Genomic DNA, 72,089 nt, shown 5'->3' on the forward strand with positions numbered 1-72,089 from the left:
TATAATTAGAGTAATAAAAATTTGAACAATTGAGATTAGGACAATATGAGACAATAAAAACAAAGAGTTACGGACAGTCTGGGTACCTCTTTCTGGGCAAAATAAGCCCGAAAAAGGACACACAAAAAGGGACACACGTTAACAGAGGATTAAACCTTAAAAGCAATAGCCCGTTGCATATTCATACATCTCATACATGATGCATAAATTCCATTCAAACAAAGCATTCAGCATTCTGTCTGGTCAGTGTCAACTTCTTCATCTTAATCATAACAGCATCTTCATGACTGAGCAAGGCAGGAAGAAGTTCACTTCTTCTGATAATGGAGCAATAAATTCTCTTTCTCAGAAAGATTTATGTGTCCTGTGGCTGCTGTCTGGTGCGAGCACCTCATTCCTTTCTTTAAAAAAATATTCCACATACATAGTTTCTATTTTAACTACAAAAGTTACATTTTAACTACAAAACTACGCTTACAATACTATTAAAATGGTGCACTACTAATCAATACAATGTAATACATAGTAAATATCTGTGTAGAGCCATATAATATGCACATCGAGTATTTTTCACATCGAGAAAATATGTTCCATTCTTATCGTGGTGAGGAGCAGATAGAGGGAAACAGAAACATAAACCGTCCTACACCAAATTTACCTGCAGAAAACCAGGAAGATGGGGCTGGCACGGGGGGAATTTCCTCCCTCAGGTCGCAATCTGTTCGCTGCCCCTTTCCCTGTTCCCTCTCTAAAGCCGGCAGAGGAGGGCAGGCACCCTCGTTGTGCCCGTCCCTCCGCTCCAGGATGGGGAGGGACACCGCCGCATTGCTGCGCTGCTGCCGGTGGGGTGGGAATGGGAAGGGACGAGAGAGGAGAACGGGGAAAGGACGGGGCAGGAACGGGGAAGGGACGGGGCAGGATGAGGGGCGGGAGCGGCCCCGCTCGCCGCCGGGCGCGGTGCTGCGACGCCACCTACTGGTGAGTGGTGGGAGCGCGGCCGCTGTGCCCGTCCGGGTGTCCTGGCGCAGGGATGTGAGAGGAAAGCCCTCGTGAGAGGCTGTGAGTCCCCAGCCAGGGCAGCTCTCCCGGGCATCGTTATCCTGCGGAGCACCGCTTGCAGAGACTGCAGCAGCAGCCTTCGGGGATGTGCGGTCGGGGAGCGGGGCTCACTGCAGGAAGAGGTGACATCCATGAGCGCTGCTCACGGTCAGAGGGAACACCTCCAGCCAGAAGCAAACGTAGGGATCAGAATACCCGAGATAATAAAGTAGCCCCCTTCGGTCTATATGCTATGGACAGTCGTCTAATGACAAGGAGGAACGTCCTTGCTCTCCACACCCCTTGGAATATTGTTATACATCTGTTTGGTTTTTTTGATGTTGTTGTTTGTTGGTTTGTTTGTGGGTTTTTTCCAATTTGTTTTCAAGGCCAACAACCTGCCTTCTTTTGCAGTGATGGGTGACATGACAAAAGTTAAACTGCTGTCCTTTTACAACACAGACAAGAAATGCTCAAATTAACATCGACCTTTCCACGCATAGGTCAGTATAGTTTTGTAGGAAAAAAAGTGTTTTCTGTTCAGCACAGATGATGGATTTAGAATTGCTTGTACTACAACATAAATAATGCAACAAAATATTCTAAAAAAAGTCTGTTAGATCATTCTTTCCAGTAAGCCATTAATTTAATCTAAAGTCCCGGGAAATACAGTGCTCTGAACCCTGACACTCATTGACCAGTGTTTAGCAGTAAATAAAGCAAATCCCATTCCTAAATCAGAATATCAATTTTAAGCCTGACATAATTGAAATTTAGCTGATTTGCATTAATTACAGAAATACCTTTGCAGTAACAATACATTTCTAAACAAGCTTAGAGGGATGGTTTCTTGGCTGCCTGAAGGTACTGCAATTGCTGCCAAAAGCAGAGCTCCTCCTGGAGCTCTGGTGCCTTGCACTGGTGATCACACAGCTGCTGACCTGGCTGAGAGCTGTGCAGAGGGCCAAGCCAAGCCCACCCACTGCACCATCATTTGTTCATTAGTGTCAATATGAGGAAATCTGTAGCTTGGGCAGGACAGGGGGAAGACTGGATCATCTCTTTCACAGGCTTAAGCTACCTGGGAAGCTACCCCTGAGGTCTTGGAAAATGTGAGGATAGCATGTGATGGAAGCTCATTAAGACCAAAGAAAAATAAAAGTACTACATTTTTTTTTCCTTCACGTATACTGTAAATATAATTCCTGAAAAGCAGACTTAAAAGTAAGTATTATTTCAAAGGCATAGTACTTCCAAAAGGACTAGAATTTTCCATTAACTCTAGGCTTGCTTCAGTCCTTAAGACTCTGGACCAAAATTGACTTTCTTGTTACTTCACCAATGACAGCTGGGACTTCTTTGCATACACTTGCACTGGGGCTGGTGATCTTTCATCTCACCAACCACCCTCCATGATCCAGTGCTGCAATCCTGTGCCAAGTGATGCAGGGTATTTTCTGTCTGTGTATGGTGCTGATTCTTTCTTTTGGTTTCACAGTGATAGAAAATTACATGTTGGATTATATTAGTCCACAGTAAAAATAAATAATTGCAATAACAGCTCGTGTAGGTCTCAAAGTCTTGTGTTCAGCCACTGTTTGCTGTGTAACTGTGATGTTCATACAGCAGAGTTGTCATCTCTATACATTGAATAGATGGACAAGCTTCAACACTCTTCAGTCAGGCTGGGAGACTCATGTGTTAATCTGCTACCATGGAAGAGATGGCAAATTCCTAGTTCATCACCCAATTCAAATTAAGCATGTGTAATCTCACAGTGACACTTACTATGAATGCAGTGCATACATAGAGATACACAGGATGAAAGAAGTGTCCCAAGAAGTGCTCAGCTTCCAAAATTAATGTCATGTAGGAGCTCTGAATTTTAATATGGGTCATTACCACCAAGCTCCTGTAACCACTGTTCCAAAGGCAGAGCCTTTTAACTGTGCCAGTCTTCTGTGTGCTACACAAGGGGTGCAGGTGGTGTTACAGGCTCTCTAGTTCATGGCAGGATGGGGGAGTCCCATCAGACTCTACCATGGAGGTGTACTTTATTGGAGGCGGTGGTGGCTTAAAAGATGGAGGTCTGTTCATACTGCAATAGAAGAGAGAAAATGCACTATCACATGAAAGTAGCATATAAGACAGTTGTAAAATGTTCACAGGAGGAGGTGGATTGGCACTAAGTCATTATAAGAGCACCTGACATTAGCTCTTAAATACTGTGACTTCCCTGAATCTGTTTTATAACCCCAGGGCACCTTCTTCTATTCATTTGGCTTTCTTAGCTCCCACCTCACATTTTTTATTTCATTCATGTTTTAAAAGAACCGAACATGGTCCTGATGAACTATTCAAAATCCTTGCATGGGCCTTTTGCTCTCGTAACTTTTTTTGATCAATTTATAAATAAAGGTCCCACCTCAAATTAGTTAAAAAAATAAATCCTGTTTTTATCTTTGATATACAGGATTTACAGTTGAGTTTTAAGAGGATTTTCTAGAATCATAGGTGATTAATTATAACTTTGATTTTTTGAGTATTTTAATAATGTTGGTAAGATTTAAAATAATTGTCTCTTAGATATTGCTTTCACCGGTAGATCTTAGAGTGTTTTAGTAGAGAATCAAACTTTGGTAATAATTACACACTCAATGCTTTTTTGACTGCAATTGAGTTTTGGGTAGCCTACTTTCACATACATCATTCAAAACTCAAATAGACCTGCCCTAGAAGTACAATTTCATTAAAACATGTCCTCAAGTAACCATAGAAAATAAGAGCGCAAAAGCAGCTGGCAGGGAGGCTATTAGAAATGGGGGGCTCTGGGGACAAAAATTGACTTTTATTTTTCCCTTACACCCTGAAGCTGCACTGCAGCTCTTTTCTTAAAGTTTATTTTAAAGATAACCCACAGAATAGATGAAAGGACTGAGAACACTCTACTTTACATACTGCTGTATGAGAAAAATGGCATTAATGATCCATGTACTTAAAGGTCTTGTGTGCTATGAGTCGTCTCAAATGAAAAGGTATAAATCCAAACAGCTGGGTTAGAGTTGGTGCTGCCCTCTGTGCCACCCCTCCCACCCCTATGGCTCCATTCACTGGTACTCACATCTCTTTCTGGTACTGACACCATTTCCTGATGCCTAAAGTTACCAGAGTGCTGCAGAGGAGGAGCAGGACAGCTACCACTCTTGGCCAGGGGAAGCGACTGACTTTGGTGTTCCTCCTGTCACCTGTAAGGGACACATGGAGGTCATCTGAAGGTCCTCAGAGAGGAGGGAAATCAGTGCTTGGTGCCTGGGGCTTGCTGCTCCCTGCTCTGCATAGTGCTGCTGTCAGTGCAGCCACTCATCACCAGGCTGAGGTTCCCAAACTCTGAGCACTGCAGCTCTGATTTATGGACTTAGCCCACTTTTGTTCTGACTGGGTGTGTGAGCTGATTTCAGCCACCCATTGGCTCACTTGACAAGATTATTTAGGCACAGCCCAGAGAGCATTTCATCCAAAACCCATTGGCTTTCTCTGTTCCCCTGTGAGCTGCTCTGCAAGAAGCTGCATGTCACAGTGCAGACAGGCACATCTGCCTACCCCTGCCCTCCTTCCCAATGGTTTATTTTTCACACCACTGACACCAGACCCTGCCAAAACAACTGGCCAAGGGCTCAGCTGCCTTTTGAGGTGAGCTCTTCTCAGCAGCACAGCATCCAGGTCCCATTCCAGCTGCCTCTCCCCACTGCAGTGCTGGGATTCCCCTTCCCTTCCCACTTCTGCACAGCCACCCTTGGGGGTGCTGACAGAGGTGCCCTCAGGTCCTAGGTATGGAGAAGAAGAAGAGAAGGAGCACAGTCCTCCTCCAGCTGCCAGAGGGTGCAGCAGTGGCCTGGGTGCCAGAGAGATCCATGGGTGATACGACTCAGTGTCAACTCCCATTAAGCTAGCATCACTACCCTGTGCAAGGCTGGCCACACTGGTGTGTCACCCTGGGTCTTACCCACCATGGCAACCAGTGCTGTGGCCAGTCCACCATGCTGCATGAGCCATGAGCTTTCCTTGGGGCACAAGAGTGTTACTGGCCAAATTTTGCTGCTGGAAGAAAGCATGTACTGGAACTTTACTTGCAGATGGAATACCAAAAGCCTGCAACAACCTGTGATAGTAGGATACAGAATCTGTGACTCCTCTTTTCATCTCTTTTCCCTTATTTTGGAATTTCCTGGTCAAATGGATGTGGTCCTCCAGATTTCGTGCTTCTGCAGTGGCACGCTGAAAGAAGAGGATATGTGTAGGATAACGTCTTACCAGTACTGTTCAGCAGGCTGCTGGTAGGAAAGAAGTCTTTTCCTCTGGTAACTGAAATTGTCTGATCTGTGATGCTGTAGGACAGGTTACCTATAAAGATATAGGCACAGAACATTTTTAGTTACTTACTTGTTTTTTTGTTTTTTTTAATGAAGGTTGTTTTGAACCCTCTGTTATTCACCCAACTGAAAATTCCAAAGCCAGAAATTTCCAGGATCAGGGTGTAAAAATTCACTTGGCAAGATGTGTACATTTTTGGCCTATGACCTGGTGTTGGATGAAAAAATGTGCTTGTATCAAAAGAAATATTATAAGAAGGAAAGGGAAGGGGAGGGGGAAGAGGAAGGGAAGGAGAGAGGAAAAAAGAGAAAGGAAGGAAGGAAGGAAGGAAGGAAGGAAGGAAGGAAGGAAGGAAGGAAGGAAGGAAGGAAGGAAGGAAGGAAGGAAGGAAGGAAGGAAGGAAGGAAGGAAGGAAGGAAGGAAGGAAGGAAGGAAGGAAGGAAGGAAGGAAGGAAGGAAGGAAGGAAGGAAGGAAGGAAGGAAGGAAGGAAGGAAGGAAGGAAGGAAGGAAGGAAGGAAGGAAGGAAGGAAGGAAGGAAGGAAGGAAGGAAGGAAGGAAGGAAGGAAGGAAGGAAGGAAGGAAGGAAGGAAGGAAGGAAGGAAGGAAGGAAGGAAGGAAGGAAGGAAGGAAGGAAGGAAGGAAGGAAGGAAGGAAGGAAGGAAGGAAGGAAGGAAGGAAGGAAGGAAGGAAGGAAGGAAGGAAGGAAGGAAGGAAGAAGAAGAAGAAAGAAAGGAAGGAAGGAAGGAAGGAAGAAGGAAGGAAGAAGGAAGGAAGGAAGGAAGGAAGGAAGGAAGGAAGGAAGGAAGAAGAAGGAAGGAAGAAGAAGGAAGGAAGAAGAAGAAAGAAAGAAGAAAGAAAGAAAGAAAGAAAGAAAGAAAGAAAGAAAGAAAGAAAGAAAGAAAGAAAGAAAGAAAGAAAGAAAGAAAGAAAGAAAGAAAGAAAGAAAGAAAGAAAGAAAGAAAGAAAGAAAGAAAGAAAGAAAGAAAGAAAGAAAGAAGGAAAGAATTAGTTAAGATGTTCCAGCAAGCCAGCATTGAGGCAGCTTTGAGCAGCAGAGCTGTTTGGGAGAATGATAAGCTTTACCTCATTGATGGTAATGAGAAACCTAAAGAACCACAGATGATTTTTGTGTCTGACCCACAAAAATCATCTATCATCTGTTTATAGACAGTTTTTTCCCTTCCTACTGATGGTTAAGATCAGTGCCCCATAAGGGACACATTTCTGTTTTTTCTAGCCATCTCTACATTCACAGCTTCTGAAATAATAAATACTCATCTAGACAATGGCACAGCATTTCCAGAGCTCCCATGGCACTTCTGATGTAGGGATCCAGTGGTGAAATTATTCAAATTTGTATAAAAAGAAATAATGACTTTCAATTGTCTTACAAACCTGTACACAATTACTTCATTAGGCTCTCCTGTGGCTGTTTTGGACTCTGACTTTCTTTGATGCACACAACAAATGAAACAACAGAGGAACCTGACAGTCTCTGATATAACTGCTGATTTATAAATCCAAGACAAAAACCTAGCTTTAAATTATGTAAATGACTAGCAAGACAGAACCAAGAAAATCTCTTTATTGTGAGATGCTTGCTGGCTTTGACTGAAATTGAGAGTTCAAGTGTGTGTGTGTGTGTGTGTGTGTGTGTGTGTGTGTGTGTGTGTGTATGTGTGCATTAAAAAGATGTAGTTCTAGGGCACTCTAAAAACTCACCGAGATTTTTGGATATTAATTCACTCCTTTTCTACTTGCTTATTAGGTGTTTGATTTTATGTGAATAGGTATGACACATCTCACATTTGTAAAATGCATAGCATTTTACAAAGTTATATGCAAAAAAAAAAGGATATACACTTAGAAATCCGATAGGACTGTGCTGTATACATCACATTGATGAGCACTATTTATTCTTATTTACATAATGGCTTATGTTAGAGCATCCCAGGACCACAATGATAATGGTAATCACTGTTGTAGGAGCCCAGTGGCCCCGGGAGGGCACAGGGATTCATGTGTATGCCTCAGCAGACTCATTGGTGCCTGTGTGTTCTGAAACTGCCCTCAATTACAGCTGCTGGACCAAGGACCCTTCAAGGCCATTATCTCTTAGCTGGTGCTCAGGCAGGCACAGGTGTAGGGAAGCAGTGGCAGGGATATGGGGGTGAGTGGAGCAACACTCAGTATCCCCTCAAATAGTAGAGTAATTCAGCATGCTTTTAGAAAAAATTGCAACCAGCAAGCTGTGCAGAATTGTGGAGCATTAGAAGCTGTCACAAGGTTGTGGTATAACTGCATGGTTGTGGGTGCTACTAAAAATGCATTCACAAAATGGAAAGCAGCTGCTACATTTGTGCCTCAGCCAAAAGACAACTCCCATGGAAATGCAAAAGCACATTGACAGGTCCTGCTTGTTCCAAAAGCACAAATGCAAACCAAGATGTTAAAAAAGGAAGTCACTTTGGGCTTTATACTGCTGAGCAGAGATTTTCTAAAGGGAAAGACTAGTGGAAAAATATTCACCCTAGGGTTTTTTTTATTGATTTATTGATCTTTAATGAGGCTGTCTTTCAATGTTCTATTAGCCAGCCTTTATTACTTCACATTATCTCATTATTTCACTGCTGCTCTGCGATTTTATTTGGCTTCTCTGGCAATGTATTTCATCTATAAACTACCTTCAGCACTCACTACATTTGCCTAGCAACCATCTCAATTGCAATATTATGAAAATAAATATGTCTAATGAAACCAGGATACTCAAATGTTTTTTCATTCCTCTTTTGCCACTGCAAATCCTTGACAGCTTGGAAACCCAAGTCTTTATCTTCTAACTCAGTGGAACTCAACAGGAAAATTGCTTCTGTGAAGTATTGAAAATCTGGTACACGTTACTCCACATGACTTTGGCCTCTGCGCAGACACAAGTTTTCCATGCTTAGTAATAATTTTTGCATGGCAATGTGGTGACTCTCAACTAGCAGCTGAAAATAAGCACCACAGAACTAATGCTCTGAGAGAAGGCATCACAAATTGAGCACCTGAGGACCTTCTGCTGTGGTTTTTACAAGATACTCCAGATTACTGCAGGTTTGCAACCCAACATTTACTAAGCTGGTGCCACATTTGCACTTTGGCTTCGTAACTCCTTTGTTGCAGTCCTGTGAAACAAAGGAGATGTGTTGTCTACTCACGTGCTGTTGTCAAAGCCTTTCTGAATGCTGTGGCACTGGTATAGCCTTTTGCCTCTGTGGTAGAAGTTAGCGCTCCTGCTGAAAAGCACAAAGCCTTGTAAAAATTGCTGTAGGGAACCATATGATTTGTTTTTCATTTCCCCCCCTCTTTCTTCCCTGTTTTCTGACTAATGAGGTCAAACAAGTGTAGCCCACTACTTGAGATGCTGGCTTCCCTCAGACAGGCATTACACAAAGCTGTGTCAGGTTTGAAAGCTTATCACAAGCTAGAAGCTCAAGAGGAGTTTTACTGAGATAGGTAAATAAACTTAGACAAACCATTTGAAGCATTTTTATATTTCAGCTTATTTTCATGTGAACCTCAGGAGCTTGAGTGTACTGGCTGGTTTTGACCTGAAACCAGTAGAGCAATGAACAAACATACATAAATCAGAATTTGGACAGGATGTCACTGGCTCCAGTGAAATAGAACTGTTTTCCGAACTAGCAAAAGGAAGTTTTGAAAAAGTTATAGTACAAGAGTCACACCTGTAATGTCTGATGCCAAATACCAACTTATTTGACATTTTCCTTTAAGCATTTTTTAATTGCTAAGGTTTCTAGAGCTCAGCTAGGTATTTATCTGATATTCAAACACAGACAGATGGTGGCTAGCACGTTGACCTTCATTTTCGCAAGAGAACTATTTCACATTTACTAAAAACAATCCATATTTCTTAACAACTGTCTCATTTTGGAAAAATATCAAGCCATCTGAACAAACCTGCAAAGGTGAACTGCAGCTTTAACTGATCATTCAAAGCCTGAGCATCTCTGGCTCAGTGATGGAGCAGTTGTGGAAACTAAGCAAAACCAGGCTACAGTTTTAGCAGTCTTGGTTTTGCTCCCCCTCTTCCTCCTCTTGCCTATATATGTGCACTCTTCTCTCATATGCATTTTCAGCTGTCTCTTAGATTTTCACTTGCAAAATAACAGGAATGAATGAAACCAGTAGACTAAAACAGAAGGCTTGAGCTTGGTGTCCTGTCTTGACTGCAGCCCAGAGGATTTGCTCAAGAAGCTGATCACTGTCACCAGTGTGAGGACCAACAGTGAGCCAGACCTGAGAAGTGCTAACCCAGGGCTGTCATACTGTAACTGGCACATGTTGGGACCACTGGTTAAAAGGCAATTGCTTCCCAGGCTACTTGCAGAAGAAAAATGGCTCAGATCCTTCTTACATTGCAAGTTTGACCTTGCACCACCTCAACCAGGGAAAAGGTATAATTCAGCGAGGAGAACCCTCTCTCTTCACATTGTATATTTATAGCCTTTGTTACAAATTTTTTGTTGAGATGGAAGGGCTTCCAGTCCCCTTGAACAAGCAACTTTGGTGTTCTGCTGTCAGCCAGGCAAATGTCTCTGTTTTGGGGATGGGAAAGGCAGTTTGAGAAGCAGCAAATTTTCATTTCAGCTGCAATCTGTGTTCCTGCCTTGGCATATCTCAGTTAAGCCTCTGCAAGCCCCTGGGCTTTATGTTGAGGGATTCAGCTCCCAAAGAGCTCTTTTGGGGCAGGCCAAAGCCTTGTGTTTAGTATCTTCCTCCAGTGTTCTATTTAGGTATGATATTTAACTAAAAACAGTAGGTATTCTTCATAAACACTATAATAACACTAATTAACTTCTTTGTAAACACTAATAACACTCAATGTCTGTTCAGTTGCCAAAATTAATGAATGTATTCTAAAGAGAGCATTAAAAAAGATAAAATCAAGACAGTATTTTCTCATATATTTATTCCTGAACTCTGGTTACACTGACAGTGGTTAGTGTAACCAGTGGTTAGTGATTAGTGTGCAAAGCACTAGGAAAAGAACTTCAATGGATATTAAATGTCTTGCTTCCAAACAAGTAAGATAGTTATTGTGTTTATGTGTCTTTCTTCTACATTGTTGAAGCAATAGAGAAAACAGTTTGATTCAATTGATTACCTTGTGTTGTGGAAGCAGGAGTCAAATTTGCTGGACTTGTGAAATCTAGAGAGGCCACAGATGTCAGCTGTGCTCTAAAGACAGTTAACATGGTATCACATTTAGTCAATAGATTCTTCAGAAAATAATGTTAATAAATTACAAAACAACCTAGATCAAAGACCTTGCAGTAGCTATTGGGTAAATGCAGACTGAGCAGCAGAAATCCTGCCGTGGGAGTTAAGGCTAAATGCTCAAAGCACATTTCGCAACTCCAGTGGGGCACAACTCAAGTTCCTTGCACTTGCAAGGCAGCTGATGTTATCAATGCTGACCCTTTCCTGCTGGCTGGCTGCTGGCATTGCTTATTTGTGCTTCTGTACACAGAGTTTGTTTTGACTGCTGCGGAGTGGATTGTGCACTTAAATGTGGTGCTCCCCAGCTATGCCAGGGCCTTGCCAGAAGTCATTCATGACAACAGGCCACAGCCATATCAGCCCAGGAGATCACCTGCTCTTGTGAGTTTTCCTCTCAATTGCTGAAGGTAGTTCTATGTAATTATCCATAGCCATGCTCTGGTAAAACAGAGTTAGTTATATACCCTGCTGTTGGGTCAAGGAAAAGTGATGGCTTTAACTTTTCTATCACATGCACCTCTCTGTCCCAATAAGACAAATTTATTTACAGTTTTATAGGCAAATTATTCAATTTTATAAGAATATGTAAGAATTATATATAACATTCAGCATGCCATTTAACGTTCTGTCCTAACATGGCAGTTTTAGCAAGATTTCTTTCACATCTCTGCTTGGCTAACCTCACAGCTCACAACTTCCCAAGCAGCAGCACATTGGTACTGTCAGCACCAGAACATACTGACCTTTGCCTGTCACACCTCTGACTCTGTGTGCATGACATTTAGGCAGTGGTAAAGTAGAGATCCTACGTATATTGAATAAGTAATATTTTGCCCCTTACTTGAGGCTGTCATGATAGCTGATGTAAGTGTCGAATTACGGAAGTCTATAACAAATCAAAGCAAACATTCAACATAAGAAAGGTGTTTATTCTGCTTTAGGAAAGTGGGTAATTGAAAGGTTCAGGAGCAAGAAAGTGTATCACACCTAAATTCCAAATAATCTTTCCATGCACAACTCAGCCAAGTAGTCCAGAAAGAAACATTAAATACCTGAGGTAACTGTGCTGAGAAATCCTGGAGAAACAAAGGGGAAAAACTTTGGAGCCCCTGGCACCTCAACTTAAAAACCGGAAATGAATCACATGGGTTTATTCCATAAAAAGAGGTGCACTGTATTAGCACAGATGCTGAAACAACATTTATGACCTGGTGGTGGCACCTGCACAGTTTCATCCATGAGACACTTCAGAGGCAACTCTGAGAGGAAATTTCAGGGACACTCTGCACTGAAAAGTGCTCACTGAGTCCTCAGAGAAGAGGAGGGGGAATTATTCCTTCTAATTACAAACTGTTAACCACACAGGCAAGCTCAGCAGAGACACCATCTTGCCCAAGCAGCATATATGTCCTAGATGTCTGTTTTCTTTCCTATTTTTTCCCAGCAGGAGAGGTGAAGTACTTCCTTAGTAGGCCAGGAGGATGGATAATGTCCCCCCAAAAATGTCCATGAAGGAAGCGATCTATTAAAGTTCACACACTTCATTAGAAAAATATATCTGGGAAGGCAGTCAGAAAATACCTTTGTCTGGTCAGGCATGTGTGGAGGGCATTGGGTGGGACTGCAGACTGGATCTTAGCATAGGCAGGTGACCATCCACTCTCCAGCTGCTTTTTTGTGCTAATACTTGTACCTCCTGTGACTGCTACTCTTTCATTTGCATTTCAGCTGACCCTTGCCTGCACTAACAGGGATTTCACAGTAGCTGGCTGACATAAAGGACTCCTTACCAAAGATGCAACAGGCCTAAAAACCAGAGCAGTGAAGGTCTTTGAGATGTGCCTGGTTCCCAGAGGGTTCTGCAGAGTGTACAAGGCGAAAAAGGGTGGTGGCCAGATGCAAGCTGCTAGGCTTCCTTTGAGATTTCACCTTGCAGAGGCCAGCAGAGGAAAAAGTCTCCCTCTCTCAGGGTCCCCCAGTATGTGGGATGGTTTTCTGGTACCCAGTGGGGTATTGGCTGAGCCCCCAGGGCCTACCACAAGCAACACTTGCCAAAGTTTTTCACAAAACCCATACTTTTTTTCTTGCCATCTACTTACAGCATTTCTCTGACAAACTCATGTAACCCCCCACTACATGCTGCCTCCCATGCAGAGCAGAGCAAAGCAAACTGCTCCAGGAGAGATGTTTCCAAAGGGCTTCAGCTGAGGTGTGGACTGAACATTTATCTGTCTGCAATAAACTGATAATAAGACAAACTTGCAGGGGAAGAGCAAGGATTTACGAAATTTACACAAATTAAGAAACATTATGTCAGTTCTTTAACATGGCAAAAATGTTGAGGAACTTGGCTCTGTGCTTAAGCAGAAGGTAGAGCCATTAGGAGGGCTGTTATTTTTACTTATTGGTTCAGTACTCAAAGAGCTGTATTCGAAGGCCAGCTGAAGCATCAGAAATAACATTAAGTGCCTCTCAAGGCTGGAGTTTAATTATGCTTGGTCTTAATTATAAGAGATTACATCACCAGAATATTGGTTAGTAGTATTTTCTCTGAAGTCAAAGCTGCAGAAAGGGGTTCCTTACTACCCATTTAGAGTAGTAAATGCTACAACAGCTTTAGGACTTTAAACAGACCTCAAACACAACCCAAGTTATTTTATTCTCTAATTTATCCTACCATCTGAAACCATGGTAGTAAAAACTTCAGCTGAGGCTTCATTAGACTTATTGTCTGTGACGGGACAAAAAAGAGAAAGATTAAAGCAGCTCTTAAAAGTAGTTATAAAGGCTAAAAATTTAGTTTGGGCTTGTTTCATATTGTGCACCTTCGCAGAAGGGATAGCTGAGAATTAAAGTAATTCTTTCCTTTCTATCACATCTTAGTACTTTAACATTTTTATACAGAGTGGATCTATCTTAGCATTAGCATAGCCTCCTGGCAAGAACACAGCTTTAACTGACAGCTCTTCGATAGGAATACATTTCTAGAAAACTGCAAATTGGGGGAAATGAGTAATTTTTGAGAAAAATTTATGATTTATCTCCCTCTTCTCTGAAGCTGTGTTTACAGAGGAGTAAGCTGTGGCTTTTGCTACAGTCTTACCTTGTGGAAAAACATATCAATAGGAATATACACAGCCACAAGAGAACCCAGCTGAGCTGAAATAGTTGCCATGATAGGTGATGTGCCCCTAGATGCTGCTAAGGAGTCAGCAGCTCAGCTGTATTGTCTGTGTAGCAGGGAGCACACATAATTAAAAAAAAAAAAAAAAGGTATAAATATGCATTTGCATGTAAGAGGAGACATGCACAAGAGAGTGCTAAAGGAAATCTGTCTGCCCTTTTCACCAGTCACCCTGCATCCTCAGAGGTGCTGAAAACTGTACCACCAAGGATCCTGCTTTTACCAAAAAAACAGGACAGTATTTCTCCCCACTTCCCTAATCATGTAGCTAATTCTTACAGTAGAGATTATAAGGGAGTTTCTCCACTATCCACAGAGGCGCAGCCTTTTGCATGTTTTACTGAAGGTGTATAACATAACCCTGAGTCTGAGGATTTGATCTCCCAGGGAGCCATGAGTGGTCCATGAGAAACACATAATTATAATAGTTCACTAGTGCCATGTGGCTATATTAGAGTATTTTTGGGTATGGAAAGTACAGCAAGATTCTGCCTAAACAAACAAGTGTCTTCTGTTTGTGGAGAAGTTTCTTAGCTCATTCAGAGGCTTGAGCAAATATTTGAGCCAAAAAACCTGCCAGAGAGTTCAAACTGCATGATAAACTTGTACAATAAAACTTTTATATTGTTGGCATTTCTTCAGTATTTTAAGTAACAAGCGAGTACATGTGTTTGGTGTTCTTAACATTTTAGTTGTGTCCTACTGAAGAAAAACATACCGAAGGAAATAAATATTTCTTTTGATGAAATAATCTTCATTTCATTTCCCAGGAAGGGAAACAGACACACACATGAGAATGTCTTATGTGTCTTATGGGTCCCTTGGAACATCAGTGTTGATCTCAACTCATAGAAACCTTCACTGTCTTGCAAGTCTTCTTGTACCACAGAAATTTCTTGGGGAGAGAAAAAAAAAAAAGAAAGTACCCTCTTGTTACACCAAACTCTAAGTCAGAGCTGTGCAAAATGTTGGTACTGGAAAGCAGGATCATATAGCCGCAGGTTTCTTTGCTGAGACACTGTCAAAGATTTGGCAAGAATGGTGTGGTCATGCCAAACCACAGTTCCCATCCAGGCAGGGGACTCTGGTCACAGCCTTTTGTTAGATGTTTCCTTTGAGGGGGGAAACAGCTTTGAGAGCTGTTTCCTTTGTGCTCTCCCCCTCAGACACATAGACACCTACAGGTTCCCTGGGGCAGAAGTGGATAGGAGTCATAGCTTTCCCTGGGAACCACTCCTGTAGCTGTGCTGTTTCTCTGTGGACAGGTTGCTTTACTTCCAGGCTGCTCTGTCAGGTTCACTCTGTCCATGTACCACAGGAGGCTTGGCTTGGGAAATGCCTTCCTCACGACACAGCTCACATTAGGCTGTGGGGCAGCACAAGGCAGTTGTTAGGTTAAATACACACACACACACACACACACACACACACACACATGTATGTATGTTAAGTGAGCCTCTGACATTTCCCTCCTGGCTGCCAGCTTCCAAATGCCTGTATGGACAATGCTCTGGAAGGAAGCACTTGCTTTCCCTTTATTGTGTTTCTTGCCCACTTCCCTTATTTTTCTGATTGCACTGTTGAATGAGAGCCCAGGGACAGCCCTGTTGCCCTGAGTGTCAGGACTCCAACCCCCTCCAGTCCTGTGCTGTGGCTGGAGAGATATAGAGTGACCCCCACCCTCCTGCTCCCAGTGACAAACACTCACATGGAAAAACACTGGAACTAATAATGGGTGCAGTGTGTGTGATGAGAATAAGACACTTTCTGATTGCCATGAAAATCCTCTCTTCATTTGGCAGATAAAGAAGGAGACAATTCCCATGAAAAAGACTGCCTAGCCCGATATGTTGAATATAAAAAAATGGATACCTTTGTAGCAGACAGAATATGCATGACATTTCCAGAAATCACAAGGAATTGGATACTTTAGATGCAGTAGTCCTGGTTCTATGCCAATTGTTCCAAAGATCTGTGTTTGTGCTCTGGTTAATTTCTCAGCAAACAATAGATGGGCAGGACTTCAAAGTCAAGGCTAGATGAAGGCTTGGGCACTAGCAGGGTGAGAGGTCTCATCCTCATGCTGCCTGGAGATTCTGGAGTATATTTATTTAGCAGGTTATTACACTGTTAAGTACTAAACACTGTTATAAGAGTGCCCTTGTTTTCAACAGAAGAAAAGAGCATGTGTTACTCATGCAGCACAAACCTCTCTTGCTCCCTCATTCAAAGCAAGTGGTTCCCACATTAAGTTGGAAACAAGCTTGATGTAGTGAAGCCGGCAGAAGTCAATCATTCAGTACAAAGACTGAAACTATCCAGCTGAAACTCTTTCCCTCCCATGGTAAACAGCACCTGAGCTTGTAGCGTAATGGCTTTCTCCTATTTTCCTCTTCATTATTCCCTTATTTTTCAGGCACTTTTAGGTCATAATATTTTTTCAATTCTTCCTATGAATAAATAGAATTTTGATATCCTCACTAGATATAAGCCCTGCAAAAAAAGGCATAAAAGAGAAGCAAAGAAGTCAGTGTTTGTTTGGAGGTGAAGAACAGACAGAGGCTCTTGGGGAGTTTCTATTGCCCAGTCTTGTGATAGCAGGCACCCCTTGCTTTGTTCAACAGGACAGTGCAGACAAAAGCCTACAATGTCCAACACCACACCCAGAAATATGTTACCAGGAAAATTATACCAGTTTTCAGAACCAACTGATACATGAATTGTGTGAAGTGGGTGGTTATGGTTAGTACAAGGTTCTGCTTGCCCATGAGCTCTGTTTCCAAGGAAAACCTTCTTGATTTGAGATACTTGCCAATCAAAAGGTTTAACTTGGAGGGATGGAACAGGAAGCAAAGCACCATAGCTAATAGCCAGAGAGGCTTACTAGTCAGTCATATGAGCCATAAATATGTTTTATACCAAGCATGGCCAGTGCAATTCAGTAGGCTTTTAGGTTTTGCCATTACCAAAACTGAAACAGAGGCCCACACCATAGAGAAGTCCTTAGAAGTCCCCGGTTTGTGCTCACTGCTGTGGGGGTGGCAATAGCTCAGAGGAAAGGGCGTGAGCACCTCGTGTTAACTCAATGCCTTGCCTGCTGCCCTGTGAGCTCAGTCAGTTTGGTGGATGCCTCCTATGCCTGATTCAGCTCAGCTTGCCTGGCCTTGCTCGGGTGGCATGGTGGCAGTCACAGGCATCACTCTTTGTCCAAAATTGCTCACCTTCTGTGAGGTGCTGGCTGAGCTCTCCTCCAAGCTAATGAAGATCTCAGGGTAAGCTGGAAAGCAAACATAAATGTATTAGTGAAATGGACACTGCAGATCACATTAACAGCTTCTCATAACACTTAACAGCATTGTATCATAAGAAGAGTGGGAATTTGTGGAAGAATGGCTATGTGACAGGGGCCATGTTCTGGACCAGGAATCAGGAGGATGTAGCTAATCTGGGTCCCTGCACCTGCAAAACACTGTGTCCTTGAGCATAGCTGTGGTACAATAACAAGTAGTGAGAGAGACATGAGAAAAGAAAGATGTAACCCCTAAGGTATGAGGAAGAGCTGATATTGTAGTATAGCCAATAGATTGCTTAGCTTGCAGAATATGTATGAGCTTATTACTTGTTGTGCATAAAAGTCTGATGCTCTCTTCAATAAATGAAGCTTGCTAAACACTCATATTGAGCATCCAAGTTTCCCTCACCACAACAAATGGCCCCCGAACGGGGACCCTACAGAGGGCTTGAACCTGCGAGCCACGGTTCGGTGCAGTATTCCGTGTCAGTCCCGACACAGCACAGGAGGCAAAAGAGCGGGCTCTGCGTCCCCGAGCGACCTTAGAGAAGGGTCTCGGCAGGCGAAAGAGCGGGCTTTGTATCCCCGAGCGACCTTAGAGAAGGGTCTCGGCCGACTAAGCGCCGCCGATGTCTTGCAAGGGCTGCAACAGTGCTGATGACTAAATTAGAAGGTAATGGAGGGACAAGCAGGGTATGGCCTTTTTAAATGCTTTTCACAAAAGCGGGGATTACAGGGTATCAACCTGGGAAAAGAACTCCCGGGATTGCTTGCATATGGAGTTGCAAAAAGTGTTTGCAGATCCCAGTCAGGTCTTTGAGGAGTTAGAGTGGTGTAGGTTTGGGGATAAGTTGTGGGAAGCTGTGTTAGATGAGTGTAAAACTCCAAAAAAGTTGTCTAAAACTTGGTGGACAGTTGCTAATGCACTAAAACAGTACCAGGCAGAGCAGAAGGCTGCTCAGGCAGCCTCTGCCCGATTGGGAATGCCTGTTCCTAGTGAGAATAGTGGGGCCTCAGCATCTACGTCCTCTTATCCTCTGTCCCCAGCAACTACCACGGTGTATCAGCCGGGGGGGACGGCCTCTGCAGCAACCGCCCGAGCCGCTCCTTCTGCACCTCCACTGGCAGCGAGGTATTGGCCCCCCACCTCCAGCTGGAGAGGACCGCAGGGAAAGAAAAAGGAAATGCTTGACCCCGAGGTGGTGCGAATTGCTAATGAAAGGCGTAAGGCATGGCGAGAGATTACAGGAGAGGCAATAGTTGCAGGCGACCGAGCGGCTGCTGATGCCTTGCTTGAGGTGGCTTGTCCGGTGGTTTACGCACCAAATCCTGGCGGAGGCTTGCAAGCAACTGTCACTACCTTAGATTGGAAATGGCTGGCACAGCTCCGTGCCACTGTAAGTGAATGTGGTATCCACAGAGAACCAACTCGTCAGATGCTCAATTATTTGTGGGGAGGGAACATACTGTTGTCATCGGATATTAAAAACCTCATGAGGCTAGTGCTTACCCAGCATCAACAGTTGTTGTTTAATGCTCACTGGCAGGCTGCGTGCCAAGAGTCTGTGGCTACCCTGAGACAGCCAGGAGATCCGCTATATGGAGTTACTTTAGAGGAACTTATGGGGATAGGGGCATACCTAAGGACGGAGGCGCAAGCACTAATCGGGCCTGAGAAGCTGAGGGAGGCTATGAGATTATCCCGGATGGCGCTCGATAGGGTGAAATTCCCAGGGGGTATTCCCTCATACATGGGAATTAAACAAGGAAGAGAAGAGCCATTTTGGTTGTTTATTGACAGAGTGGTGAATGCTATTCAGACAGCAGGGGTCCCCGAATATATGCACGGAGCACTACTGAAGCAATGTGTCGTACAAAATTGCAATCCCACCACTAGGGGTATACTTGTCACACTCCCTGGTACCGGGACTGTTGAGGAGGCTTTAGAATGAATGGCTCAGGTGCCGGTGGGGCCGCAGGCTATGTTAGTGGAAGCAGTAAGAGATTTGGGAAGTAGTTTCAGGGAGCAGGCGCAGGCAACGCAGTCAGGTGTTGGCTGCCCTTGCCCCCTTGCAAGCGTCGGTAAATCGGCTTCAAAGAAAAGGACCATCACGATTCCGATGCTTCTGCTGCGGAACTGCTGGCCATATGCGACGGGATTGTACAATGGGAGCTGTGTGGTGCCAGCACTGCAAGTCTGACGCACACAATGAGTCAGCCTGCCGGCATGTCTCGGGAAATGGGAAGCCCAGCGGGAGGGGTCGCCCCGCTCCGACACAAGTGGCGGCCCAGAGCCCAAGCGCCTTCCCAGCACAAGCACCTCCTCCTTCTGCCCCGCAACCAGTGGAAGCCTCAGTTTGGACCTGGCAACCTCAATAGACTGCAACTTAATAGACTGAAAACTGCAGCGTATCCCAATGGGGATTAAGGGCCCAGCTACAGCCAGCGGACAAACTGTGGGAGCTTTGTTGATTGGACATCTGCCAGCATGTTGGGATTTACTATTCTTGTTGGACTAATTGATGCTGATTGTACAGGTGAAATACAAATAATGGCACAAACACTATTCCCACCATTGTTTATTCCGGCCGGATCGCGAATTGCTCAATTAATCCCCTTGCCTCAATTAACTGGAGGGACTGTACCACTTGGCAAGCAGCAACGTGGTGAAGGTAGTTTTGGTTCCACAGGAACAATGGCATTGTTAACAGTGGACTTAAAGCATTGTCCTAAAAAACATTTTGACGTCCAGTATCAGGGTCAAACCATCACCCTGGTTGCGCTCCTAGACACTGGTGCAGATGTCAGCATCATAGGGACGCAGAAATGGCCACCCCAGTGGCCCACCCATGCGGAAAATGCCACAGTCGCAGGAGTAGGAGGACTCAACGCTTGCACGGAAATCCCCTCTGCTGAAAATTATTATAAAGGGAAAGACTGTCACCTGTACAGTTTCTGTAATACTGCTCCCTGAGGGTGTCCACGTCTTGCTGGGCCGCAATATGTTGGCACAGTTGGGAATGGTCCTTACCACAGATCTCCCTTTATAGGGATGGCCATTGCATGGACTTTCCCTATCCCATTCCAATGGAAAACAGAGGACCCGGTGTGGGTTGAGCAATGGCCTTTAAAAGGGGAAAGTCTCATTCAGGCACACAAGCTGGTACATGAGCAGTTTGAGTAAGGACATCTCCGGTTATCTGTTAGTCCTTGGAATACTCCTATTTTTGTGATCAAAAAGAAATCTGGAAAATATCGGCTCCTGCATGATCTATGTGCCGTGAATGATCAGATGCATAGTATGGGAGCCCTGCAGCCTGGACTGCCTAATCCTGCAATGCTTCCTGAAGGACGGTCCCTCCTCATTATTGATCTAAAAGACTGTTTCTTCACCATCGCCTTGCATGAGGCAGATAAGCAGCGCTTTGTTTTTACCCTGCCTGCGTTGAATCGAGAAGGGCCTGCCCAGTGATATGAGTGGACGGTACTCCCACAGGGCATGCGTTGCTCGCCCACTCTTTGTCAACTGTATGTTGATGCAGCCTTGCAGCCAATTCGAAAGGCGTGGCCCGAAGTTATAATTTACCATTATATGGATGACATTCTTTTTGCTCAATCATCACTGTTCTCTCCAGAGCAAAAACAACAATTGGCTCAACAGCTCCAACAGCAAGGCCTGGTGATTGCTACAGAAAAGGTGCAGGAAATGAGCCCTTGGAAATACCTAGGGTGGAAAATCACACACCAACATATTCAGCCTCAAAAACTCACTATTATGATTGATCTTCAAACACTTCCATGATACTAAACATGAGCCGCCGCCATCATCGAAGTAAAAGAATGGCCCATGCATTTACTGCTGACTGCAAAGATGATGTAAAATTTTGGTCCCCAGGGGCCATAATTGCGGCATCTTTTCTGGCTCCAGGGGTGGCAGCAGCAGGCACCCATGCCACCCTAAATAAGTTGGGATGCTGGCTTGAGAAGCCAACCAATGCCACTTCTATGGCGCTTTCTAGTCTTTTGCTTGATGTTGATTCTATTCACCATGCAACACTTCAAAATAGAGCTGCAATTGATTTTCTTTTGCTTGCACAAGGCCATGGTTGTGAAGAATTTGAAGGCATGTGTTGCATGAACCTTTCTGACCATTCGCAGTCCATCCACTCCCAGTTCTCTGAGTTGCGGAGGTTAGCTGGCAACCTACAGGTAGAATCGGGCTTTGGTATTGATGGATGGCTCAAATCTTTAGGCCTGGGATCATGGCTACACTCTATTGTTAAGGCTGGCATTATAGTAAGCATTATAGCTTTGTTAGTAGTATTAGTTTTGCCTTGCATATGCTTACAAAATATGGTGCAAAGGATGATATCTGCTGCATTTAATCAAACATTGCTTGTGCAAAAAGAAAACAGGGGAATTGTGGAAGAACGGCTATGTGACAGGGGCCATGTTCTGGACCAAGAATTGGGAGGATGTAGCTAATCTGGGTCCCTGCACCTGCAAAACACTGTGCCCTTGAGCATAGCTGTGGTACAATAACAAGTAGTGAGAGAGACATGAGAAAAGAAAGATGTAACCCCTAAGGTATGAGGAAGAGCTGATATTGTAGTATAGCCAATAGATTGCTTAGCTTGCAGAATATGTATGAGCTTATTACTTGCTGTGCATAAAAGTCTGATGCTCTCTTCAATAAACGAAGCTTGCTAAACACTCATATTGAGCGTCCAAGTTTCCCTCACCGCGACAACAAAATCTATCTGCCAATAGTCTCCTGGTTCTATTCCTATCCAAATTCTTCCTAGCTGTGCCTGTTGCCTAGCACTGGGTTGTTTTTCAAGCAGATATCACATTTTGACATTACTGATTTTGCCATTGTTAACATCCGTACTGAAATTAAACTCTGCTTTAGCAATTTTACCAATGCCTCTGCACCCCAATGACATTTGTTAAGTTTAATTTGTAGAACTTCTCTCATTATCAAGGGGGGTACCACTATCTGTCCTTGTGCAGTCACATACCATCCCTCTGAATTCTTTTGTGCATTTAGCAAACGTGCCAGTCTCTCATCTTCTACTGAATATTTTGGTTTTGGAGGCAAATTGAATTGGGATACATTAAGCTTTAAAGGTATCAATGCCATTATTATTTGCACCTCTCAAGCAACCTGTCGGGATGCCCAGTCTGCCTTTCGATTTCCCTCACAGATTTTGGAGTTTCCTGATTGGTGTGCTTTACAGTGTATAATTGCCACTTGTTCAGGTTTTTTTACTGCTTTTATCAATTGCAGGACTGCAACGTGATGTTCAATGTGGGTACCTTGAGAAGACAATAGTCCTCTTTCTTTCCACAGTGCTCCGTTTACATGCACCACTCCAAAAGCATATTTTGAGTCAGTCCATATATTTACCTTTTTCCCTTCACTTAATTCTAGCGCCCTGGTTAAAGCAACCAGTTCTGCCTTCTGGGCAGATGTATTTGGTGGTAATGCTTTTGCCTCCACTACTGTACTGACTGTGGTTACCGCATATCCAGCATATCTGGTTCCGTTTTCCATGAAGCTGCTCCCATCTGTAAATAGCTCCCACTCTGGCTGCTCTAGTGGGACGTCTTTCAGGTCTTCTCTTGCTGAATAGGTGTACTCTATTACCTCTACACAGTCATGCTGTAATGGGCCTTCTTCAATTGTGGTACCTAGGAACAAAGCTGGATTCAAAAGGTTAGCTGTTTTTAATGTGACATCATCCTGCTCAGTCAGGACTACCTGGAATTTTATCATCCTGCTTGGAGATAGCCAATGGCCTCCCTTCTGTTCTAAGACAGTGGTTACCATGTATGGTACATAGACATCTATGTGCCTTCCCATAGTAAGCTTCCTGGCTTCTTGTATCAGCATCACAGTGGCTGCAACTGTCCGCAGACATGAAGGCTACCCGGCACTTATGTTGTCAAGTTTTTTGGAAAAGTAGCCCACCGGCCTTTTCCAGCTTCCCAGACGTTGGGTCAGGACTCCTCGTGCTAGGCGCAGCCTTTCATGTACAAACAGCTGAAAATCTTTAGACAGATCAGGTAACCCTAATGCTGGAGCAGTTGTCAGTGCTCCCTTTAATTTTAGGAAGGCTTCTTTCTGTGGCTTGCACCAGATGAATGGCTGCATCTTCTGAGCTTCATACAGGGGCTTCGCAATCAGTCCATAGTCCATGATCCACAGGCGACACCATCCTGCCATCCCGAGGAAGACTCGCAGCTCATGTAAATTCTGGGGCTCTGGAATAGCACAAATAGCTTGGATATGGTTAGTACCTAGTTTTCGTTGCCCTTGTGAAATTTCACATCCCAGGTAGATCACAGTCTGTTGGGCAATTTGTGCCTTTCCTCTGGATACTTTATAACTCCCATTCCCAGTGAATTTAAAATCTCAATGGTTACCTTTATACAGGTTGCTTTTTCTTCTGTAGCTATTAGTATATCATCAACATACTGCAACAACAGGTATTGGTGTCTTGGTACTTGCCCATTTTCGGTCCAAATCTCCAGCTCCTTTGCCAGTTGGTTGGCGAGTTCTTGTAACCTTGTGGAAGTCGTGTCCAGGTGAGCTGTGTCTTCCTTCTGTTCCCTGCGTTTTCCCACTCAAAGGCAAACAGTTTCCTACTTTCTTTGACAAGGGGTATGCAGAAAAAGGCATCTTTTAAATCAATTACAGTAAACCATTTATATATCTCTTTTATGGATGTCAGCAATGTGTAGGGATTTGTTACCACTGGAAAAATGTCCTTTGTTCTTTTATTTATTGCTCTCAAATCCTGCACTAATCGGTATTCACCATTTGGTTTCTTTACTGGAAATATTGGTGTATTAAATTCTGATTCACATTCTTCTAAAATTCGGTATTTCAAGAATTTCTCAATAACCTTTACTATTCCTTGCCGTGCTTCTGGTTTTATGGGATACTGTTTGACTTGTATAGCCCTCGCCCCTTCTTTTAACACCACATGCACTATTGTGCCAATTCAGATTTCCCTGGTATATCCGTTTCCCATACAGAGGGAATCACTGCATCTTCTACCTCCCTAGGGATAGAGGCAACAGGTTTTTCTTTGATCATTAATATCTGTCCCGTCTTTGATTCAGGTATTTTCATTATAAGGTCTCCATTTTCAAAGGTTATTACTGCATCAAGTTTCGCTAGCAAATCTCTCCCTAAAAGTGGAATTGGACACTCAGGTACATATAGGAACTTGTGTGTTAAAACCTTGTTCCCAAAACACAAATCTAGGGGTTGCAAGAATGGCCATTTTTCCTCTTTCCCTGTAGCGCCGACTATTGTTGTTTCCTTGTCCCCAATTTGTACAGAGTAAGTACCTCCTGTATCTATTAGAAATTTGACCTCCTTATGCCCTAACTGTATATTTATGACAGGTTCTTGGACCTGTTTTACAGGTTCCACGTCCAGTCAGCTGTTATATTCGCGTAACACCATCGCCTTGGCAACATTTTCCTGCTGGAACTGATTGCCCTGGTGAAACCGGTTGTTGTTTGGGCATTCCCTTTTCCAATGTCCCTCCTGTTTGCAATACACACATTGATTTAGGCTTAACCCTTGCATAACTGGTCTTCTACCACGGCTACCCCTGCCACGTCCCCTGAAATTTGGGTTCCCTTTTCCTTGTATTACTGCCAAAAGATTTTGCTGCTGCCTTTTACTAGCTTCTCTTTCGCGATTATTATATACCTTCCAGGCTACCTCAAGTAGTTTATCCAAATTCCTTAATTCCTCCCCTTCTCATTTTTGCAATTTCCTCCTGATATCGTCCTGTGACTGGCCCAAGAATATGAGAGCAAGCTGAACCTTTGCTTGTTCTGTGTCTATTTGGAGATCTGTATATTTCCTTGCTAGCTCCTTAAGCCTCTCCAAAAACGCTGTGGGAGATTCTTTCTTTTCCTGTCGGACCTTCTTTAATTTAGACCAATTCACAGTTTTGGGCACAGCATTCTGAACTCCTATTTGGATCCACTCCTGGTATTTCCGTAGTCTCCTCATATCCCAAGATAAATTAGGGTCCCATTTTGGATCCTCAATTGGGAAATTTTCATCTAAATTTCCTGTTACGAGCCCGTTTCTGATATCCTCCCTTGCCCTTTCTTTGGCTGCCTTAAGTACCATCTCTTTCTCAGTAGAATCCATCAAAGTATCTAAAATTACTTGTATGTCATCCCAGTCAGGATTCTGAGTTTTTATAACCATTTTTACTACTCGTGCCACCTTATCAAGATTTTCTCTACAAGTTCCGGCTGATTGTTTCCAAATCACTAAATCTGCAGGAGAAAAAGGCACTTTTACAAACACTGGGCCTTCCACTCCTACACCTTGTCACAAGGGGGCAATCACAGTTCGCTTTTGTCTGCCCATGACCGGGGCAAGCTTTGACCGACTTCGAGTTCTGTGGGATACAGGTGTTGCTGATTCATTACTATTGCTATCTTTTTCACTTGCATCCCTCCCCCTCCTTTCTATCATAGTTAGGTTTTGCTCATCTTCCAAGGAAGAGGGATCAGGTGACGGTGGGAGAGGAGGATAAAGAGAGAAGGGTGTATTAGACGAGACAGGTTCAGGATTAGGTGAGGTAGGGGCAGACGGTGGGATAGGGACAGGTGAAGTAGGTGAGATAGGGCTAGGTCCTCTTGGTCTTATTGGAGCTACCTGTAAATCAATATCTGTATAATTTTCCCTACTCAGACCTTCTTTCAACGCTAAGTGTTCTAGACAACGTTTCTCACAAACCCCACACTTACCACTTGCAGATGCTCTAACCACCATTAATCCACATTCATCCTGCCATTCTGGCTTTCCCCATAAATAGAAAAGCAAATCAACATACGGCACCTCATCCCATTTTCCTTCTTGTTTACAAAACGACATTAACTGCGAAATAGTGTTATATTGCAGAGTCTTGTATTTTGGCCATTTTTTGCCATTCTCCAAGACGTATTCTGGCCACCATGTATTACAATAATCAATCAACTTAGCTTTACATAATTCTCCCCCAAAATTACCCTGTTTCCAATGTGCTAATAAGAACCCCAAAGGAGAAGTTTGCGGAATAGAGGCATTGCTGCCCAAAATTCCTTTAAGTTTCTCCATCCAAATACACCACAAATGCCATACCTGTAATGCTTACGGAACGGTGCCTAGGCGATACCACCAGGAATTCCTAAGCCCAACCAAGCGTAGCTTTTGCTGCATCTTATTGGCAGGCAACCAAACCAAAGTAAAAGCACCTTACCTCTCTCCCGAGGACATTGTGAGCAGCAGAGGCGGGTCGCAGCCGATGAGCCCCCCGAGAATCCCTCGGTGCCAGCTTGGAGCATGATCAAGTTGTGAACTCACTCAGCAGCACTCACAGGGTCCCATCTGGGTCGCCAAAATGTTAGCGTTCAGAAACACATAATCATAAGAGCAATTATATGTAGGTGCTTTTTATTGAAGAGCTCTGGGTGTCAAGAAGAGCTCTGGGTGTCAGTAGGTGCTTTTTATTGAAGAGCTCTGGGGCATTCAACCTAAATCGGACTCCAATATGCATTCGGGATGAACATATTTTTATATTCTATTGTTATATAACTTTCATGTTAATTATTAAACTTACATTGTTCTATTGTATACATAGATTTCAGCCAAGCATGGCTCCTCGTGGCCCACTTTTAAATTTCTAACATAGTTTCTCATGATTCTTCTTATGATTATACAATAATTATATTTAATTACTAAAAAATCATCACATCTAACAATTTTATAATTTATCATACTGCTTACGCAGGTGCAATCATCTGGCAAAACACAAAGCCTAACATTTTCAGAGTCTATCTTTAACATTTTCCAGGGCCCCACTATCAATCCCAGAGTTCAGTCTGGAAAAAGCTTCTGCCTACTCTCACAGTCACATGTCCCAGCTATTTGCTTCCCCCTCCTATCTCTGACTCCCATCTCCATTAATAGCCTGTTGGCTAAAGTCCTCTGTGTCTGTCTGTCGTATAAAGGCCTGCTGCTCTGCAAGCTTTTTACAAGTTGAGTGCATCTGGATTCACTTCTCTTTGATGGAAATGAAAACTGTACTTCATCTACACTGTCACCTTTATCCATCCCATTCGCTCATAGGCTAGATTAAGGTTTTTTGCCTTCTTTTGAGTCAGAGTGGTTTATTGCAAAAGATCTGCTAACCTTAAAACACAAACCTGCAAAAGGTGGCAAACTCAATTTTTTAGTTCTTTCTAGCAAGCAATCATCAGTAGTACAGCTTGCTACATCTTGTAGTTACTGAAAAAAGCCACGGTGATGCTGATATGAACAAGGGCTGCCCAAACTGTAGACAGCAATAACAGTATTGAACCTGTCTGTATCAGCCAAGGGCAGGAGAAGAAAAGCGATGCCTGATTAGCTCAATTGCTGTACTAGAATGACAGAAACTTTGCATGAAGAACAGAAGAAGCATAGGAGGGTTTCACAGGGCTACCAGCACGGTTTGTACCTCCCTGCACTCCCTTTGATCCCTCTGTCCTGTGGAGCACAAGGAAATTCCAAAAGGGTAGCCTACCACAACACACCCCCATACAGCAGGCAGAGTGGCAGCTTCAGCTTTGGCACAATTATTCAGCATGTACTGTTTAAACATACCCATCCTCTGTGAGCTGGGCAGAGGTACTGGCTCTTTGCCTCTGCGTGTTCATCAGGGCAGGCAGGTGCCACAGGGTTGCTCCAGATATGTCTCCAGGATAACAGCACCAAAATTCTTGGAGTCACTGCCATGCAGGTACCATCAGTGTTAAATGTCCCTGAGTATGAGTCTTACACAGGACCTCCTCTTGCTACAGGAGTAACACGGTCCAGCGTGGGGACTACCAGTCTGGCCTTGTGATGTAGGTAAAAGGAGAGTGGGAGAACACCAAAATGCCCCTAAAATGACCTGCACCCACCCTGATCCTAACTCTTGAATGTCTGCTGTGTCTACAGCCTTGGGCCCATGCAGAGTGAGGGCACTGGCCTTGCAGATCTGAACTGAAGCAGTGCCAGATTTGCTGTTTACTTTAATCCTTCTTGAGTTGTTAGCAGAAACCTGTGTCAGAAAGAGGATTCTGAGGTCATCAAATCCAGTTCCCCATGTGCACAACAACAGACTTGCTCAACACTCATGCCAGGTTCCATTTTCACAGCAGTTTGGGCTTTTGCCCTCACTGCTGACACTAAATAGCTGTTCCCAAAGTTGCTACACTGACAGTTGCCACTGTTTTTTAATTTGTTGTCAAATCCATTCTCATCTGATTTAAATAAATTTGTTACTTTACCAGGATAATTTAAATATCCTTCTTGGAGTTCAGGCTCTCTCCAGAGGCTTACTTACCGAGAGCAGTCATACTGCTTCCCAGCTTCCTTTTGCCTGACAGAAGCAGCCAAATCCCCATTCCTGTGATTCTCCTATGCAATTCCCCACTTTGCTCCAGTGTCTTTTTGGTGGTGGTGATGCCTTAAGTTTTAACTTTTATATTTTTCAGATTCTGTGCTGCTTTAGTGTGTAGTTCTGAACTTCATATTAAGGCTTGGTAAACTCTCTTCACAGAGTAGGTAGACAAAACAATTCCTTTTCTAGCTTGGGACCAAGGACAATCAATATTAGTTTCAGGCCCAAGAGCATAAACAATGCGGGCCGAAGAGAGAAAAACAAGAAGGATGGGACTTCATAACCTAAAACTATAATTGGACAATTAACTTGAATATGCAAATGGACCAAAACTTACAAAAATGTGAGGCCTTGTGACTGGTCGTCCATTTTGTGACCATTTTGGGTTCATCTTGGCTGTAGCCCTGTTTGGGTATTATACTGCCCAAGGAGTATCTTGGCACCTTGTTGAGGCCTTTTAATAAATACCTACTTTATTCTTTAACTCTGTCTATCCTCTGTTCTAGGTCAGCCTTCACAAGGTGTCAGTAGGGGCACTCATCCTTCCATGGAGCGAATAGTCAGCATGTTCTGCCGATGCCAGCCCTCAGCCTCAATCAGACAAGGGTGTTTTCTCTTTCTGATGCCCAGTGATGCACACCCACAGCAGCAGCAGCACATGATTTGAAGATCCAACATCCTTAGTCCCACCATATACTGAGCTGCTCATCCAGTCTCCTCCACAATGTTTCTCCAAAATGAAAATGCAGAAACTGCCCACCTGACCACCTTTTTTTACTTTACTATCAAACTTTTTATTCTACCAAACAATTAAGGTTTCCTAATAATGAGTTGGATAAAAGAACTAAAGAGTGCCTGGTAAATAGGAAACTGTAAAAGCAACATTCAGTGGCACTACTGTGAATCCCAAACAAGTCACCATCACCAACCAAGAAGTGTTCATCTATCCTGATATTCTCCCCCACCTCATTAGGAAACAGCAAAATCTCATTTGCAATCACTTACCTTCTGCCTTGACGGTAAGTTAAATTTTTGCGGCCTTTGTCCCATATGGGTAAGTAGCAAAAGTGCATTTGTACTGCCCAGTAAGGGACACGGTAATATTTTCCAGGTGCAGCACCCACCAATTGCATTCAGACATGGCATTTGGATTGGTGGAACACAAAGACCCTGTGTTGTCCCCACTGCAGCACATCCTTGTGCTGAAGGACACTGAAAAGTTGTAAGGAGCCTCAGAAAACTTGAAGTAATGGGTGCCATAGGTGGGGTGATATACAGGTATTTTGGTAGAGGGGCTGCTGTCAGTCTTGGACCACTGTGTCTGTATGATGTGGGTACTGTGCAATTTTGGGAACACGCATACCAGGGTGATGTCAGTACCTGGCAGAGCATGGACCACTTCTGTCTGGGTAACGACAACTGCAGTCTGACCTTAAAAAAAAAAAACAGGATCAATTTCAGCGCAAGTAATGTTTAAACAAAGCTTTTCCTAATCCATCTTTGATTTGGTGCTTTAGCCATAGACAACTATGAAGACCCTACAACTTCCAGCAAATCTCCACCAGTACAGACTGCAGAGAGAAAACTGGGAGATCAAATGCATGTGTGTCTGGAAGAAGCCAGGGAGATCCTGTCACACTTCTTGGAGAGAAATGAGAGCTCTGAGGGTCTCTGTGAAAATGAAAATCTTTCAAGTAATATAAATAAAGCAGAAGCTGGACAGTTATTCCTCAGTTCTTTTTACAAGAACAAATGAGTTATCCCCACTGGCTAATTCCCTGCACCATCCCCCTGCCCACTGCCTTTGTGGCTTCAGCAGAAAAAGCAATTCTCTGTGTTATTAAACAGCTCCTGCATGTCCTAAACCAGTGTCTGTCTCAGTGTCAAAGTGAGCTGCTCTGGTGTGTGTGTTTTCTTCCTCTGTTAATTTCATAAAGCAGGTGGCAGTCCTTAGTGCGCCATATAAAGGAATAATGGATTGATGAAATGAAGGGGCATTCAGCAGGAGCTGTACCATTTGGTTTAGCTGCTGTTGTTGTAGAATTGATTTATATCCCTTTCTCCCTCCTATGAGTAAGAGTCTGGCAGTCCCCAAACCCCTGAATGCAGGGCACTGACAAACTCAAGGAGATGAAGAATTTATGGAGGGCATTGTTCCAGTGAGAAAAGTAATCAATCACTTCCATAGAGCCGTACACAAAAAGTCCCCTGTACACCCGTTCTTTTCCAAAAGAATGTGCAGGTCCACAAAAAAAGAAAAAAAAAGAGTTGTTGCCCCCCATTTACATTCCATTTTATCATCCTCCCTGTGTTAACATCCCTGTATATTTGCTTTGGGAATTTGCCCTGCAGTCCTGCCAGCTGCAAGTGCCCACTGCTCACCTTCTTTCCTTGAAAAAGCTGGGTACTAATTCCCTTGCTTTGACATTTGCTCTGCTGTGTGGTACATGGCTCTGGGGCACCTGAACGAGGGGGTGGGCCCTGCCAGGGCTCAGGCATTCTCAATGGGGCTACAGTGTGCCCCACACTCCTCCAGCTCAGCCAGGAAGGAGCCAGGCAGGGACTGTGCACCCTCAGCTCTGGCTTGATGTAGAGAAAGCACAAGGGCAGAGTGATACATCCTCACAGAGCTGGCTCTGATTTATTACCTGTACACTGAAGGGTGACATGGACACTTGGAGACTAGATGTGTGGAGAACAGAGCTACTCAATGGCCATGGCCAACATTAATCTCTGCTGTTTCATTGCTGCACATGTTCTGCTCATCTTTTATTCTAAATGATGTGATGATGTTAGAGGTTAAATAAAAATAAGCCTGAATGACAAGTCTCACAGCCTTGTGCTGTGAGAAAAATTACTAAAACTATTTTTGTCAGTGCAAGGAGCTTATTATAGGAAATGCTCTCTGATTTCACCACAAGTTTTGCAACGGTAAAAGTTAAGGGAGAAGCAAGCAGGAATCTTGCAATCAGACTATCAAGCAAAAGACACGCAGCATTTTGTCTCTCATATTCATGCTGATGCTGCTTTAGGTCTAAGGATCATATAAAGAATGCCTATGAAGAACCACTTGAGTAATTTATATTAAGTTGAAAAAATTATATATGTAGAAACAACATTTTAATTTGCGTTATATCTTAGTAGCCTAGTGCAGTGGATTATTTTAACTGAAAACATTTTGTGCAAAAGTGTTCTTAACTCTTTGCTAGCATCTCAATATAAGCAATCTCATTTTATGTCAACTTTATTTTTCAAAATCAAATAGTGTCCAGTAGTGCATACCTGTGCTCCAGTTGAAATTTCTTAGAGTAACTCCCAGACATTTAGGTGTCTGATCTCCACAAAGGGCAGAGAGGCCTCCACTTTCACCTTTGAATGACTTCAGTGAGGATTTCATCTGAGAGGAAAAAACCCCTCCAATTCCTATTTTTCTGTAAATGCTATTTCTTTCTTACATGTGTATGTTTTGAGGCTTCTATTCCTTTCTTTGCATTTTAGATTTTCTATTTTCTATGAACACATGTATGAATTATTTTTATTTTGAGAACCAGTTTGCCTCAGTGCAAAAAAGATCAGCCTATGCCAGATTGTGAGACGCATCCTTCACTGCCATTCAAATACATCCAGTTTTTCCCTTCTTAACTTGAAAATTGTGTATCCTACAAAATTGTTTTTCCTAGCTGGTAATAAGTATTCCTGCATTTATCATGGTCAGAATTTTGAGAGGGTGGGGGTTTGTGAACATCATACTTTTTCTTGGTTTTCCTCAGATTGCTTTTGGTTTAAATTCCCTCTGACAAAGGTACAGCCCCCCTTAGTCAGCTTTTCTGAGTGTTTTACTTGAATGACAAACTTGTTTCTCTAGATGTCAGCACATGGGGCTAGGTGGAGAAGAGGACGGGAAGAATCTGTTTAAGGGGTTTCACCTGTACAATTTACTCTTACCTTGAAGCGTTTCAATTCTTCCTCTCTCTGCATACACAGGTATGTAAGACAGAGACAGAGAGGTATTTTTTATTGTCCCATTGAAAGCAGCTTTCCTTTTGGCCCATTTGAGAGGAGCAAATCCTCTACTTCAAGTGAGCTCATCCCAGTGATTATTCCAGCAGGTTAGGCATATTGAATTAAGTAATCTGCTCAGCACAAGGCATTTACTCCTTACTAGCTGCACATTATAACTAGGGTTATTAGAAAGTTGTCAGGAAATAGAAAATCATTGCCAGTAGCTACAGCTCAGCCTAGTGAGACCCACTAATCCCAGCCTGCCCCTCACCACCCGCCATCATAAACTGAGTCAAGGTGTCCCCCTGACACTCTTACCTGTGACACTGGGCACTGAGAGCAAACAAAAGAGAGAAAAGCCACCTTGCTTTCATCTTCACTTGATGAAGTTCTGGTGAATTTGTAGCTGTCTTGGTGCTCCCTCAGAAAAGGAAGTTGAAATGGCCTGCCCCATGCAGACAGGCAGATGTGCAGCACAGTCACTCAGCATGACTTCAAAGAAATGCTTCATTAAACCAAAAGCCTCAGTTTCCTGCTAGAGTGATAAAATAAGAACATTTTATGAAACTTTTAAAACAAAAGCATTACCTACATTTTAGCCCATGTTGAAAACAATTTTTTTTCTTTTGTCTTTTCAGATTAACTCAGAGTAAGCAGTTTAATGATTTACACACTCTCAAAAATATGCCAGGTACCTAAGTTTGAATATATAATTTTTGGGGATATGGTTTAGGGGTGATTATGGTGGTGCCAGGTTAGCTGTTGGAATTGGTCTTGAAGGTCTCTTCCAACACTGATGATTCTGTATGCTCTGTGTACTATAAGGTAGATAGCATACTAAAAAGCTATTTTTCTTTCTTCCTTCATTTACTTCATGTGCTAGTCTCACATATACTATTTCTATACTCTCTACACTCAGTATCTTTTAAAAACACAGCAAAACATCATAAACAATCTCCAGAAACAAATACAGATATATAATAATAAGGGTTTCTACATTCACTTTTCCCCCTCCTTTTTCTTCCTAAGAAGAACACCAATTATTTTCTGCAGTTTGATGAATTGCAATATCACATGTGACAATGTCCCTTGGTATGGTTAACATCCTTCAGCTGTCAGTTTTGTTAATGGAAGCACCCTCGGGTGGAGGGGCATGATTCCTGGCAGTCCTGTCACCTGTCTTTATTGCAAGTCACCTGTACATCCTTCTGAGCTGTCCTGGAAGCACACTGCATTTCCATGAGTTAGGCACAGACCTGTCAGAAAAGCATCTCATTGCAGGCAAGTCATGCAAATTTGCTGATGTTGGCAGCTTTACAGAAAGAAACAGGTTTGAGTTCTTGCTTATCACAGTTCTTTCCCCCGAGCCAAAGAGCAGTGCAGGACACCTCACGTACACAGCATGGATATGTGTTATGTGCTGGCTCTTCATAGTGTGGATGTTTGGCAGTATAGATGGGCAGGATGCTTGTTGCCCCTGATAGCTCCATCCTCTGGGGCCCAAGGACAACCTACCATTTGTACTATGTGACAGAGCCTATTACAGCCCATTCCTTGGGAAAGAGAAAGCAAGTGTCACAGTCCCTTAAACAGGCACCTCTCTCTACCAGCAGTGCCCTCCCTCAGGAGGGAGTCCTTGATTGAGCTGAGTCCTGACATGTCTTTTCCTGACTGCCAACTTTTGCTAACCTCCAGAATGCAAGGTACATAGGAAAAGGTGAAAAAGAAGGACTCTGATTATTTTCCTATTTGATGACCTGCCAGGTATTAACAACATCTATACCACATCCCTAATTTGTGCATATGCAAACTTTTGATTCACATTTAAATAGGCTCCATCTGGAGCTGATAGTTCTGACTGGGCTATGTCAGGGCTCCACATCTTCTGGAGAATAAATGCTGCTGCACAGTCTTTTTGTTTGCATTGATCTTCTACCTGATGAAATGTACTAAGAGCACTTGTAGGAAATGCACTGGATGCCCAGGTTACTGCTAAAGGAATTTTCCCGGGGATGAAATCTCTGCTTGTCATTCAGAAATCTGACAGAGAAAGATCTGTCCCAGATAATCAAGAAGTCCTGAAGCTGAGGATGAACAGAATATTCAAGCCATGGTAATTGACAGCCACAGAAGGGAGTAAAAGTACAAAAGGGATATGTTCTGGTTTCCAGTTCGGAGTAAAGACCACAAAGAACACAGAGATTACCTGCAGATACTACAGTGCAAGAAAATCTGACTTCAGTCTAAAATTTGGATATTCATTTATGATTGCAATTACCTTAGCTTTTCCTGCTGATCAGGTCATGTAAGCTTTGTACCATGAGAGAATGTATTTTGTCTTGAATGAGATTTTTTATTGATCTGAAACACACATCCCAAATTGAAAAGACAGCTCAAGTGCTGTGTGGCATATTCAAGACACAAAGAAATCCCTGAGCAGCTTGTTTGAGTTTCTAGATCACAGTATCTTGCCCTTAGAATTTGTTCCCCCCCCGAAATAATATCCTAAAAATATACTGCTGCCATGTTTCATTGTGTTGGCTGAATGCAGCCACTCAGCTCTGTTGCTGTGCTTGGTGATTAAAGACAGACAAGAAAGAAACCTCCCAGCATGATGGAATTTTGTTCCATTCAGAGCTGTGTTTTGCCCCCATTCCTACCTTAAGCCCAGGTCCTGAAATAGTCATCTAGCTGCTGACATTCATGTGCGTGAACAGCATAGCCCTGCCTCTGCAAATGATGGCAAAACCCATCCTGAGACACTCCACTTACGTGCTGGCAGGGAGACATCTCTTCCCTGGAGCCAGACTTGAGGTCCGTCTCATAGCAAATTATTATGGGAGTTTCTTCGCCCTCTACCCCTTTCCTGGAAAGTTACTTACAGGCAGCTTTGCAAAGGCCACAGTTGGATGTTACACGCCAGGTTATGGATGGTGAGGATGCGAGGAGTTACTGAAACATATCCAGGGATAGTGGACCTCGTTGGCAGCTGGAAGGAGGATGTACCTGTATTTGGCTTTTCCTTGGTGGAGAAGCTACAGGGATGATTGTCTGAGATCTGGGATGTGTAGGTTTTTCCTGCCATTCCAGAGACACCCAGAAATCACTACAAGGCTGGGAGGTTTCAGAGGAAAAGAAGCTGTGCCCAAGCAAGTGACATCCCTTGTCAGTGGATGTGTGAATCACAGTGTTTTCTTTTAGTCTGGACAAGCATTTGACCTGGTTGATAGTACCCTGTGTCCCAGGTGGTGTCAGGAACATATGGGCTCTGAATATCATCAAGGATGGGTCCTTGGCAGTGTTCTGCAGAGAGGGGCTGTGCCCACTGCCCCGAAACATCTCATGCAGCATTATTTTTTTTTCCATTCAGGTGGGAGTAGAGGATGGCAGTGGGAGATCCTTTAATAATTTTCTGCAGATCTTCTCACCACTGGAGGAAGTATTTTAAACACTGCAAATGACTCTTGCCATGGCAATCACCCTATTATGCGTCATGCTCACAAAACCCTCCACTGCAATACATTTCTTCTGCCTCAATTACAGTAAGCTGTACCTAAGGAGCAAGCACAGCTACAGTCAGTCCCACAGAAAAAGAAATCTTGAACTTCAGAGACAAATTAACTTATTCATAAAGGGACTTTCTAGAAATGCTAGTGCATGACCCGTTCCTGCCAGAGGTATCAATGATTACCCTTGCAGACTGGTGTCCTCTAAACATTGCTTAAAGAAAGCACAGGTCCCTGGTGAAAAAGAGAGGAAGACTTTGAAGCAGGAATTTCATTAAAGACTAAACTAACCTTACAGGTTCACTTGGCACTTGGTACAGAAACTCCCACTTCATCACTGTGTTTTTGTTTTGACCCTCTTTGAAACCTGCACTAATGACTCCACAGCCAGCAGGCCCCTTTGACCACAGCACCTCATGGGGGGTTGGATGAGTGGGTGGCATGGGCTGGGGGGGGCAGCTTTGCAGGGGACAGGGCACTGAATTGGCCCTGGGACACCCACTAGGCTTTTTCAGTGACCCCCTGCTTCCTCTGTCACCCCTTCCAACTCCTAGCTCTGGCGCCTCTCTCCTGCTTGCAGCACTGCCTCTTCTGCATGTGGGGGACAAGAGGGAAGAGGGTCTCTTCCTCTGCTTCTTCCTTGTACTCCTCCTTCCTCACAGCTGCATGTGTACACCTACATCCTGTGTATGACACAATCCAGCCCCAGTTCCAGCCAGGGTCTGGAGGCAGCATGGTGAGGCATACACACTTCCCTCTCACCAGCAGTTTCTCCGTCTGAAAGATGTTTAATGCTCTGAGTGAATTTTTGTTCTCTATTACACTGACAGGTCAGAGTATGGGAGAAAACCAAGAACAGCTCAGGCCTAGGCGCCTTCCTGCTACAACTTTCTAGTTACTTTTTCTAATTAGAAGGCCTAACTTACAGGTCATGTTTCAGAGAAAGAGATCATATGTTTGGGGGATAATGAGGAGGATGAGCTCCCTCACCTTCTCTGCCATTCTAGCCACAGGCTCCTGTGGTCCTCTGCTCCCATTTAATGCAATTTCTGACCAATGATGTTCTGTTGGGGTAAGCTGTTGAGCATTTTGTTGTGCAAAGTGTAAGTTACTGAAAAAGCAGAGTATAAAAAGCACAACCAATGAGCAAAACAAAACAAATAACAGGCACATTGACCCAACAATTATCCACTAATGAAATACCACTGTGTGAAATCCAGCTGGATATTTCCATCAAAATTAAGGACTCTACACAGCCATTACTTCTAAAATGAAAAGGAAGGCACATATGAGACCAGCCCTGCTTTCTTTGGTACATTCTCTTTTCTAGATACAGCACAAGCTGTGATTCCTCACTGTTTACAACAACATCAGCTAAGGGCTTTTTTTTTTGTACATATCATCTTCCAGGTTTTGTAAGAAAATGTTTCAAAGTAGATTAAGAACTGTGTAACAAAATATAATGGCACCCATAGCTTTGAAAAAGGGATTTGTTTGGAAAGGATAACCTGCTGCCAGTGCTGGGAAACACCTGCTCATGTGAGACTACATGGTTAAGATTCCACCGAAGCCTCCCAGAAGGGCCATGTCATCCCCTGGTCACTTTGGCAGCAGCTTGAGAAAATTGGAGCAGCTTTTGTGAATCACTCCAGCAAGAGGAGTCTGCTTGTGAAAGAATTTTTCTCAGACACAGCTTGTGAGGCTTTATTTTGAGTGGTGCATGACAGAGGGAGGTAATAAGACAAGCAACAGACCACCTGGTCAGAACTGAAAAGTTTATGTTCACTTCTGAAATGATGTAAACCTAGATGGTCTGTACAGCTCATTTTACCACACAGACTATTTCCAATGTTTTGTGTTCCTTAGCTAATTTAAAGTCACCCATACTATTGTATGAAAATACCTTCTTGAAGGCACACAGCCACCTGGCGAGGCCACAACATGGCACACAGGTTAGAATTCACCACTGAGGAAACACATCAAAGAGAAAAGATTAAAGGTGTTAACAAATAGAAAGATTAAAGGTGTGAAAGTTAACTTCAGATGCAGTAGCAGCAACAATTTGAGGGCAGCAGAGCTATCTATATTAGAAAAGAAATAAAATAATATACAACAATAAAAGGCCAAGTTTACAATGACACTGAGAACCATAACTTGGATATTATTTTTTTGACAGAATATTTTGGAAGCATCAGGTGTTAATGAATTTGTTTGCATACCATATCTTTGTAGCCCGTAAGTACCTTTCACAGTATCAGCATGTCAGAAGCAACCACAGGAAAATGAGGTATTACTCCCATCATATCCATCATCTATTAAATTGTCCACTAAACCATAATTTCCTGTCTTTTTAGAAAAGTTGGTGAGGTACAAATCAAAAAAGCAAAGCAGAAGCTGTTTCTCATGTTGAGCCTGGCTCTGCAGAGAAGAAAGTATATTTCAGTGGAACCTGTGTTAGGACTCTTGTGGTGCTTTAGCCCAGAGGCTTGCATAGCAGGACACCTCACTTTGTCCTGGGAAGAACAGGGTCATCTCCAGGAGGCTCTGCAGAGCTGAGTGCTCCTTATATGAGCACAGTGTGGGATGAAGTGTGGTAATCACATATTCTCTGAACAGAAAGAGACATAGTTCTCCCAGGATTTTCCTGGGAAACTGTGAGAAGCTGTGGGAAATTTAGAGAGAATAATTCAATTATTATCTCTCTTTCTGTAACCGTTTTTTGTAGATGTGGTTCTCCAGAGTATGCTATTCATAGTTCACCAACAGTGTGAGATTTTCACTTTGAGACCAATCAGGTCTCAGCTTAGCGAGTCAGACTATAAAAGTCACACCTTCTTCCTAATAAAGGTTCTATTTTGCCTTCTGATGACTGGAGCCATTCATTCTATCCCTGACTCAACAGCTCAATGAGGCATTCCTGAATTAGGGCATCTCAATAGAGTTAGCAGCCTGCAGTCAGGTAGGATAAACACAGCATAGCAGCAACTAGAAGGCAAAAAGGAGAGTAGGAAAATTCTTGGGTATTTCTGCATAATAATATTTTCTACACCATAAGCAGAGTAACATGCAGCTACTGCAGATGTGAATCCTTTTGGTTCACTCTGTGCTCAAAGGCATAATGTGAACGTGCCCCGAGGAGCCCACAAGGAGTTTTTAGAGCGGCAACATGCACTGAGTCCCTCCAGAGCACTCGTGGCCAAGTAGCTGAAGAAAAGAATGGAGAATTAAGATAGGTTTTAACATAAATTCCTTCTTTCAACATTCAATATGACTTACTAAAGTTTCAACCACCACTAAAATTAAGAAAGACTTCTACTTTTAGGTTGATTTGTAAGGGTCACTGTCCATGTAAAATACCTGTTCAGTTTCTAGTTGAATCTACCTCCCAAAACAATACTAGCCACTGCTGCTGCTTCTTTCAGTGAAATTTCATATCTCAGATAATGAGGATTTAAAAAGTCACTGCTCACACATTTTTTGCATAAAACAGGGAAAGGACAGCCAAGTAATGAAAACCATCCCTGAGTGCCATCCCTGAACTGGAGTTTCAGTTGTGAACAAAGAGTAGGTTAGTAGTCATCACCTCTAGCCCTCCTCCCAGTCTGACCCCTTGTCCCCAATACTATTTCCCTCCTAGTCACTGATGTGTTACCTAACCATTCTCAAGAGCCTGCTTGTGACCCACTGACACACAGGCACCACTCAAATGAACACTGCTCTTCCTCTGCCTGAAATGAGGTTATGCTTTAACTTCTCCACAGCTGATTGAGCTTAGCAATGCTGCTAATGGCAATGAAATAATTTGAGACCTCTAGCAGAGCAGTTAACTTCTATTTTGCATGATTGCCTGAATTTTCAAAATGAAAATATAGTGGCTCAGTGGGTTTAACTGCCCAAGTTGATGGGTAGCTCCTGGGTGCTTCCAGACTGTGTCCCAAAAAGACACAGTAGACAAGGAAAGCCACTCATGTTACCCAAGCCTTCTTTCCCAAAAGGCTGAAGCCACCTTCTGCCCCTTGGAAAATCAATCATTTCAGTAAATGAATTTCAGTCTGTTACTGTAATTGGACTAAAAGAAAGGGCAGCATCTCGCAAGTCAGTAAACTGGAGAGTTGCACTGTGACAGAGCACAAATCAAATAGTCTATTTGACATTTTAATCATAAATAAGAAAAAAACTCACTCATTACAGAACTGAATGAAGTTGACTTCTGTGAATCAGACTCTTCAGTGAACTCTTTCCTCCCCTGTCCTCTGCTCAGCTGCATGGCAGCTGCAGCATCAAACATCATGTAAACTATGGCAGCTGTGGCCATTACTGGTCATCCCTTCTCCCTATAAAATTGCAATTACTCACATAGTAAAGTGAAGAGCATGTCAAGGAGGAATGAAAAAAGCCCACCACAGAACAGCATGAAAAGCACAAGTTTAGAAGCCACAGATCTGTTTGCAGGAGGCTGTATCAAAATTGCTTCAGGCTCCTTTCAGTGATTTACCTGCATACACCAGAGACACATTTGGCTTGCAGTGCTTCTGCCATGTCTTGGCTGTGGTCTTTCAAGATGCAAGAGCAAGTACTGAGCCTGAAGATTAGTACAGCTGAGCAGCTGCTCTGAGTACAGGTACAATTTTAGAGGTCTGATTTAATATCTGGTTCAAACAGAAATGCTCATGGCTAAACTGGAAATAAAACTAATCTATCCTTATTAGATTGGGGCTGTAATCTCATAACACCCTCAGATATTGGACTTCCCTGACAAACTTCCTGCTTTGTACTGGCTCTCATTCCCAAGAAGCTGAAGAGAGTGAAGTGAATAATGAAAGAAATGTAAGTTCAAAGAAAATTCATGCATGGTTCAGTGGCTTGTACAATAGAAGCCTTTAACAACCTATATACAAAACAAAAAGGGAAAGAAGCAGTCCATTCGCCCAGAAGGCAAGTTTTATTATACCAGTGTGGATGCTGCCCAGATCTGAAAACACTGGGAGCAACAAGTGTATGCCTAGGGATCCTAGGGAGAATTGCTTAACTTTTCCTGAACAGAAAAAGTACATGCTCAGTTTTATGCCATTGGTGCACTGGTTGGCCACAGGAAAGAGCTAGGATTTTTTTTCAGGGAAGTAATCAGCTGTTTCAAAAAGGACAAAATTTTGAACAGAGCAAGTATATTACCTATCTTATTATTAGAATTATTACCTAAAAAAAATATTGGCCAAAAATAGCTTAGGTGCAGTTAGTCTGACTTTGGCAACACATGAAGAATTAGATCTCTTGACAGGCTCTCCAGCATGTTTTTCTGCAATGTTCCATTTTTAGTTACCATTTTCAGCAGTATTTCTTGGTGGCTGACTTTTCCTTCTCTCACCAGAATCATTTTTTGCCAGCCCCTGACTTGCTCTGTGTAGAACAGCTCCAGTAGCCAGTCTGTTCCTCTGGAGAGGAGGTTCCCAGACTTGGGAGTTACCTCTGCACGACCTAACCCACCACCCCCCAAAAGGTAGGGATAACCTTCTCTTTTGTCTTATTTAATCCCCCGTACCAATTCTCAGACAAAAACTTCACTATCCATCATCTGTACAAAACAACACAAGTTCTTTGCCAACAGCAATGATTTTTCCATAGGACCTGAAGTGCACCTAAAAGCTTGACATTTACCGCTTTGCATTTTCAAGGAAGCAAGATTTAGCAACCCACATTTAAACTCCACAGAGAAGCCTGTATGTTTTTTCCTGGTTCCCCATGCTGTGTACTTTCTCTTTGGGAAACTGCCGAAGTCTGTCTCAGGAGGTTGTTATTTTGCTCCAAGAGACCAAAATCAATCAATCAATCAATCCGTGACTTGGTGGAGGCAGAAGAGAAGACTCTCTAGGCAGATTATAAACACAATCCCCTCAATTAACTTCTCTGGGATGGGCTAGAGGCAGTTAGATCCTCGTTAATTAACATGGATGGTCAGTGTGCATATTTTTTATGACAACTTGTATTAATTTCAAGTCCAAAGCAGAAACCCAGAGAGAGGTTAAGAAGCAGGGCCACTGCCCTGCCTGCTAGGCCATGGAACAAGCTTCGTGGAGAACATTTGGCCCCTGCCATGTGTAAACAGCCACCTCCCCTGGTCAGCAATGCCAGGGCTTTTCCCAATCTCCTTGGTTTCCAGGCATTTGGGACTCTGTGCCCTGCATATCTCTCCTGAGTGCATTAAAGAGATGGCATTACCTCTGAATTATGCAGCTGGTGTTGGGGGTGCTTCTTAAAGCCACTGCTTTGCAGGCCAAGGCTGTGCTCCTGCTGTGGTTTGGGGAGAAGGGCTGGTTAGGGCACCTCTGGCCTTGTCTTTCACAGTCCCCCCCACAGCTCTCATGTATGTGAGAGAGCTCCCCTGGCATCCACCATCCCCACCCTCTGCATGGAGCATCAGCTGAGGGAATCGTGTTGTGCCTGGGTAGTTTAATCCCTAACTACATAGCTCTCAGGGAGTTTTAAGCACCCAGTTTTCTGGGCCTGAAGAAGCTTGCCAGAACACAGAATTTTTTTTTCTACTGGAAAGCAAGAGCAAAACTTGCCCTGAAATTGCTCTGACACCTTACTCCTGATGCAGTTTTGCTGCCATTAGGATAATCATTCTCAAAATGCCCTTCCATAATAGCCCGTTGCACTTTTAACAATAGAACTTCACCTGCCTTGTTCCAGAATTCTTCAGGATTTAGCCTTAAAATTCTGTCAGTTACAGTTAATCTTACTACAGAAACTTGTCAAGAGGATGGAAGCTACATATGGAAGTCACACTTTTTGGGTCTCAGATCCTGCACATAAAGGATCAGCAGTTTCCCCTGCTGATTCATGCCATGCCTAAGAGGTAGCTTCCTCATTTGATCCTCATGGGATCAGGCTCTCTGTATGAAAAATTAAGGCATTCATGGCTCTGTCAGAAGGGCTTAGAAAACAGAGCACTTAATACTGAGTGTAGATTGGATTTCCCTTCAAGAGTTCAAAAGGAAGAAGCTGAACTGTGGCCTAGAAAGACTGAAATTGGTTAAAAAATGTCCGGTTCTATGACACAGCACTATATCCATGCTCTTTGCTCAGCTATAATTTATTAAAATTCCTTACTACCTGAACAACATTTAAGGGCAGCTAAATGAGCAGCAGCACTGGAGGCAGTACTCTGGACTGTCCTGTTGGGCAATTAAAACTGTGCCAAGCAAGTGTCTGGTTTAACCTTTTTGTCAGGCCGCTGTAGCCTGTTGAAACAATATAAGATCTTGGCAGTACTGCTGACCTCCAGAAAAAGAGCCCCAAGTAGTTCCCCTGTGAGCGGCTGGTAGATAGACCTTCTCCAGTGGCCGATTGTCATGGTTTGACACTGGCACAATGCCAGTGCCCCCATGAGAATACTCTCTCCCTGGTTTCTGCTGTGAGATGCGACCAGGAATCAACAAAGCAGGCTCCCACTTCTGAAAAAAAAAATTATTAACTAAACTATGAGGGAAAGGAAAAAAAAGTAACACACAAGGAAAATGAAAACTGCACAAATACATCTCCTCCTCTTCCCCACCAAATTCCCAATACAATACATCCCCCAAATCATCAACTCTCAGTCCGGCACCACCCTTCAGAATACTCAATCCTCAGTTCATCAAGAGGACAAGGAGTCCTTCTTGTGCCAATGGTGACCTCTTCCTTTCATGTCCAGTGCTCTCACCACTGAACACGGACCAGAGCTGCTTCTAGGGTTGACTTTTAAGGATGCTTTGTCCCACTCCAAAAAGGCAGAGTCTCAACTTTGGGACATCTGTCCCCCCCATATTTTTCACCCCCTGGGGCCGAGGGGTACCCACACCGAACCCTCTTGGTCCTGAGGCATTTCCTCCCCCTAGAATGCAGTCCCTGTATCACAAGGAAACATGGCTCTGTCCATGGCTACACACAAAGAGTCCAGCATAAGCTACTCCATCATCTCTTCCACCTGCATTCTTCTCTATTTCTCTCGTGGCCCATTTCCTCTTATCTCATCTCTATCTCTCTTCTCATTCAGCTCCAGGAGGATTAGCATTTGCAAGGTTTCCATCATCCAAGAAAAGGGTTAAAAATCTGAGACTGTCTATCTAGAACTCCCACGGCTGCCCAGTCAGGCACTTTCTTGCCACACCCCCCTTCTCCTTCTCGGCCAGCCACTATTAAATTTCAAGGTGGCACAAGCACAGGCACCAGCTCTCTCTCTGTCTCTCCTGGGGACGGGAGGGGGACGGGGGGGTGGCTGCCCGATGCCTCTCAGTGCTCCTCCACCCTTCCATCCTGCAGGGGCCTTCACCTCCCTTCTGGCCAGGGACCCAGCCTACCTCACCGGGCTGGGTGGCTTCCCCTGCCCTGCCCAGCCCGCAGCCAGGCAGGGGAGATCTGAACCTTTCACTGACTGGAACCCAAGAGAGCCTCCCAGGACAGAGCCCTGCTTTTAACCCCGTGTTCTCAGAGGCATATTCAATGTCCCAATGGCCACATTAGGTGCCAATATTAAAATCTGAGCACCCATTGGCCTGACCACAGCAACCAAGAAAACATATTTCCTGTCAAACCACCACACTGATGTACTTGGCACAGCCTGAAGAGTGACTAGGAACAGCCCAGTGAGGGAAGGGAAGGGCTGGCAAGCAGTTGAAGACACCCAGATGCTCTCAGCAAGGAAGATGATGTGTCAGCAAGACCCACCAGTGACATGTGTGACTGGCTAGGAGCAGTGACAGCTTGAGGCCAAAACTGATTCTTGCATTCATCCATCTGGATAAATACTTGCTGCTGTTAAGTGCGCTCACCAATGGGAATAAATGATTAAAACATTTCTAATTTGCAGTGCCTTCAAATGCATTCAAGTCAGGCTCCCTTCTCCAGGGGATAAATGGCACTTATAAATCCTCAATATTTTTTCTAACTTCTGGTATCATTGCAGGGGAAAAATCAGAATATTAGCAGCCTGTTAGGTGTATGTTGCCATTTGATGAAAATTCAGATGTATCTCTGCAGCCCCAGACCAAGCTCATCTTCCAGTGAATATGTGATTGGTATGGGTTGACAATGCAAAAAGGCAATAAGCACTTTTTATATAATCACAGGCTGGTTTGGGTTGAAAGAAACCTCCAAAAATCATCTACTCAAACCCCCTGCCATGGACAAGGGCATTTTTTACTAGGCCAGGTTGTTCAAAGCCCTGTCCAACCAGACTTACTTCCCAGGAATGGGGCATTCTGCTACTCTTCAATCTGTCCTACTAGGAAAAAAATCTGGAAAAAGTATTTTATTCTAATTTATCTACTTTTAAAATTAATTATTTAATTAATTTATTATTTTTTCTTCTCCTTTTTTCTTCTCCTTTTTTCAGTGTGAAATGGTAATTCATGTTATTAATAATTTTGGTTGTTGGCCTTGTTTTAGCACCTTTTTGTTCTGCTCAATACCCCAGCTTGATAGGATCCAGCATAGGATATGTATGACCAGGGTTCTTACCTTATACTGCTGACTGCTCCCTGTGGTGATGCTTTCTTTCTTACACCTCCTTCTTCTGGTCTTTACAAAGTGTATGGTAGCACCAGCCAGATCAGAAAAGCAGGAAGCCTAATTGCTGGAGCTGTGCAACTGAAACGATGGAATTTCCTAAGTCTGCAACTGAGATAAGAAGCTGCCTAATAAACAAACAAACAGGATGTCTGTAGTCCGTCAGAGTAATCAAAGCCTGGATAAGACATTTGATGTACTTTAAGACAAGGCTGTGCAGACTTGGAGAAGTCCAATTACAGCATCTCAACTTATATGGAATAAATTGAAGATAGGGCTGATGGTGAACAGACCTGGAATGAAAGCTGAGCGCTTGGCAGAAGTCAGCGATTGACAAGGAAAAAGAATTCTCTGTGTGTTCTCTGTAAGAAGAGATTCCCTGCAAACTTACTCAATTTATGTAAAAGGAAAGCCCAGCTCCAGTCTTTAGACAGGCATTTCTCCAGTCCACCTGGACCCCACCAGGTGCAGTGTTGTGTTTCCTGCTTTTCAGCCAGTGAATCAAGAAAGCTGGGGATGACAAATACAATACTGAATCAGACCTGTGCTAAAAGACAGCTGAGTAAATTAGGAATCCTGGCTGGGGAACTGGACGGGGCAGAAGGGGCAAGGACAGCCTGCTGAGCACTCATTATGACCAGCCTATGATTTCATGCAGGAAGCCTGGCAGAGCTCATCAAATCACCTCTGTGCTGATGGTGATTGAGGGGAGGCAGCTCCTGGGGAGAAAGCAGCAGCTGAAGCTACATAGCAGCACTTGCAAAGTCCAGCATAGCTTCCTGACAAGCAAGGTTTGAAGCATTCATAATTAGAGAGGCTGCACAGTCATAAAGCTTTTATCCATTTTAATTTCTTTTGGTGATTTAAAAAAGATGTAGACAGGCTACCCAATCTTTTTTTCTTAGTATAGAAAACTATCTGGGAAAATGGAATTTAAAACAATAATTTCCAGGAATATACCTTTAATCATAAGTGCTCTGGTGGCACAGAAAAAGGGTACAGATCTTGAGCTGCTCCGGCTGAAGCCAAAGTGCCTCCTCCCCACAGGCTCTGACGTACTTATCTGAGGCACCAGATGCATCCAGCTCCTGCATGCCCAAGGTGAAGATGGGGAAACAACATTGACACAGTCATTGTGCCCTAAAAAGGGATGTGACCAGATACCATCCCAGACCTCAACATCCCCAAAGGTGTTCCCCAGCTTTATCAGGCTTGTGACTTTCCTCCCCTCTCAGCTAAAGATACAGATATATGCTACCCGTAACATTATGCAACCATGCTCAGAGCTTTAGCTACTCAAAGAAATAGACTCTTTTGAGGTGCCCCTGAGGCCAGACTCAGCTGAACCCCATGGCTCTGCCTGGCCCCAGCCAAGGCAGCCATCCTACAGGTCTCTCTCCCAGCCCTTATATTTGTAATCAGTGCCTCAACGAGATGCTAATGAGTAAGACAAGCAATTCTGAAGGTTAAACATTTTTGCAGCTGGCAATGCTGTTCCTCTACAATTAAAGGCAAATGTCTCAAAGGTACTTAAATCCTTGTTTGCTGCCGAGACAACTACACTTCTTGGAATGACAGGCTTAAATTTTTCAAGAGAACTCACATTGCTGTGCCTCTGTCATTTATGGGCTTTTCAGAGACATAGTAATTGTTATGCTTCGGGCAAAACCGTGTAAAACAAAAACAAAACCCCAGCTTATTAGGGATAAATCATGTAAAACAAAAACAACAAAAAAAAGCCTAACTTATTCATAAATCAGAAATATTTTCCTTCAAGGAGGGTAGAGTCATTAATAGCAGCAACAATGTAATATGAACTAATGACATGTTTAGTAAATGTTTTCCTGCAAAGAGACACAAAGCAGTGCCACAACCCAAGCCACTAACATTCAAGGCTTTACCTTTAAAACAGAGGCTTGGTTTACAGCTATTTTGCCTGGTGGTAATTTCTCCCACCACCTCAGCAGGGCCGTCAGCTGGACACTCTTGGATTTTTGTTCACACTTAGTGCCATTCTTCAAGCTCAGCTCTCCATGACTCTGGACTGTGACTGGCTGTTGCTTCTTACTTTCATTTCTCCAATTAAGTTGTTTGGGCTCTCCTTGGGCCCATACTTCTTTGAAACATGAAGTTTCTCACTGCTGGTTACCTCATAACAACCTTCTACCATTTTCAAAACTCTCCATCTTCCATTCTTTGTTTTTGCTATTGAGATCTGGGGAGTAATCTCCAGAAATTAGATTTTTTATTATTTTACAAAGATGTATTTGCTCTGTTCATCTAATGTAGGACTTTTTAGTATGGGAAACTTGTCTACAGATTCAGTCTTTGCAGAGGACTTAGACAAAGAACAGTTTAGCTGAACTTTGGCGCAGCAGTGTTTGTGCCCGTTTAGGGAGAGCAGGTTCTCCTGAATGACATGTACTCACCTGGGGTATTTTATTCCTATTTGTTCTGTTTCCAAGCACTGTTCTCATCCCAAAATCTACAGAAGATAAATCTAGCAAATGCTGCATCCCCTCAGTGCTTTGTAGAGGATTATCTTTAGAATCTCAACTCATCAAGGATTAGGAACTTTGTCAGGTAACCCCATCCATATCCTCTGCTCTATCCAGAGTACATCCAAACACATTGTGCTTGTTCTCTACACATAAAAAAATTATTATTATTATTATTATTATTATTATTATTATTATTATTATTATTATTATTACTACTACTACTACTACTACTACTACTACTACTACTACTACTACTACTAATAATAATAATAATAATAATAATCTCCCAGACTGCCTTTAATGCTGGGGCATTTCCCTGGTCCATCGAGCAGTACTGTGCACAGTTAGTTATATGGGAGCAGCAGTGTGGACAGAGCAGAATCAGGGACAGCTGGAACTCCCATGGACGTCAGGGGAGACATAGCTCCTGAAACAGTCTGTTGGCACCATGAGTTGGGGACATGGAGTAAAAGAAACCCAAACTCACACATAAATAACCTCTGGAAATGTGCCAGCAATTTCTTTGCACATAAAAATCAAAATAAGTCTTACGGAATAACCTTCCCTATCCCTTCCTCAACACTGGCCTGACTGCTGAGTGCAGTCTGTCTCAAAGCTAAAGTTTGCTGGTGCCTGTGGTTTTCCAACCACAAGGTTAGCTCATTCAGTCTTTGTCTGGGGCTTTGTCCAGAGAAAGTATCTGTGACCTGCAGCAGAAGTTGGCTTTCCCCTTTGCTGTTTATCTGGTTATTGGGAGGCTCCCTCTGAGCCCACTAGTGAATTGTTTTCCTCCTGCCTGGCATTTAGCAGTCATGTCTGCTGCTTCAATAAAGACAGTGCATTTTCAAACAGGCTTAACATTCAAATTGACTCAAATTATCTCAAGGTAGTTTACCCATAAACTGCCAAGGTAAGAGCATCAGGCTGTCCAAGTATCACTGAAGGTAAAGGGATGAAGCTATTTTGAATACACAGGAGCAAGCTGCTTGTAGGTCATGCCTTCAATTGCTTTTAGTCCAACAGTTCACCTTAAAGCAGGCACAGAACAGAATATCACCCTCACTGCCTCCTAAAGTACTTTGCAATGAATTAGGTTTTAATATCAGAATATTACAGTTTCCAGTACCAAAAGATAATGGGTGAAACACAGGGTTTCCAAGAGACAGTGGTGTATTTTGTCTTTACATTTGCTCTGAGCTTTGCCTTGGTGACACAATACACTGATTGCCATTACCATAAATTCAATTGTTCAAGCATTTTCTCTCAATTTTCCATCCTCTGGCAATAAAGCTACATTTAGAAAGGGCTGTCTTTAGCAATTGCTTGCCATCCTTTTATTGATGGATTCTCAGAGCATCTCATTGCACTATTTTTCTATTATCCATTTAATGGTTTTTTATTTACTCCAACACAGATGGACCAAGGAATGTTTTACCTCAATAGCTGCCACTTCCACTTTCCACTTGGGTGTAAGGTGGGGAGTGGAGGAAGAACAGTGGGGATTTTGTCCATGATTTAATTTTTAAATTAACTCTACTTTTATAGACTACATCCTTATTGCCCTGAAGAGTTTTCTTATTTCTTGTCCCTCAAATATAGGAATCATGAAATTTAAACTACATTTAGAATTCTGCTAAAATAAGTGTTGGCTGTTTAAACACCTGCTTTGTATCACAAAGAACTCAAACCAAAAATATTTATTTTGAAAATGATTTTGACCAGATTTAATTTACTAAACTTACCCTAAGACATTGATGTTACTGGTAAAATTAGGTGAATTACCATTGTTTACTGTTTGTTCCCATGTCTCTCGTTGCATCTGGTTGCCCAAATAGGATGTATCTGAATTAGGGGAGGCCCTACTGTTTCTTAGAAATACAGTGGTCCATAGATATAAGTGAGATCTGCAAGGAAAAGGACTATCTTTCACAAAACCAGATGACAAAACAATTAAAAAAAACCCACAAGAACCAGGCACACAGCTTAGCACCTGAGATTTCTAGTTTGGAGTATAAAAAGCTATGAACAGTTTTAATTATGATATACAAAACATGTAAGAATAAAATGACAGTGGACAAACCACTGTTTCATTATTCTTAGCTTATTTTATTCATCCAAATTGCTCTGTTGTTCAATAAACACAATCTCGTCTAACAAAGCAGTATCTACTCCCTCTATGGCTTCAGCAAAATCCCATAACCTGAAGGAATAATTTTTCTTTTGTTAAGCCATTTAACATCCATCTCCCGGCATATCAACAGGCTTGGCCCTTTCATGGCTCAGAATCCTTCTTACCATTGCTTCGCTGCTCTTGCACAGAGATGACATTGCAACATCTTGAGAAAATGCCTCTCTTTTTCATCATGTTTATAGTGGGGTGTATATTTCTTCAGGAGGCTCACCCAACGTATTTGCTACATGAACTTCTGCACAATGAACAGTATCATAGGAGTTATTCAATGCACTTTCAGGCTAAACCTGTCTTATTAAGTGCATTTTCAAGAGGCTATTTTCTGTCGTCATGAGGGGGTGTGAGCAGGAATTAGCTCCCAGGCTCCCTCAGCTGAGATATTCATTCAGGTCTGTGGGAAGCCAGGCACATGGGAGCTGTGCCATCAGCTTCTGCGGAACTTAATGCAGGCTGATGTTGGGATGAGAGAACTCAATTCTGGCCACAGAAGGGCAAATTGGCCAATGCAGACAAAGTATTGTCTTCTCAGTTATTGAGTAGAAATGGGTATAAATTAAATCTGGCCTACTGAAGTGGTGAGTTGAAATATCTAACACCAAAAACCAGAAATTACATTTAAAAACATTTCAAAAAAAGCAATTAAATCTCACCTTAGGGTTAAACAATCACAAGTTCAATATTGTTTTAATATTGGATTAAAGTATTTTATTATCACTGTTCTGAAACTGAGAAAATCATCATCTTGTCATGAATTTACAGATAGTTTCATTCATGCAACAAAAGAAAAAACACCCGGAAAGCATGATCTCTTTGTTTGAACTCAGTCATTTATTCTGCTCAATATCATTCTGGGTTGAAATTAAGTATTTTCCTCTTCTCCACCTAAATGAAATACAATCCAACATATTATGCAGTTCTAATCTATTTTGGCCAGCTACATTTTTATGCTGATAATGGAAAATTAATTTAACTATATATGCCCAGGAATATCATCACATTTTGCATGGAAGATAAAATCTCACGAGGGACTTGATTTGTGAATGTAGCTTCCAGGAAGATGTTCACTTCCAATTGCATTTTCCCCCAATAGATTCTTAATTTGCCTTGTTCTATATGGTTTCCAGTTATCATTTTGTATGGCAATAAAAATCAGTGAAGCAGCAAAAGCTTATAGGCCCGTGCCTAGGTTTGATTTGTATAATGAATGGCACAATATCCTTGGTCTGTGTAACTGAAATTCATTCATCTTCCACTGTTTGTAATGCAGTCATCATGTGCTTTATGTATTTATTGGTAAACAATCATTTTATTTGCATTTCTTGGGGAAAAGAAACATGCTATCTTCATTTTCTTGTTCCATGCATGTTTTAGATGTGTGAAATTTGTAGATCTATGTAAATCCTTTTTATTCCCACCACCTTCTGCTTTAAAGCCCAAAAGGTCCTTATAAAGCACCATTAATCTAAAAAAAAAAGGCTGTGGCAGAAAAGTCAGGATTTTAATACTTGAATTAATACTCATCTATAAGTGAAAAATCTGAGTAATAAGGAAATTCAACAGCTGACATAAATATGTTTCAGACGTCCTGCTTTCTCCCACAGCAGGAAAGCTACAGCTCCAACCATTTTCCTGAAGTTAAACTTTCCCCCTATCAGGGAAAAACCATTGAAATATCATTTTTCTGAGACATTTCCTGTAAGAATTTTTTTAAAAATAATATTTGTTTAAATAAAAATTTGAGGCCTCACTTGAGAAACCTCCACTGCCTCTTGCACAAATGAAATCAGATGTTTTAATCTTACTGTCAGGAAAAATTGCTTGTGCTTCCCCCACTGCCTCTTTTTTTTTGGAAATGATATGTTCTATATTTATATCTCTGAAGGCATCATTTTACCATTCTGCTTTCCTCTATTGTCCCATTTTGCTCATGGTGCAATTAAACAAAATCATATTTTCCATAAAAGATGTATTAATTCTGTCAGGGGTCATTAGACTGACAGCTTTGAAGTGTGAAATATTTGAAGGAAGAAATATTCATTTACCCTACAAGAAACCCAGAGAAAAGCAATAACATGCCTTTATCCTAACCCTGAATGAACTGCTTCTGAAGACTGTTCAGAGTACACACAGTCTTGAGGGCCTGCTCCAGTTCATGACACCTCTTTGGGAGTGCTTGAATGGATCAATAGAATTTCCTGTACAACGAGAATTCAATAACATGTCCCTTTCTATGAGGGATGTGCCCATCTCCAAAAAACTTATTTTATAACAGCCAAATTTAAGTCACTGAAAGGTCATCACTTTAATTTTGGTCTGGATTGTACTGGGTACTTTCAAAGTCCTGTTTATTTAAAATGTGGCATTTTACTGCACCAGATCCTTGATTTAGCACGTGAAGGTTTCAGTAGGTTTTACTCTGTGGTAAGAAAGACAATTTATTGCATTTTAGTCCTTGGTTTCAACTGGAACTCTTTCAGAGATGTCTCAGGCCAGCATTTAGACTTGGCAATCTCCTGCACTATGTCCTAACATTGGAATCTGCATCCACATTTTTCAATGTACTCTGCTTCTTAATAAATGACACTAATGAGAACTGATACCTTTGGTGCCTAAAGCCAGTGCTGAAACATGCTGCAGGGGCAGCATAAAGAAAGTCTTGTTGATTGCTGTGTAATCCACACTGCTTGGGGGAAAGGGACGTGGTGGTGAAGGGAGAGGAGACTCCCCTTTTCATAGCATCTAAACTTGCTATCAAAAAGCATTGTCTGAAGCACTGTACACCAACATTTTCCTTTACAGCAGACTGCAGCACTAGAGGGAGCATCTCTCCTACTACTCCTTGGGGACAAAACACACGAGAACATCCCCCTGAAAGAAACAAACAAGCAAAACCCAAAACCTAAATCTAGACACAGCCTGGTATCTCTTGACATCTTCTGACCAAACCTCCTCTCCTTCTAGCAATCTAGAGGATTGATTTATGGTGTTCAAATGCCATTCTTGACACACACAGAGCCATTGGTATTGGCACACAGTGCTATTTCAAATGGACCCTACTACTTTTGCTCTTTTAAATGCTGGTGGCTGTTGGATTTATGATCCCCTATGAGGCAATTTCAGCTGCTACACTCACAAGTGTATAGGTACTGTGCTCTTTGCTTATTTACCTTTGATTTCTTGCCATTGAGCAAAAGATTTAGGAGGTTCATGAGGATCTGATTGATACAGCAGAGTACCACACCACTGTTTTTGAATACCAGATCTCTCTCATGGGTTTCCTATTGTTTTTTTGGTGGTGTTTGACTTCAGAAAGCTGGTCCCATGGTCTCCCTCCATGCCAGCAGTGATGCTCTGAGGATAGAAAAAGCTCCCGGACATTTGAGAACTGCATGCCAAGATGAAAAGTCCAGAGACACGAGACCATCATGGATAAGCTGCTTTTAAAAGCAGCCCTAGCAAGGAGCCACCCCACACTCCTTGGTCACAGTGTTCGTGACAGAGGGAACTTGCAGGGATGCAAGATGAAGTCATCAAAAATACGCTAGAGAACAATTTTTTCAGGGGCAGAGCTCTGTTCTGGTGGTTCCTCTCACAGTGACAAGATGACATGAGCACCAGTCAGCAGCTATAGGTTTGCTCCACCATGACATAGAGTTATGTTCAGTTGGATTTGGTCCAAGAGGTATCAGGACTGACGCTGGGCCAGACCATTTTTTTGCTAGCTAGTGAAGTCTGGAAAAAAATGGCTCCCCTGTTCATGCATCTCACTCACAAATGGCTGGTAAAAAAGGAACTAATTTTGCTTCATGTAAAGAAAACTATATTTAGGATGGTTTTAAATATTAAAAGAAGCTTGAGCTTGAACTAGTATATGGTATTTGTTATTAGTATAATATTAGTATATTAGTTTTTCATATATTGAAAAGTAACATTCTGTTGTACAAATATTTCTCTTCCTCAGATTAAACTAAAACCTGGATTTCTTAATTACTTTGGTCATCTTTAAATTACTTGGTCAATTCAAACATTTATTTGAAACTCCTCATGAATCTTTTGCTAACATTTAATGGCATTTAAAAAAAAAGTTATTTTATGTCCCAAGTGCCATAAACTCCTTCCCTTTTCTATACTTTATTTGATATTCTCATTCGAATCCTAACATCTTGTACCTACCAGATTCACTGACCAATGTGTACATAAGCAGCTATCTGTGATTTTTGGTGCAAGGAAAATAATAGCACACAATATAGGGCACTGAGAAACTGAGCACAAAAAATTTTAGGACAACAAGTGAAGAATGTATTTGAATGTTTGGGGCCTAAAAAGAGATACCTTGGACTGGGATTTTTTTTCTAGGACATGGTTCCCTTCTCTCCTACAATTGTCATTCAAAATTACAGCATGTGGATTTATTAGTGTTGACCTTCCTTTCCCTCCTTAGCTATCAAACTTTGTTGCTTGTAACACAGAACAAGCCTCAAACGACTTACCAAAGTCTAAAAAAAGAACTGGGAGAAATGGTGAGTTCTCCCTCCCCACATCCAAAAAATTGAAACCAATCATTTATGCTGAGTGATAATAACAGAGAAGCCCTTCTGAAAATTCAGGTACTTGCAGACTGCTGTAGTTCAGCATGCAGTTCTCAAGACACTCTAGCATATACTGAAATCCTGGTTTCAATAGTGTGTCAAAATAAAAAAGAATTCTCAATTAAAAAAAAACAAACACGTTGCAGAGACGGTTAGGTAAAGTTTAATGATAGAAGATTTTTATGCCCTTTTAAGAAATGTTTCCCTAGGAAAAGGTAAGTAGTTATACACGAGAATTATTAGAATGCAGTGGGTAAGCTTGTCTCTCTCCAGTCTGCTTGTGATTTATGAGAGTCTACTCAAAACAAGAATTCAGCTTTCGTAGGCCATTTATTTACAAATTAAAATGGAAGAGATGGACATATTTAAGCTCTTTGCTGTCATCATAACCAAAAATATGGACTTTCCTCCACTTCCCTGTAACAGTGCTGACTGACTGAATATGCTGTTCAGATGTGAGATGGTTCCAAAGTAGCCATACTTCATCAAAGATGATGACAGCCACAAGGAACTAGGTTTTTGGATGATTCATTTCTTTGAAAACTGAGTGTGCAGTAGTTGACAGGGATAGCTGCCTGATGACCTGCAGAACACTGCCAATACTTTTTAAAGGAGTTTAAAGGAGTTTCTACAACTTTTCCCTTGACACAAGTTTCCCTTGGAACCTGTGCTCCAAAGCACAGAGCTGGGGATGCTGGTTGACATCCAGCTGAATGTGAGCCAGCATCTGCCCAGGTTTCCAAGAAGACCAATGGAACCTGGCCTGTATCAGCAGGAGTGTGGCCAGCAGGACCAGGGCAGTGATTTGGCATTGGTGAGGCCACACCTTGTGTGCTGCACCTAATTCTGGGACCATCACTTACAAGAAGAACATCAACTGGGGTTGTTCAGCCTAGAGAAAACTAGGTCCAGGGGTGACCTTATCACTCTCTACAGCTACCTGGAAGGAGGGTGTTGGTCTCTTCTTCTAGAAGAAGTGACAGAACAGTAGAAAAAGGCCTCAAGTTGTGGTAGGAAGGGTTTAGATTGGATAGTAGGGAAAACTTCTTCACTGAAAATATGGAGAACATTGGAATTGGCTGTCCAGAGATACGGTGGAATCTTCATCCCTGCAAGCATTCAGAAAAATGTCTGGATGTGGCACACAGGGATATGCTTTAGCAGTGAACAGCACAGCACTGGGTTACTGGTTGGACTGGAGGAATGTAGAAGCCTTTTCCATCCTCAGTGATGCTATGGTTCTAAAGCTGGTGACCTGAGCAAAACTATCTGATAGAACAAAATTCCTCAATGCATAGTTGGAACAGGCATGGTAGAGACTGGTTGTATGAGACCAGGTTTCACATACACTTGAAAGAGATGTCTGTCTTTCAGGTTATCAAAGAAAGCCTTGAATTGGTCAGGTTACTATTTGGGAAAGCACGGTGATGATGAAACTTCACAACTTGAGTTCAGTCCTTTTTGTGTTTTCACATGGTTAAATGTGCACATGAAGATCCATGAATGTGTATCCAGATACAGAACATGTCCAGGGAGCAATAAACCCATGTAGGAAGTTGTGCAGCACATAGGATTAAAAGAATGGCACCTAATTGTGTGATAAACTACTGACTAAATACAAATAGGGAGAAGACAGAATTTTGAAAAGCTCCAGTTGTTATTCTACAGAAGGAGGTTTTGATTCTTTCATCCCGGCATTATACATCTGAGCACTGGAGATGACCCAGTGAGTCATCTATATCACATCCTCTTCTAACTGAACCGCAGCATCCCTGACTTCTGAATGCAAAAAGAAGCCATATCCACAATAAGAACTATTAACTGTTTCCAATGAATAATTCAGCAAGCTCCAGCCATGAAACCCACAGCAAGCACTGCAAGGAAGATGAAGCATTTTTGCTGCCCATCATTATGTATGTTCATGCCACAGGGATTTTTCAATTATTGAACAGTGTAGAGTTACCTTAGTTTGTAGAAAATGTCAATTTGAGTTGTGTGGCTTCTAAACATTCATTTATGTTTGCCAAAAGCTGCTTAACATTAGCTTCGGTTTTTAATCCTTTGCCACATGAAGGTGCAAATCAAAAGTACTGAACAATTACTAACATTTTACAAAGCATCTTAAGTTGGATGCTTAACTGTCAAGACATTACCAATAATTTCTTCTGATGTTTTCGCATCAGAAAAACCCGTTAACTTTATTTTTATCCACCAACCTATTAAAAACAGCTACTAATGTTACAAAAGCTCCAGTGTCATAAGTAACAAGACATGAAAGGTGAAGTAGCTACAATTAAGTTTAAAGCTTATAACTGGAATATGTTGTTGCTATAACTTAATTAACTGTGAAATTCAACCCACAGCTTAAGAAGGAGCTGTCTTTTCAATTTACACGGGTATGAGAACACTGCTTTGTGCAACAGTATTGTGCATGCAGATATACTGAACTTCAGTTTTGTGGTGCAAATGACTTATTTTAGCTAGTGATGATAGAAATGAGGGAGTTCCTGATGCGTGAGCTTGGAAGCATCTACCATTTCCTGGGGCATCAGCAAGAATGGAAAAACACCTTGGAAATTACTGTTATGTGTATTGTGTGGCAAGAGCCATAGTATTTAATTTAGTTGTGAGTGATGAGAAAGAAACTCAAGTTTGTTATATAATTATAATTGTGGCATAATCAAATCTGTTCCTGCTTGTATGTCCTGTGTCTTTATGTCCTTAATTCCTTGGGTTCCAGGATTTTAACAGATTCATGTTAACAGAACAGGTTAGTTTCTGCACAGAAAAAACAGTGAACTGGTAAGAGAAAAGTGGATCTGAGGTATGGTGTTGACTCAACTCCTAGTCTGTATCACAGCAACACAACTAACTGTCTCAGGAGCTATTCAGGAAGGAATTCTGGAAAATGTTATATTCCCCCAGGTAGATCCCTGCTATGGGTAGGGCAATGTCTGTGCTTCGATGTGCTGATAAATACCCGAGGTGGGAATCTGGCTGTCCCAGGGACTCTCCAGGCAGCTCCTGCTGCATAATTGAACAATTTCTTCATAGGTGAGACTCTTGGAAATAGTAGAAATGTTTTCTGCTAGTGCAGAAATGGTCACCATTGCTTGAACAGTTCGGTGCTTTGAGTGTAGTTTAGATAATAGCAATGGATAAAATGCTGATACAAAGGCCCTCCAGTGGAGAGCCCTGTTGCCATACAGACTACAAGCAACCATCCTATTCAAGAGATTTGAGTCCTCCACAGCCATTACCTTTACTCAAAGGATACTCACACCTATCAATGCCATAAGTTTTCAAAATTGGTTTTGTTTTGGTCTGGTTTTTTAAGCACTCCATCCACATCTGCATTACCTGAGTGCAATAGAATTGAACATACTTCTCTCCTCTAGATGGTTCCTCCACTGGATCAGAAAGTCTGAGCATATGCCACAAGTCTCATATTAAACAGAGTTTTCTATTAGCCAGACAAGTCCAACAGATCGTGAAAAACCACAATTTTTTTAATAAAACAAAACTGAAAAACGTGAAGCAACAAGTTTGTTGAACCAGGACATCCCAGAAAGGTCCTTTATTTCATAACCTCTGTATCATCAACATCTACATATCATACTCCAGAGCAAGCTATGGCCAACAAGGCAATGTCAAAAATCACAAATAGAAATATTCCTATTAATTTAAACTTAAAAATAATCTCCATAGCCTGAAATTGATCACTCTTGACATTGAATCAGCTGCTAAACATTAGGCACCAGATCTTCATGATCAGCTTCATGAGTAGAAGCCCAGAGAATAGTCCCTTTCAAAGACAATCCCCACTTTCCTAATTGTTTAATAACTGATGTGGAACAAAATGATCCCTGTAGAGCTGAACACTGTTACCTTTCTTAACCCTAAAATAAACTTTGAGGTTCTTGAAGTGATTTCATTCTCATTGAGACAAAATTAATTATTAATGTTATGACCCTCAGTGGGATCTGAGACACAGCTTTCTATTATGAAAATTTTTAACTGAGCAAAATAAACTCTAAACCACAAATACAACAAAGTTGTTCAGAAATTAAATAATTCAACAATTTTGTCTGAAAAATGCATTCTCAAATACCGAATTATTTGTATATGTGCCCATCCACACACTGTTTTAATTTTTTTTTATTTACTTGATGCTCTCTGAGTACTTTCTGCTGTAAAATAATTGGGAAAAGCCAATAAAGGAAAATTCAGAAGAAATGAACAAGTATTGTTGCATATAAGGATTTCCAATTAAACATTCTACTAATTAACACATTGCGGCAAAAACTGACAATGAAATTGGCAATTAAATATCATATGCCATTTCTGTTTCTAAATGTATGTAATAATTGTGTTTTTCCTCCCCAGTTCTGCAGTCTGTGCTATAAATATTAGAAATGCATACTCATCCCAAGACACTTGCCAGATATCACTGGATATCTCCGATGGGCATTATGAGCATCAAATCTATTGCACATACACACCAGATGCATTCTCAAAACAGGAGTGTGTGTAAGCACACATCCTGATGGGCTCTGCTGACCCAGCTTCCCTTGGTGAAATGCAGCCAGAATCTCTGCCGTTTACCTTCCCTATCTGAACTCCTTCCCTACAGGGACACCTTAAGTGAGAGTTACCCCTTTAATAACTGGTTCCTTACAGCCATCACCTTAACCTGAACACAGTGAATGGAACACAGCCATCACCACAGACTTTTCTGAGAGAGGCAGAGCATGATCTCTGACCAGCATCTCAGGAAGACTAACCCAAAAATCCATTAAAAGAAGCTACAACATTAAGTTATTGCTGGGGCTGATCACAGAGCCCCTCCTCCTTCTACCTACCCTGGGGCAAGATCTCAGGTTTGCTGTGGTGGTTCTCATGCACATGCCCTGCTTTCCCTGCACAAGTGCCTCCTGGCAACCAATTCACAGGCTGCTGAAAAATAGTTATTTGATTATATGATTGATTAGTTATATGAAAAATAGTTATTTGATTATATTGATTATTATACAACAATCGCTCATTCTCCTTGGAGAAATGCATTTGAATGTACACTGCATCTGACATCATAACACCAATTCACAGGGAAGAATTTCCACTGGAGTTATCCACCTCTGGTAGAGTTAATTTAACTTGTGGTGTGATCCTCTCAAGACACCATTTCCTGCTATCTGCCTATGAGTGTATTTTTCAAAGGTACAAAAGGAAAAGTGCAAAGGTATCATTGAAGGGACTTATGATGAATATGAGGTCATGAGCAATCACTGTGTCCTGCTCCTGAACTTTCTGATAATTTACCACTTCATAACTCAGAGATATTTATGACATCCCCATTGCCTAAGCCCATTTTCCCACTTCTAATTTGTATAACTCAGAATGACTGTTATGCATCTGTCCTTCCATAGACATTATGACATTACTTCTAAAATGTGTTAAATTAGGTAGCTAACAAATAACAAGCTCAATCTTTAACAAGTTCAGCTGCAAATCATTGTTGTATCTTCCATGCTTCAGAAAACAGTTTGTCCTGCCTCAAGCAAGCCAGGGAGCTTGTGTTCCGGAAAGAAATCTGTTATTCTGTGTATATAAGAAGAAACACATAAACTTTTCAGATTCCAAACACCCCAACTCTGTTCTCAGCTCCTGCAGGCTTGGTAAGCCTGGTGAACCAGCTTCACCTCTCCATCCTTAAGCTTTCTACTTAGTCGCTATTCCCCCTCCATTTTTCTTCAGGACAGGATCCCTTAATCTTAGCCACCAACTCTGACATAACTGGTTACTTTAGCTATTGATATCCCACACAAGCTTCATGTTGAAGCTACAACAAATAAAAGTGCCAGTTTCAAAGCCAGCTTGGCTTCAAGCCAGCATTTCTCCTGTGGGGTCTGACACAGAGCCACAGGATAAATCAGGCTAGAGGGGAGCCCAGGTGTTTCCAGTCCAGCCTCCTGCCTGAAGTGGTGTATGTCATGGAGGGTTCAAATCCTGAACAAAAGTGAAGGAGATGCTGCAGCACTGCTGTGTGCTGGGAGAAAAAATATATGATCCTAGTGCACAGGCAACAACTTTTAACAGAGATGGATGTTTTGGTCAACTCACCCTTGACCCAACCCCTTCTGAGGCTCTGAAACAGACTTTGCATGGAGGTGCAGCTCTGGCTGAAAAGTAAATTGCTGATAGGAAATACTGTGGGCTTCAGGCTGCTGATCTGGGGAGACTTTCAGAAATTGGCTTCATGCACCTTTGAGTGGTTTTCACCACAGTTATTCATTTGGAAATTTGTGTAACAACTGCAACACTATGCTTTTGCTATAGGTTGTCTTCTGTCACTCTTTTGTCATAAAAAATGTTGGCTCTACCATCTGACCTCACCTTTCTCTGGCTGCTGCTTGAACCTTCACTGGTACAGAGCCTTAAGGACACAATGGCTTGCCTAAAACAGCTTCTTTCCTACAGAGGCACATTAAAAAGCTCATGCATTTTACTGGGTCCTTATCATGTCCTCATGATATATTTCTCATTATTGTAACCTGAAATCTCATTTCCATGTCAATGGCTTTCAGATCTGTCTTAGTTATGAAAAAGCCATAAACTGCTCTGTGATTCCAAGTGCCTTTAGGAAACATAAAGACCGAATCAGTCCAGGCTTTCATTCTCAAATGTGTCCTGCTGAGGCTTCAAATGAGTGCTGTGTGTTCTCAGACTTGGTCCTTGACCACTGCCTACATATTCTGATGCTTCAAAAGCATCACTTGATGTCTGAGCAAAGATCATGTCTGCAGGGAGAAAGCTCATACTGAGCTGATATTCAATTAGCTTTTTAATTAGGCAGACCATCAGAAAGACAAGGCCATCTTTCAGATCACTGTGCTTTTCCAACCAGGTCTGTTGGCAGCTTCCATAAAATCCAGCCTTTGGACATGATAAAAGCAAGACTCATATGGAACACCAGCTCCACGTAAAATGAATTCTCTTCTTTCATCATTATCTTTGCAGCATGGCTGCGACAGAGCATTGGTATGAAAGATGGTTCAGCAAAAGCAGCAACTTTATTTGCAATAGAGAATGTGAAAGGAAGAAAGATTCATTTCAACGTTATGGCGCTAATGTGCAAAATATTTTTAAGGGATAAACACTGATTGTATTTGCAATTTCATATTTGAGTGCAATTTACTTCTGTTATTAATGGTCTAGGTAGTCACTCCTCCTGAGTCTTGACAACCATGTGTCTTAGCAACTATGACTTGCTAGATTTGTGTTCTGTACATAAAAATCTCCCCTGGGAGTCTAAACCTCTGAATATACTCTTTTACTTTTGACTCCTGAATTTTCTCTTTCTATTTATCTTTTTTCCCCTTTTGGAATGGTTGCATTTGGGAGATGCAAGTGCAAATCAGGCTTGCACCAAGCAGGTGTCATGCACTGAAGTAATCAGTTTGGTAAGACTGAACAGTGAGGTTAATAAAATTAATTAATAGCACTGAAGCAAAGGAAAATGTAAAACAAGAAAAACCCATAAACCCACATAGCCATTATGTCTATGTATCCCATTTTAGACTTATTTCTTGCCTTTGCAATTAGTACTGGATTTGCACACCTTGGTCAGATATGGTTGTGGAGAAAGAAAGAACTGAAGTTTGCATGGCAATAAGGACAGGGTAAACACAGGATTCTGAATAGAGTTGGAAACACTTGCCAAACTCCAGCACAGTGCCTCTTTCTACTAGGAAATTAGGTCCAGCATGCAGTGCAATGTCTCCATTGGAAAAATATGTTTAGTCCAAACAAAAAAAAAAACCCAAACTAACCAAATTTGATTAAATTTTATTGAGTTCAGGTTTCTACTTACTCTGTGGCCAGAACTGAAGTGCTGTGTAATTTACATGATTTACATTAGAGAGAACTTGGTGAAATGCTGGCCAAGAAAGTTTGCAGTCATGCAAAGAAAGGCTTTTTTTTCAAGCCTCTGTGTTTTCAGTTGAGCTTATTATTAGGTGCTGCAAAGAAAGGGGTTTTCCTTCTTTATCAAACACATTAAGTGAGACTGGGAGAATCCTTCTCTTGTTCTTGTTTTGCTTCACACATACCCCATAAGTCAGATCAAGAGAGCAAACAGCCCACATTGTTTCTAATGAATCCATGTGAATTTTATAATGGAACAGAAAAACTTGATTTATTAATCAGGATAAAATCCAGACAAGGGTCTGAAGGCTTGAAGAAAATCACTCCTGAATGCTGCCATCTGCCTAGGGGCTACACAGGACCATGGATTTCACCTAAACCAAGGCATTTCAAGTCACAGTAGTGCAGGTCGAGAGGGTCATAATATACAGCAAAATGTGAGCAAAGACAACTCCTCACACACTCAGATTGTCCCAGTTCCCTCACATGTTTAACCTGAGACAGGGGTCAGCCTCTGCTGAGCACAGGCTGCTTGGTGGGGAACAACTGCTTCGGGTGAAGCAAAGAGGGTAATGCAAGAGTTGCTACAGCAGCAAAGACTGAAATTCTGTGCAAAACATGACACAGGAATAGAGTGCCTTTCCTAATGACAGGTCAGTGCTTCCCACCATGTGTCCAAGCTGTCCGTCTGTTGACAGTAGTAGCCTGCACATGTATTGGGCTCCATAAGCTGAAGGCTCTCCCATCCTACCAAAGGAAAGCTCATCTATCTCTCTGGTCCTACTGCTGAGGTTTACCTGCCTGACTCCAAGTGCTTTCCTGGTTACATGGTACGTAATTCAGATTTGCTTCACTGCTTTGTGCCATGGATGATGATTAAAAGAGCAAGCCATCCTCTTCTTTTCTCAGCATCCTCTTCATTTGTCAGCATTTCATCTCCCATTATCTCAAAAAGTGACAGTTTGATTATAATGTAATTCCTTTTTTTAGTGAACCTAGAGCATAATTTTATTTCCAGATGGATTTATGCTTCTTATATTTAAGCTCATTAGGAACAAGTAGGCTGCACAGGAAAAATACAAAGTAAGCTACCTCTCTTCTTTAAAAGGTGTACATTTTGAAAGACCTACATTGTGAGGGTAAAGATACCAATGTCACATAGTAGAAAAGATTAATTTCAAACATGAGAGCACAAATGAGCTTGAGAGCCCTTTAAGGCATTTACATAGAAATTGAAAGAATAAATGTTTGATTTTCATTGCTTGGAATTTGGTAAAAGCTAACAGGCTGAATAGCTTCAATATCCAAGAATCAAGAGTAGGGATCAGCAAGCGGCTGCAGACAACCATGGCAGGGACAGTGCCAGTTCAGAAATTGGTGAAATGAAAGCCTTTTTATACAGTCAAGTCTCCAAGCCTCCTGTGGCTGGGTACTTGCCAAGGAGCTTGTTTGCAAGTCAAGTATTATTTGTTGATGCTAAGAAGCACAAGCTGATACATTTTGCCAAAACATGTGACAAGAAAATCCATGTAAATCAGTGGTGCTTTGCTGCAGAAAGTGTGGTTCCTCTCTGAAAGCTGTCTTAGTAAAATGGCACCTTGGGGCTTCCTGTTTATTGCATCCCAATAACATCCAAATCAAACATGATTAGCTCAGATGCATGCGATAATGATTTTTTTAACTGCTGCTTCTATGAAAATGGAAATAAAATTGTACAGTCAAGATATGCTATTTGGCTTACACATTGGCAGCGTAGATCCTACAACTTCTATTTTGTCAATAATCCTATTTATGACTCACAATACAGTTTCTTTTCTATCATCCTATTTGCAGTTTATTGGTAGTTATGGGAAAAAATACATCCAGAAGAAAAAAAAAAGTAATGCCAAAGCAAACACATTTACTTATCCCAAAATTGAAATCACATCCTCATAAGGGCCCATTTATTTAGCAATGCTTTTACATCTGCCCAGGCATTTGCTGATGCATCTCTTCTGTCCCAGCTAAGGGGCAAGGCAGTTGCACTTTCTTGATAAAACATTTTCTTCTTCTGAAGTGGGAAATGACTTAAATAAGAACCAATAGAATCGAACGTTTTACAGTATGGATGTAAGACAGGAGCAAGTGATACCTTGAATATAAACACTTCTCATTGTCACTTTGCCATGTGAGACCCTGCAGATGTGGCTGGATAATAGTGACATTTTAAATGTGACTTGTGTAATTGTTGGCACCACTGACCAGACTGCAACCTTGGAGCAAGGGTCCTGCTGCTGAAAACACTATTTCGCTCCTTGCAACACCTCAAGCCTCTTCTTCTTTGAGCAGAGGTTGCTTCAAAACATATTTGCTGAAAATAAGCAGATTATTGCTTTAGAAATATATATATATATATTTTTTCCAAATATATATTTGGAAACAGGCTCCTTTTTCCAAAGTGTTCTGGCCTCATTTCCCCATATTTCCAAGTTTTAGGCTGCTGATAATCCACCTAATCTGTTGAAACAAGAATATCATCTGCTTTTCACGTAATATCTGTCCAGCAGTTCTCCTGGGCATGTAAGATTTTGATATTCCAGGCACGTATTCTACCTTATTCCATTGCTTTGCCACAGACCTCAGTATACCAGCTTAATTGTCCATTTGTCTGGGCCTGTCAATTTCTGCACTCCCACTTCAGTATGAGCCTTCTGTCAGGTGGTGGGAAAACTCAGAGATTATCACATAGCACAACATCATTTATTTAGTCTATCAAACAGGAACTATTGATTGAATGAGCTTGTTCACCAGCAAACCTGCACCATTATTATAGCAAGAAATGGCTTAGCTCTGCATAAGAACTGGACCCTAGGAATTTAGATAAAAGGTTTGAAACACTACTGCTTTGCTCTTACCTTTGAAGTGAAAAAATTAATACTATAATAACAAAACCTAGACAAGTTAAAAAAACAAAAGGGGAAATAATCTGAGAGAAAAATTAGATATAAAACCAGATTATATTAAAGCCTAACAGTCCCTGAGGGTGTCATGAAAGCTTTTGAATAGATGAAGCATTTCTAGTAATTACAGTGAATTGAACAAATACTGCCAACTTCAGGTTTGCCACAAGATATCTTTTTCTAAAGAAAGGACAACTGAATTTTTTTTTTAAACCAAATCATTGTTATGTTTAAAAGACCAGTATCTGCATACCAGAAAAGCTTTTTTTATGGTATTTTCAACACTTAAGATATAAACAAAAATAATTTTTTAATGTTTTGTAATAGCCCCCCCCCCCCCAAAAAAAACCTATTCCCTTCCTCCTCAACCACTGAGATGAGCAGTGTTTGTAGATGAGCCAAAGACCATCAGAAAGCCAGTATCACTATTGAAATTACCTTCTTTAAAAGCAAAGCAACTGGAGGAGGTCAAAGTTTAAATACTCACCATACTTGTGGACAATTAAATTTCATTTTAAAGTCCACAGGAAGACTTAAAACCCTATCCCTGTAGAGACATTCAGACTCCACTTTCCTTTTGTTTCTCTTTTGCCACATATTTTGGCTATTAATCGATGATGAGGCATCAGACCTTTACCTGTTCTCCCATAAGAGGTCACTGAACAGCCCAGCGACAGGAGGCTATGGCTGTAGAGTTCCCAAATCCACAAAACAAAGATTTTGCAGAGGAAAGCCATAGATGGGAATGGAGTGATGAAGTTGGGATCCTCCTCTTTATCCAACACCACAGAGCAGCTCTTGAATTCAACTTGTCTGACTTTTGCCCACCTTCCAGAAATATGAGTCATAGCTGAAGTTGTCTCCTCATGTATTTAACTATTTATTTCTTTGGTTTTGTTCCAGGCTAAAAAAAGAACTGAACTAAGAATTATAATTATCAAGGCAAAAAGAACATTTGAAAGAAGAACTTAGAAAAATATCTGTTTTGAAAATGAAAATGATGCATTTTAAATAAGGCCACAACATTAGTCCTTCAGAAGATAATCTAAAGCAGCTTTCAGCTTCTTCATGTTAATGTAATATGAGAAACTTATTCACAAGTGGCAAAGAAGTAGATAATTTCGCCCTTGTGTTTTCTCCAAACCCAGAATTGGTCCAGAGGTCACAGTCTTATACAACTGAGAAGCCATCAAGATGGAGACAGTTTTACAAAACAAAATGCTGAAGTTTCTGTAAAAAACAGCTCTGTCAAAACAGAAAAAAAAAAGTCCACAATTTTATAGTATGACTACATTAAGAAGATTTTTTAAATCAATACATGGTATACAGCCTACTTAATTCAATTTGAGAAAATTTTAACTGGATTGTACCTTGGCATGATGACCTGTTAGGTAATTTCTAACTCAATTTTTATCTCTCCAAACAATGAACTCTAGAAGGTTAAGAAGTTAGCACTTTAGAGTATGTTTTAGTACAATCAAAGACTTCCTGAGAGGAGACTACTGTACTGAAATTGTCAAAATCCTGTCTGGATAATCATATAGACAAGAACAACCCTAAGAATTGCTATCTATCTGCTAGTTTTCTCTGATAAGATAAAATAAGGCACAGACAAGGTGCTAAAAGAAATGCAGACAGTCATTGCCATTAATGAAAAAGCTTATCCCAAAATGGTTGAAGGAATCTAGGAAAAAAGTAAAGTAATTATTTCCCCTACAAACAACTATAAAGCAAAGAAAATAGAAATCTGTAAGATGTCATTTAAAATATAGGTAAATACCTTTTTTCCACAAGCAATCATTGACTGTTCCTTATTTTTAGTCATAAATGATTGATGTCTTTGAATTGTACTCTTTTCTGTGTGTGTCAAAACCTTTATTCCCTGTTTTTGTTTTGATTTTTAGGGGAGATGTATGTGCAAATCCCAGCATATCTGTTCCCTCTGGCTTGCTTCCACAGACAGAGAGCAGAGGGGAAAGATAATTAAGAGCCAGCCTGACCCATCCTGTTGGAAGGGAGAAGCCCATCATACACGTGTCAGATTCCACAGGCTCATGTTTCAGGCACTCCTTTGAAACCACCAGCAGCTGAAATGCCACCAGGTCCCCAGGTCCTCTGCTCCCAAGCTTCAGCCTCTTTCCTCACCAGGAATTAAATTCTTAGTTCCAGCCCAGAGGAACCCACTTCATTTTGTCCTGTCCAAGAGGACAGGGAGGGTGGAACTCTTTCTGCACCACCACAGTCCTTTATTTACCAACAGGCCACCATGTCCCCAATTTCAGTGATCTATACTGAGCTGCTCACTTCTTCCAGCCCTTCCTGCTGCTGTCCCATCTCCCAGCACCTCATGTCCACAGGAGAAGCTGCCTTGGAAACTGCTGCCCTATCTCTGAGGTCCCATGCCTGTGGTGAGGCCCAGGGGCATGAGTGGGGGCCTGGCTGCCAGCTCCAATGAGTATTTTGGGTAAAGAGCAGATGCTGCAGCAGAACCAATGGTGCCTTGTTCCAGTGGCGCACAGGGTGTGCCGGGTGAATGAGAACTGCATGAGAACTGGGTAGTGCTGCAGCCCATGATTGTGACCCCAGAGGACACTGCTGCCACCGTTGCAAAATGCCATCACTCAGCAGTGCTGCCCCTCAGAGACAATGAAGGCTGATGGATACACAGCTGCCACAGAACAGGGCTCCTCAGGCTCCTCAGGGAGCCATAGCCCAGTGACTTCTGCTCATCTCAGCCAGAACTGCAATCCAAGGGCTTCTTACAGACATAAAATACCACCCATTAACGGTTTGGCATTTCCTGGCTTTTGATATACTCCAGAGCTGATATACATCAAATAGGAAAAGCCTCTGGGAGCTCAGGGAGAAGGATGGCTGTGTTTCTGCAGAGACCCTCAATGGAAACCCCAAAAAGCATTAAAAAGAAGAAATTGGGGCATAATCCCTCCATGGTATGGAAACCACTACAGCCTGCATTTATTATGAATGCTGTATCAGGCTCCAATAAATCTTTTGCTGGTGCCAAAAGACAGGCTATCCATCATCTCTGGCCATCAGCCTCATAACTGTTTCTGGACAGTCTATTTTCCTACTGCCTGATGCAGTTGCATGTGACTTATTTACTCTCTGAGATGAATGGGTAACTTTGGTTATCCAGAAGAAAGGCAATTAAAAATAACATGAGGCCAACCAGACAGAGATAAGTGAACATTAAAGCATCTGGGCAGGCCAGGTGCTTGAAGATACCACTGAAAATGTCTTCAGAAAAAAAAAAAAAAAGAAAAAAAAGAAAAAAGGAAAAAAGAAAGAAAAGGAAAAAAAAGACAACAAATTACCACCTTGATAGATTATTAAATGTTTAAAGCTTCTGGCAATAAAAGTTGCTAATAAAGAAGCAGTGTAAACCAGAAGACAGTGGCAGCAACAGTAATTATACAGCAGAATGATTAAAAAGCACACAGCTATAATGACTTTAATCTACTTTATGAGAGAATCTCAAACATTCAGCATTCAAAAAAAAATCAATTAGGGAGCAAGAGAGACGGAAAAAAATCTATTTAAACTGAATTCCTACAATCAAGTGATAAATCAGTCATGAGTAATTGTAGGAATTACTGCAATTCACTATGTTTCGATAACACTGGCTGCTCCACCACAGACTGAAGTTTCTCAGCACCCAAAGGGACTCCATAGAGCAATTTCTGAAAAATTGTTGCGCTCAACAACTTCTGCTGCTTAGCTGGAAGAATATCCAGCATGTCCAAAGTTAAGATCTCAGTGTGGACAACTTTACCTATTTTCGTAGCAGCAGAGTAATTTCAGCTCAGTGACACGTAACAGGTAGGCTCCTTGACTCTTAACCACTTGGAGATGTGTTCCAGGCTCTCCCTACCCTCAGCCACCTCAGTCCCCTGTAGCCTCACTGCAGTGACAGCTCCCTGCCCTCAGAATTGCCCTGGGAAAGGAATTCTGTTCACTGCACTCTCACTGGGACCTAGACCTGCCAGCAGGGAAGGGGCAGGAAAGAGACACAGGGACTGGTGTGGACAGAAGCCTGGACTTGTGTCATATTCAGCATGCAAAGAAAAAATCTTGTATTGAAATGTTTCTACAGCTGAGTAAAGATCTGTATTATTCTGAAGATAAAAATATGTTACTCGGTTCCCCCCCATGTTACTCTGTTCCCCTCCTTCTCATTCTAGTGAGCTTATTTTGTATATTAAAAATCAGGGCCTTTATAAAGCCTCTGATTTTATTCCTGTAGCTCTTTCCCTCCCATTTGGCAAAAAAAGTTTTGTGACGTAGAAAAGTTGACACTATCAGATACCTGCTTTAGAAATATCACAAAAAAAAATCCAACAGCTCCTACGCTACAAATCAATATAGACATCAATATGTCTGTATGGGAAAGATCTTTACATGGGCTCTTTTTATCATGGTAGTGGTGTTGGTCTGACCTGTCTTGTTTGCTATCATCCTCTTCAAGGTCTGTATGTGCCAGGATGAGATCCCTGTTCCTTCACCTTCAAAAAATGCTTCTGAGAGTAGGGAATTGGATTGGATTAAATGCACCAGATGCAAGGCCTAAATATGAAATATAAATAGCAAGAACATGGATCAGATCACATGAAAAAGCAGTCTGTGTGTTGAGATAAAAACTTAATTTCTCATTTGCTGCTTTCCTGTGTATTTGCTGTTTCCTTCTTTTTGTATTTTAAATAAATACATTAAAGGAATTTTTAATATTATGGCTGAGCACCTCAACTTTCTGTAAAGTAAGCATTACACCATTAACTATCAAATATTTAAAAATTCGATTTCAGAAGAAGGGAGAGATAAATCAACTCGGTTAGTATTTAGCTATGTCAAAGCTGCTCTGCTTCTCAACATCTCCCAGGAAAAAGTAAGCATTGATCATTATCACCATACCATCCCTCCTAGTTTGCTTGATGTTCAGATTTCAGAATGGGATGCAATTAATTAATATGGGCTTACACGTGCTACGTTTTCAGACCTAGTATCTATTGACAGCCACTTGACATTAATTATTTGTATTATTGACCTCTTTGCATCCTAGAAAGCTCTCCAGAGAAGAGCTTGGGAACATGCCAGAGGTGGAGAGGCACAGTTGCCAAAGGCTGGCAGGGAGATGATGCAGTTGCACTTCTGTGGACTGGGAATGCAGGTGTTGCAACTGAGCTCAGGGTGCTTACAACAGGGTGCCATTGTTTTCATCAGTTGTTTTCATCAGTGTTTTCATTCTCAAACCAGGAAAAAGGCAGTCTCCTTGCATTCAAATCCTTGCATAGTGTGGCCCTACCTGGCCTGGAGATGTGCCTGTGGCACTAAAGACAGTGAGACCCTTCCCTTGCCATGTACACATGAAAAAGCAGCCTAGCCCTCCCCAGCTAGGTGCTCTTGGGCAGGTGAGCTCAAAGTTAGGCAAGTCCCTGAGGTTTCCAATAGAGATGCATACGCACAAAGTTAGCAAATAAATGAGTCAAGCAATGAGCAGAACATTAAACTTCAGAAACAGTACCAGTGAGAAGTTCTAATTTTAGGGACACAATAACAACATAGAAATCAGAAGAATCCAAGCACCAGAGCCACAGGCAGAGCAGCATAGCTCCAATGACAGAAATAGAGCAGGGACCAGTCTGAGGGAAGGTGTGGGGAATCCACACAGACCCACAGTGATTCCTGGAAAACAGTAGCCAGGAGGAGAGCAACACTGACATAACTTGGGGCAGTGTAAGGCCTGCAGCTGTCTGAGAAGGCATCACCCAAAAGCTCACAGTGCTGGGAGGAAATTATCAATGACTAATCTGCCTTAGGTTGATTGCCAGCCTGGTTATGCAGCAAGCAAGGGACTGCTAAGAGACCTTGAGAGCAGGAATCAACTTGAAAAAATAAGAAGGTACAAAAATTTGTGACTGTGGAGAAAAACATTGAAATAGGAGAGTGGTGGTAAAAACCCAGTTAGAAATCCAGCAAGCCATAGTAATTTGATAATGTTTGCATGTCTACTATTGTATTTCAGAGTTGATATTGATCCAGAATGTTTCATTAATTGTTCTTCACTTACTTTTCATTAAAAAAAGCGGGTCAAAATGCTTAGATCCTGATTTGATTTAATGACATAAATTGTACAGTGCTTTTCCCGAGAAAGTAGGCAAAAACCACATTAGAAAGTAGGACACACATTACACAGTGAGGAATGTAGGTATCAAAGAAATTACCCAGAGGAACTATTTCCTGTTCACCTGTAGG

General features: G+C 42.0%; 1 protein-coding gene across 1 annotated transcript; it reads right to left on the reverse strand.

Moving 5' to 3' along the window:
• Positions 1-2,380: 2,380 nt before the first annotated feature.
• Positions 2,381-32,998, reverse strand: CD96 (CD96 molecule). The gene is given in 11 exon segments (XM_036396610.2): positions 2,381-3,136; positions 4,160-4,283; positions 10,581-10,652; positions 11,538-11,582; positions 13,374-13,427; positions 14,599-14,775; positions 15,156-15,246; positions 17,102-17,157; positions 29,628-30,053; positions 32,943-32,983; positions 32,985-32,998. Coding segments are annotated over 11 exon segments (1,209 nt in total). The 3' UTR covers positions 2,381-3,027.
• Between the last annotated feature and the right edge of the window lie 39,091 nt (positions 32,999-72,089).

Source organism: Molothrus ater, chromosome 2 (assembly GCF_012460135.2).
Source record: "Molothrus ater isolate BHLD 08-10-18 breed brown headed cowbird chromosome 2, BPBGC_Mater_1.1, whole genome shotgun sequence".
NCBI classification, from domain to species: Eukaryota; Metazoa; Chordata; class Aves; order Passeriformes; family Icteridae; genus Molothrus; species Molothrus ater.